The sequence below is a fragment of the Oryza glaberrima genome, chromosome 1, assembly GCF_000147395.1.
Source record: "Oryza glaberrima chromosome 1, OglaRS2, whole genome shotgun sequence".
Lineage (NCBI taxonomy): Eukaryota > Viridiplantae > Streptophyta > Magnoliopsida > Poales > Poaceae > Oryza > Oryza glaberrima.
Genome location: NC_068326.1, coordinates 32,876,076 through 32,939,535, shown reverse-complemented (window position 1 = coordinate 32,939,535; position 63,460 = coordinate 32,876,076). Strand labels below are relative to the sequence as shown.

Genomic DNA, 63,460 nt, shown 5'->3' with positions numbered 1-63,460 from the left:
ATCACTATGCCATGTTATACAACTGATCTTGTGCAAGCACTGGTCCTAGAGTATACTGATCACTGTTTGATGCAAATCAATCTCAATCAATTTGCCTAAGTGCTACCGATGGCACCTTTTCCTTGATGACAAAAATCAAGATTACAGATTCAATTTGCCCAATCTCACAATGCCAACAATAACAATTCACTTCCAATTAGGACTCTGCATCATCCCAGGAGGCAGGGCAGGACCAGGCTTCCCAGCGGCAGTCCTGACGGTTGCATTTCACAATAGAGAACCACACAGCCTCAGGGGCATTTCCACAAACACCTTGCGGGCACTGGAAAATTTGAAGCGTTCTCCACAAACAACACAGCCTCCTCCACGTGCCGTGCTCGGGCCTGCCTGCACCAGCGCGTCGTCAGGCCCGGCGGCCGGCCGCCTCCACGCGCCCTCGGTCGCGGCAGCAGGGCAGGGCGGCCTGGCGCCTCCCTTGCCGCGGCGGGACGACAGGTCCCCGGCCGGAAAGCTGGACGCGGGCGAGGCGAGTCGATCTTCGGTCACGGCGGCGGTGAGCCTCCCAGGTGGCTCGCGGCGACGGCCGGACGCGGGCGAGGCGAGCGTGGACGCCTCGCGCGGCGCTCATCCGGTCATCTCCCCACTCGCGGCGGTCTCCGGTCACGGCGGTGGCGGCGAGTCTCCCAGCTGGCTCGCGGCGACGGGAGGCGAACTGGCGAAGCACGCGCGCGTTGGATGGATCTGGGACGCCGTCACGCGCTGGAATGGATGGATTGGGTATTATTTTGCACCTGCAGGTGGACCTAGGCGGCATATCCGTTGGATTTGTTTCTGATGGTCCAGATTTACCCAATGTCACATTGTGACATAGCTAGGCAATGTCACCCAAGCCGAGTCCGTACTAATATATACTACTGCATGTGTTCTTTCAGCGAGGTAGGTTCTTTTTTCTCTTGTTGACCGATTTATTGACGTGACTCCCATTCTCCCACCAAACCCGAGACCCTCAATTTTTTGTTTCTTAAGTTCTTCAATTATTTGCTTGCCTCCGTGTCCCTGATGAGTCCCTTTCTCCCTGAGCTCCCCCGTCAATATGTGGAATATACTAAATCGTGATGAACGTTATTCGCCAGGTTCCTGCCTTTCCATTCGGAGGGTTCACGTCTCCCGCGACGAATGAGCCAGGATCATTACACCGGCAAACGTGCACATTCCGACGAAGAGACGTTTATCCATCGGTAGCAAGGCGCTGCTCCGGCTGCCTGGTTGCTGCTGCTTGTAGACCGTCGTGGGCCAAGCAGGGACAACGACTCCTCCTGTGGATTACAGGATTGTGGTAGCTCATGCACCCCGGTGGCGATAAGACCGTGCTCGCGCGGTGAAAAAAACGGCCTGATCGGCACGGCCAGGACGACTCCGGCTGCTCCCGCCCACTTATCCCAGCGGCGAGGCGAGGCAGCGTCATGCGATGATGCGATCTGCTTTCCCGTCCCAACCGTGTGGCTCTCTGTTGCATCATTCGCTCTGCCACTGCCTCCCCATGCGTACGTGGCTCTCTGGTGCCAGGTGCGTGCGTCGTTTGTGTGGAAGAAACACGAGGACGGTATGGTCCACTTCGCTTCCAGTTTCGACATCTTTTTGTTGGAAGTACACGCACCTAGCCGCTATCCCCGGGAGACGAAAGCTACGGCGATCTCGACGCGGGAGGTGACTCCGACCACACCGCGCGCTTGTTTCACGTTTGCAAGTGGGCGCACGCGCCGCCCCGATCAGTCATAACTAGCGACTCTCTTCTTGACCCCAAATGCACTTGAGCTCTATAGTTGTTTTTCTCGAAAGTTCATCTTAACCGAGTAATCATGTTCTCCTACATAGGCTCGCACCAGCCGTGTCATCAGCTATCAAGCCAGGAGCCCCGTCCACGTTTACAACTGTTCGTCGCTTCATCAGTGCAACTTGGCAAGACAGCAAAATCAGTGAGAGGGGTTGCTGTGACTGTGAGAGGGATTAAATGGATCTGGTAAAGGATGGCAAATAAGTAGTTAAAATCCCCCGCAATCAGCATCGGCCATTTTCCTGATGTGTGTACGGGGGACAGGGAGAGGCAATCAGGCGAATGCGTTTTTAAACCGGAGAAGGGGGCCACATTTCCTACTGCGCTGAACCGGATCCTCTCGGTATCACCTCGCGCCACGCAACCGCGGGGATCCGTATCCTCTCAAATTGTGCACCCTCCACCTGTCCGTCCTCCTCCGTAGGCCAAGTGCACCGCCGTCCTTGTCAAACCAAAGACCGCGGCGATCGACTATGTACGTGGAAAACAATTTTAATCACTTATATGTATATTGTATGTCATAAATAGTTATAAAAGAATTTATTTAAAAAATCAAAATAAATTGACATATAATATGTCACTCCACCGATATACAAGTTTAAACTCGACTCTTTAAGTTATGAAAGCATAAAAAATTAAGCTCTAATTAATTAATCTTTTGTAGAAGTTAAATTTTACAAGTTTAAACTCGACTCTATAAGTTATGTAAGCATAAAGAATTAAGCTCTAATTAATAAATTTTTATAGATGTTAAATTTAAACTCGTATGTATATCGAATGATATATTTCATATCAATTGATTTTTATTTTTTTAAATGTATATAATAATTTAATTGACATGTGTAATAAACGGGCTCGACAGCCACCGAGACATGGAGTGATTAGAATCAATCTCCCGCGGTGTATGGGCTCGGCGCACGCGGCCTAACCCTCCCCTTCCTTTCATTCCCTCCCCCCGCCGCCCTCTTGACCCTCCTCTTTAATCACGAGACCCGCACTCCTTTTTTGCGTCGCTCGAGCGCCCGCGTTCCCCGCTTCGCCGAAACTACCAACCGCCTCGCCGTTCTCCTCTCCCCGTGGCGCCGCCGCGCCGCACGGCGGGAGGGCAACTGACCGAGGGAGACTGCCCACCAGCGTGCCGCGTGCCGTCGCCTCCGGCTCCCTGGTTCGTGGAATAATGGCGGCGGCGGTCGCGGGCGGTGGGGAGGAGGGGGAGGAGCTGCTCCTGCTCTCCGCCGTCGAGGCCGGTTCCTTCGGCGGCGGTGGCGACGGTGGCGGCGCGGGCGCAGCGGCGGACAAGTCGTGGCGCCTCAACTTCGACGGCTTCCGACCGCCGGAGGTGCAGCAGGAGAGGCGGCCGCCCCGCGGGCTCCACCACCACTGCCTCGGCGTCCTATGTACGATCTCTCTCCAACTCGCCGTCGCGCGCTTGCTACCCTTGTACCGTGTGATGTTTATGGTCTTATGGATATATTGTTGTGTTCGTATGCTTGGTTGCTTGATCTAGGCTTTCATTTGTTTGCCTTTTCTCGTGTGTTGGCAACATGGTTCATTTGTTTTGGTACTTGCCTTTTGCAATAGATATCTACTAAAGTAACTTATTTTTATCTGCTTTCTATAAAAGCAGTTCCGTTTAGGCCTTTATAATATAAAAAGGCAGTAACTCCTTTTATTTTTCGTTTCAGCAACTAGCAAGAGCTCAGCTGTGCTAGTATAGATGGGGATTGGATTAGGATGTTGACGGTAGTGGTAGGCTAGATTCTTCGTGTGCAACCTTTGGCAGATAAGAATAGGAATGGGGAATGTTATATTGGTGGAATGAGGAATTTGTTGTTTCTAGCTTTCTGATATTGCCTAGTTGCCTATACTATCGTGCTCATCTGGGGCAGGGCAGGACGGTCCTCACGTGAGCTGCTCTGTTCTTGGAGTGCACGTGAACAGAGTTCTAAGAAAACTTTTTTTTTTATCAGCGGGGGTGGTTAGCACTGAGCCGAGTTGTAAAGACTGGGGCACTGGGTGTGGGTGACTGACAGCGTGGGAAGGGCACCAGGTGTCTTAGCGTTCATGTATTGTCACAATTATTTTACCCTTTTATGCAATTTTAGAGGTTTTGTTCTGGTTAACAAAGTTGCATTGGGCACAAAAAGTTGAATTAATAACCCAATCATGTCATTTGGCCGCACTCAACATTTGGGGTTTGGATATCTAGTAGTCGTTTCTCTCACGTATTGTCAATCACTGCTTTCCCAATGGCTATAGAAGTAGGGAGTCCTTGTGGGCTTAAAGTCGTGGTCTATTGGTGGTTGAATTCAAGGCCCCACAATCCTAGTACTAGTAGTACTATTTAAATCAGAATTGACATTTTTATCCTGTACATTTCAATAGCTGTAGCATTTTATTCAGTAGTTCTACATGTGATATAATCAATAGATGAAATATAATTAATTAGATATCAGAGTTATCAGGTTCACTGAGAAGTGGTATAATTCAGTAGAACATGTGAAGCAAACATGCCTGCTTGCTCCACTAATGTCACTATCTTTCTTCATGCTGGACATAATTTTCTGTGATTGATGTACGATTCTATCTTCAGCTCAAGGTCCTGAGGACGTAGTTGCTGAATACTACCAACAGCAAGTGGAAATGCTAGAGGGCTTTAATGAAATGGATACACTTACTGATCGTGGTTTTCTTCCAGGAATGTCCAAGGTATGTTTGATAAGCTTTTCTGTTGTAACAGTAGGGAAGACAAATTGTTTAACTACTGCATTGCAACACTGAACATCAATTTATTTGCCTGTAGGAAGAGCGTGAGAAGGTTGCTAGGAGTGAGACTTTAGCCATCCGGCTATCGAACATAGCAAACATGGTTCTTTTTGCTGCGAAAGTGTATGCTTCTGTGAGAAGTGGTTCACTTGCTATTATTGCTTCGACTTTGGATTCTCTTCTTGACTTGTTGTCAGGATTTATCTTGTGGTTTACTGCCTTCTCTATGCAAACACCAAATCCCTACAGATACCCTATTGGTAAAAAGCGTATGCAGCCACTGGTGAGTCCTATCACAAGATTACCTTCATGTTTGCCATGCTTATTCTTCTTACTGTAATTTATGCAATTGATTCCAAGGGATTCAACTCTCGGCTATTCATGATGCATAGCCAGTTACTCCCTGTGATGTTCTTTTTTCCACAAAATGAAAAGAAAAAGTGGAAATGCTCCAGGAATGAAAAGAAACTAAACTATTGCAAACATTCCTGGCAGATGGACCATAGTAACATGCGGAATTTTGTGTTTTGAGGATTTTCATAGTTACTAGAAATCATGTTCCCAATTTCCCTCAGATATCTCTTGCTCTTAGGTCAATGCTATTGTATCAATATCTTTGCTACTCCGGCAGCAGACAATTTATGCATGGAAATATTTATGATAAGTCCTTCAGTCTAATTTCACTAAATGATCGAGTTTATCGCTTCTCTTTTCACTTAGTATTATCAGTCATACACTTTTAAGTTCCAAATTTCAATATTTTGACTGTTCCATCACAATATCTTCTTCAGGGAATACTTGTCTTTGCCTCTGTTATGGCGACACTTGGCCTTCAGATCATCCTAGAATCAGTACGCTCGTTGTTGTCTGATGTAAGTCTGCTGATGTTTTGTTGGCCTTGAACTCCTACTCTCATTTTGCTTTTGACCAGAAACTTTGCCTGAGGATTTCTTTTCTAGAACGATAAGTGTCTTTGATGTTTGTTGGCTTTGAAATTCTGTTGTAGCTTGCCATATACCTTTCTGATTGCTGAACTTATTGTCTTGTTCTCCAGGGGGATGAGTTCAGCTTGACAAAAGAGCAAGAAAAGTGGGTTGTGGACATCATGCTTGCAGTGACATTAGTGAAACTTGCCCTTGTTTTATATTGCCGGACATTCACAAATGAAATAGTGAAGGCTTATGCACAGGATCATTTTTTTGATGTCATCACAAATATGATTGGTCTTGTTGCTGCACTACTAGCGACTTATATCGAAGGTTGGATCGACCCAGTTGGTGCAATCATCGTAAGTACCAAAAAGTTTTCTCCTGTTCCATTGCAGTAGTGTAAAACTAGAATTCAAGTAAATGCTATATTTGATCTAATCGTTAATTTGGAGCTAGGCACATCATCCTGATTGGGAATTGACTGGGAAAAGTAACTAGTTTCTGCCAATTTTCCATGTATCATGATATATTCTTTCAAAAAAGGAAAACATACCATGATGAAAAGATCAGCTATGACTTTATTGTAACCAGAGATGCAAATCCTGGCAGTACCAGTTACTGCCATTTATCCACGAGCTGGTTTGTTCGTACTGGCCAGAACAACTTAAATTTTAATTTGGAATACACATTTTCTACAACACCATGCATAGTCATATTCATATGTTTTATGAACAATTACACATTAGCTATATCAAAAGTTTGAATCCAAAGTTTTGAACTAAAAAACCGGCTCGATTTGTTATGGATGTTACAGGTTTTTGAATTAGTGTTTGATTTTGCTCTTTTGTCCGGTAAAAACCAGTAACTGGCAGTTACCGGTTTCTTAGAGGGACCAATATTTTTTTTTCCTTCAAAACTGGTGTCCATAACCTTGACAGTGACTTGGTTTAAAAGAGAGAATATTTCTAGTCTGCCTGACTAAATTCCTCTACTGAAAGTCTGATGAAATAGCTTCCAGTGGTTTCCATCGTCCTGGGTGTGTAGTCCTTTGCAACGTCCAAACGTTTCAAACATGAGAATTACTCAAGAATCTTGTATCCCAAACGTTTCCTTAGGTTTTCGTTAAGAAAAACACGCTGTATTTCAGAGACTACTTTCTGTTTTCTCGTTTGCAGCTAGCAATCTATACGATCAGAACATGGTCGATGACGGTGCTCGAGAACGTCCACTCCCTGGTCGGGCAGTCAGCCTCGCCGGAATACCTTCAGAAGCTGACCTACCTATGCTGGAACCACCACAAGGCCGTGAGGCACATAGACACGGTGCGGGCGTACACGTTTGGCTCCCATTACTTCGTCGAGGTGGACATCGTGCTGCCGTCAAGCATGCCGCTGCAAGAGGCGCACGACATCGGCGAGGCCCTGCAGGAGAAACTGGAACGCCTGCCTGAGATCGAGCGAGCGTTCGTGCACCTCGACTACGAGTTCACCCATCGGCCCGAGCACGCTCTGTCCCATGAAAAATAGCCAGGCGCAGGTTGCAAGTTCGCAACCACTGGTATTAAGTTTAGCAGCAGCAATTAGTTTCAGAATTTCTGGTGCTCGTCAGGAAACCTGCGGGTGTATGAGATTTTAATTCTGTATACTGGATTGGCGGGTGTGACAGTGCCAAAGCCGTAGATTGTGATTTGTAACTACTTGTAGTAGACTATAGGATTCTTGACTGTTAAATCCGTCATCTCGATCATCTCGTGTAGTACAATTTATACTCAAAGTCTAGAGAGACATATGCCTGGTAATTACAGGCTCACAGCCACTTTACATTAATATACGGTCTTCTGCTCCTTCGGCTACGAATCATGAGATCTGTTTACTCGGTCTATATATATGCTACTCTACTGTAGAATCCATTAATCTGCACGCATGTGTGCTTGTGCGAGTGTGGTGTTTGTTTGTTTGTTTGTTCTACTGCTTAGCAATCGGTTGATTATTTCAGTTTCCATGCATGGATGCAAGTTAGGCGGGAGTAACATGCATATGCATAAATACATTTATCACACGTATCATACTTGCTAGTACTCTAGAAGAATGAGCAGTTCATTACTCCACTCCCGAACTATGCAAGCAGATCATAACACCAGCATTAATGATGCTACTCTGTCCTGCTTATAAATGGAACGAGTGGGGAATTACTTGATCTCGTATTGTTGATTTTGTTGGATTCGATCGAGATGGCAGGGTGCCGTGGCCACGGATTCGGACGAGGCCTTGCAGTGGCCGTGGCGGCAACAGTGCTGCTGCTGCTGCCGCTGCCAAGCATCTCCTCCCTGCAGCTGCAGGCCGTAGCTTCGTCTTCTGCTGCTCCGGCAACGACGGCCACGGCCACGGCGACGGACAAGAGTAAGCTGCCGTTCATGCCCGTCCCGACGGAACCATTCCCACCTTCGCCGCCTCACGGCCACCGCCTCCCGGTTGTGCCGCCGCCTAAGCCCAAGTCGGCGAACAGGGAGGCAGCAGCAGCAGCCGCCGCCTTGACATCTACTCCTTGATCTACTCCGATATCGCCCTTATATATGTTCATATATATCATCGATTGTCTCTTTCTCCTTGTACCAATAAATCAATAATATCGCGTTTACTGTAATAAATCTCTCTAATCCGTAGTGGACTTATTCTTGATCATTAACGCACTTATCTTGCAGCAAATATCGTTGAAGACACGCATTTCCGCAAGAACAGTAGGAAAAACGTAAGCACGTACGCTGGGCCGGAATGAATAGATGGCCAGTTTCTTACATCAGATGGCCTGGCCTTAGGCCCTTAGCCCAGTACTCCCACCTAAGTGTTGCATTAAAAAGCCTGTATAGTCCTACTACTTTTTTTAATTAAAAAGAGGGGAGGGGGGGGGGGGGGGGTAATCTATCATTAATCGGATTGTTCACTTTCAGGGTCGAATGCATCTGTGCATGGTTCCGCCACAGATCTTTAAACCGTGCATGGTTGAAGAGCGCCGTAAAGATAAACGGATTTGTTATAAAACTATCGCCAGAATTTTTTTTACAGAAACTTTCGGGGTGGGTCATCAGATGAGTGTTAAGATTTGTGCTAGGGCATGGATAAAAGAATTTCACACCACATGCGTGAAGTGGGAATAGACCTAGGGATCTCATGGAGATGGAAGCCTACTAGTCACCTATCTTTTCATGTTTGTTTCATGACGAGTTACATGTAAGTTACATTGCAGTTACACCTCCCTTCAACTGACGCATTATGTCAAGGGGAGGCATAGTCAAACCTGAGATAATACAGTGTGGTAAGAAATAATAACGGTGTGATAAATGGCATGAGTGCATGACAATAGCTACAGAGCATACGATGATGCATGTCTAGGCAATAGCCCCAAAACGGTTAATTATGCTTTTTTTTTAGGACACGGTTAATTATGCTTGGGCGGTATATAAGTTGCCTATGGCACACTGGGCAAAAGGTTGATCACGATTGCTATACACAAGAACACATAGAAGCTTAAGTAGCTCCAGAGTCCAGACTTATTTGCACAAGCACTTGACCACTTGTAAACTATGATATGGATTGGAATCCTAACAACCAGGTTAAAACACTCACATCATTAGTCCGTACGCTGATGGGCTGATAGATCAGTCCTAGTGGAAATAAGGTCTATTTGGAAGCCTAACATTATGACAGGAAGCAGCTGATGAGAATTTTGAAAAGCTATGATTTCCGATTTGTATTTGGGTTCACTTCCATGATTCTACAACTACAAATTTTCAGAATCTAGATTAAAATCTGGATATTTTTTCTTGGAGAGCTGTAGATTTGAGGAGAAACCTGCTAAGCTCCCAAACAGGGTCTTAATCAAGCAGAAAATGTTGCAAATGTACGGAGTACTCCTACCTTAGGTCCTTTTTAGTACTACATCGATCCATCTCAAAATATAGCTATTTCCAGCATAATATCTTGTCCCAAAATAAAGCTATTTTTTCATCTACCTCCTCCTCTCAACCAATCACAATCATTATCTTTCATTTACTTTATTTCTCCAACCATACCCATCCACTTTCTTTATACTCGTGTCAAACTAAAAAATACTTACTCCCTTCGTCCCCTAATATAAGGGATTTTGATATTTTACTTACACTGTTTGACCATTCGTCTTATTTAAAAAATTTTGGAATTATTTTTTTTTGGCTTACTTTATTATCCAATGTACTTTAAGCATAACTTTTCGTTTTCTATATTTGTACAGCATAACTTTTCGTTTTCTATATCTGTACAATTTTTTTAATAAAACGAGTGGTCAAATAGTACAAACAAAATATCAAAATCTCTTATATTATGAGACAGAGGGAGGGAGTACATTTTAAAACAGAGGAAATACGTATAAGCATGTGAAGCACGCACGTCAAAACGTCGCGCGCGGCCGACAGATCGACCAATCGACCTACCTACCTACCGATACGCGGTAGGGCCTGACAAAACAAACACCACAGCGCGTACGTACGCATACGCGTACGTGTGGTGCGCCGCAGCCGACGGCACTAGCACGCAACAGTACGTACGTAGACTTGCACGTCTACACCAAACCGGCGGCCACCAATCGATCACCGCGCGCGCGCACGTACGTCCACACGCGCGCTATACACGACCTAGCTACTGCTAGCTTGCGCTGCTTCGCCACTCTCTCGACGCACGTGTGTCCTCGACCCCATGGCGACTCCAGGCGCGGTCCAGTAGCTATAGTAGTACTACTAGCTACTCCTTCTCTCCCCTAAAATAAAAATTTTAATATTTTATTTGTACTGTTTTATCATTCATCTTATTTTAAAATTTTTAAAATTATTATTTATTTTATTTGTGACTTACTTTATTATCCAAAGTACTTTAAGACGAGTGATCAAACAGTGCTATCAAAATGCCAAAATCTCTTATATTATGAGACGGAGGGAGTAGTATTAAGAGCAAATTTAATAGTATACCCATCTACTGACTGTAAATCATCTATAGTCAATTCATACAATAGTTACTTATAAAAATATGCTACACAATTAATACATGATCCTACCTGTCATACACACATATATTTTGAAGTCCGTACTATAGCTGGCTACAAATTCTATAGCCCGCTGCTCTTCTCTCTACTATCTTATCTTTGTCGAAATATGTTTATAGTTGTTTTATAGTCTGCTACTAATGTACCTGCGTATACCTGTGTTGTGTGGCCAACGCGGCACGCGTCTCGCTCTCGCTCTCGCTCCCCCTCGGTACAACTCCCAAGTGGCTGACGACGATCGCTCGCCCGTGCGTGTCGCGCTCGCGGTCGATCGAGTACGTACGCCAATAATAATGCGCGCGGTGTGTACGATCCGGAGGAGAGAAAAAAAACCCAGCCAGATCGCCTGTACTCTGACGACGCGCACAATTTCACCTTACGTTTGCATCAAGGCCTTTGGGAGAAGCACAACTCCTCGTCCAGAAAATTATACATACATGGACTGCATCTTTTACCTACAATATATATAAACCATGCCAAAAATTATTATAAAAATATATTTAATTATTAATTTAATAAAACTAATTTGGTATTATATTTGTCTATAAACTTAATCAAACTTGAAGCAGTTTGACTTTAACCAAAATCAAAAACATCTTATAACCTTGAACGGAGGGAGTAGTACCAAATTGATCTTTGTGTACCTTGATAACTCCCTTAATTTTTGAACACACGTTTAACTATTCCTTTTGTTTAGAAAATTTTGATAATTATTACTTACTTTATTGTAATTTATTTTATCATTTAAAAATACTTAAGCATGATATATCCTACGTATATGTATAAATATTTTGAATACGATGAATGTGAAATAAATAACGGCGTCATTTACTTAAAAAAATCGACCGAGAGAGATCCATCGATCTTTTTACTGACAGCAACAAGGTAGCTAGGCACTCGAATGTGAATATATGTGTACACACGTACGTCATCTTCCGGATGCATGCAACACCACCGGCTGAACTAGACGATGGCTAGCTGCGAATCCGAATCTTAATTATTTTCGGGGCAAAACGTACATAATAACGGCTACATTACTACTATACGCTATGTACTATGAACAGCTAGATGTAAGACAGTACGAGGTACTACGACTTGATGGATATCCTACTGTACAAGTAGCCCCCTCTCTCGTGGGTGCCATGCATGCACATGAGTAGCAACGACGAATCAACACTGCTCCTAGTCGTCGTCTCCGCCTGATCTCTTGGAACCAGCAGCTTCCTGTGAAGAACTACTGCTCTTGCTCTCCGCTGGTTCCTCTCCTTGGCCCTTCTTGTACGTGGCGAAGAACTCGCTGTTCTCCTTCTCAAGCTCCTTCCACACTGCTCACAGACAGCATAATCAAGAAAAAATATTGAAAAATTCTCGACGAATGAGCAGATATCGTCATATAGAATACGGAGTATTCATCTTATATTCGTATTTCAAGGGGAAAAAAAGAGACATGGGAGTTTTTCTCCGATGGCCAAACAAATTAACTAAACGCATGCAGCGTGCACAATGTAATGCATTAATTGATGAAAGCCACAGCTTCTGCATGTGCATATGCACCGCACAGTTGCAATGCAAGTAATAAACTCCTAGGTAAATAGTACTTAAAAAGAAAGGTACTAAACATGTTTAGCCATTTATGCAAATGTGGCGTGAAGCTATAAATAGCGAATTACCGGTGGAGGTGATGACGGGCTTGATGTTGGCGTGCTTCTCCAGCGTCTCCATGCATTCCTCCTTGTTCATGTTGTAGCAGATGCACTTCTCGATCAGATGCTGCACCTGCGTGCAAATTAATCAGCATACATCTATACATTCATCAGAATGAGGCATACATGCATCTCGCAGGCCACAATCCAGATCAAGCTAGCAGACCACGTACGCCGTACTAATAGAGACGCCACAATAGACGTACCAATCTGATGTACGAAGCCGGCGACGAGTCGCCGCCGCCGCCGCCGCCGCCGTCGTCCATGGCCGCACACCACGCACCACTCACCGGTCGATCGATCAGCTCGATCAACGACCAAACTCTCGGATCGATTGAGGCTTGCCTACTCGGAAGATATATAAGCGAGAGAGCCTTGCAGCTCGCTAATGGCGGATCGACCGGTCGACGACGGCGAGTAGCTAGCGATCGATCGATGGATCGATGGAGTGATCGACCAACGAGAGCGTGACAAGCAGCGGGGTGGAGGAGGTAGAAATAGGGGGGGATCGACGATCGAGTGGGGACATGTCAGCATGTGGGGCTTGCTCACGTGGGTGCCGCCTCCCCATTCGCGGAGAGGCGGTGGCGGGGGATTTTGCCGGGCCCACCCGCCGCACTCACCTTACCCAGTCCCCTGCTTTTCTATGTGGCCTGATTTTGATCTCGCTCCCTGACGGTCAGTTCGCGAGGTAATTAATTATGCATGCTCGTTAATTTCAGGCCGTCCGATGCATGTGGATGGTGACTTGCTAGCCAGAAGTACATCGGAATTGGAATTCACCGTGATCAATAGGCATACGTACATAGACATGCATGACTATCACCGATGTATCTTCCGGTTCAAACAGTGGATGTAGCTAACGTGTACACTGCAGGATGAGATAGTACCAAAATAGTAGTGACCTAGGAGCATCAAATTAACAAGCTGCATATACTAATAATCAGGAAGCGACTCCGGTTCGGACGCCCGATGGGACTGGGAAAGGGTTAAAATTGGGCCCTGACGTCAACATCACGCATGCGTACAAAACTATTTTAAATTTATTTTTCTCTTAAATTATTTATCTAAATCATGACCCGATTGCACTATTAAATTTATTGCAATTAAATCTTCAAAACAAGACCATGTGTATTCCGATAAAAAAAATTAGCTTATTATTGAATTATTTTTAAATGTTGCACGATGTTCCACCAGGTATATCGGAATTGTTTCACTAAGTATATCGAAAATGTTTCACTCGTTTAAATCGGATGTTGTTTCACCTTATATAAAAACAATATTTCAGCAAATAGCAAAAGTATGTCTCAGTTCACTGCAACATTAGATCTATACATAGTGAAACATTGTGAGTGCACTAGGTGAAACATTTTTTGTGGAACAAATTATAAAACGAATTCTAATAGAGGGTTCCCAAAATATGTGGGTGATTTGTTGCAATGGAGTATTTTAGTTCACTGCAACATTAGATTTATACATAGTGAAACATTGTGAGTGCACTGTATGAAACATTTTTGGTGGAACAAAAAATAAACCAAATTCTCTTAATAGAGGGTTTCCAAAATATGTGGATGATTTGTTGCAATGGAGTATATGTTGGAGATACATGGTGGGGGCAGGAGGAGACATTGCGCGTGAGGAGGAGGGAGCGCCCGATTCGGCTCCCCCCGCGCCGGTCGCCCGGCGTTGAACATTTACGCAATAACCATATAATATCTCTGTTTTTAATATATGATACCGTGACTTTTTTGACAAACGTTTGACCATTTGTCTTATTCAAACTTTTTGTGCAAATATAAAATAATTTAAGTTAGACTTTAGAATATTTGACAATAAATCAAATCATAAAAAATAAATAATAATTATATATTTTTTTAATAAAATAAATGGTCAAACGTATCTTAAAAAGTTAACGACATCATGTATTAAAAAATTGAGGAAACATATAGCTTCTTCACTGCTACTAATCCGTACGTGACCAAGCCCGGTACAACTCCTGCTGATAGTCTCCATTTCAAGAGAGAAAACGTAGATGAACAGCTTTGGAGACAGCTATGTCGTACCAACTTATAGGTAGGAGTATACTGTCTACGTACTAAAATTCTTCATCGTTTACCCACTAAAGAGGAATAGAATAAGCACAATTTGGTTGCGCTTCGCTGAATTTCCTAACAAAACCGGAATTACGGTAAGTATTGCAATCATTCACCTGTCGAAGATGGCAATACCGTAACATTCAGTAAATCTATATAAAAATCACAAATACTCATCACATCATACACTGTACTACTGTAGCGTATGCCACTATGCATCGATATCTATAATAGTAATATGTAGTATATATGAGGTGCAAATCGAGCACACACATATAAACACTGTAGCACGCACTGTTGATAATTAATTGTCCACGATTTGATTATACAACTCTCCGGAAAATTTGGGCCAAATGTGGCCGAGATTTAAGGTTAAGCTGCTCCCGGAATATGGGAGTGCGCCAGGTCAGCCGTGCGTGCTAGTCTTCATCTAGCTTGTCAGTGAGATCGTGAGCCACGTGTCCTCCATCCATTGGCTGCCCAAATTGCATCGTAGTACGAATTGATCGGCCGGCCATCCGGCGGCCCACGCCCATACCGATACAGTGTACCGGCACGGTGCGATCAAATTGGTACCCGTTTTGTCTGTCTTGATTCCTTTCACACTGCTATAGCTACTACAGCCATGATTTTTCGAGCCCAACTTTAATCGTCCGTCTTATTCGAAATTTTTTTTAAAAAAATTAAAAATATAAGTCACGAGCAAAGTACTATTTATATTTTATCATCTCATAATAATAAAAATATTAATTATAAAAAATTAAATAAAATAAACAATAAAAGTTGGGCGCAAAAACTCATGGTTGCACTTAAAATGGGACGGAGGGAGTATCAAACGGACCAATAGCGAAATATTTCCTCTGTTCCGTAGTAAAATTAACTCCTTTCGTTTATTTCAAAATAAATTTATTTTTAAAGTAATCATTGCATCGGAGTTTGTGAAAGTAGAAAATAATTGTATTGTGAATAAATAAAGTGAAGAATAATTGTACTGAGATTTGATAAAGTAGAGGTATTGTAATATTTTGGTTTTATATGGTTATATGAAACAGGTAAAAAATGAATTTGGATAGTACCTCTCTCTTCGATTCCCCATCGATCAGAAAAACTAAAGACAAAAGAGACCAACCTCCCTAGCTTCCTCGATCACCGGGCGCAGATGCCATAATCATCGAATCCGTGACACGAAAAGCTACAAATGGCCAAATCATGCAAAGCATGGCCCATCTACTATGCTCGACGGAACGCCACATAAAATGTGTCGCCGCGGCGAGAAAAATATATATCGACGGCGACTAAAGAGCAAAGAGGACTTGTCACCTACTGTGTGAGATATTTCGAGCTCCCCCTATCCACAACGGAAGATGGCGAGCATCACAGCTCGCAAAAACCGATCAAATGTGGATCACAGGTTCTCGATGGATTCACCAGCTAAGACGCGCGCCTCGCGGTCTCGAGTGCAATGCTGCGACTGCCAGCGAGGTGCAGTGCACCTGGAACGTCGCAGGTACGTTTCTGCCGGAATTTTGGCGTTGATGAGCAACCACTTGACCTGATGACCACAAAAGTTAATTTTGGCAGGGCCGTGCGCGAGCAACAAGGCGTACGTGTGCAGCCTGTGTGATGCCGATCGGGCAGGGTGTCGCGTTGCAGGGTGAATTGGTGTCATGGCGTGCGTCATTTCCCTCTTGGGGCTTCGACGACGTTGTTTTCGCCGTGATCTGACTGAACCACGGCAATACGTGAGGCTAAGCCTCCAGTAGCCGAGTGCTGCCTAGTAATCTCTAGCGGTATAGTGATGGTCAGAAATTAGCAAAATATATCTATATCGTCTATTGACAAATTTCAGGGCATTTCGCTCTACGATTCAATGAATGTAGGAATGATCAAGAATCGACATGGAACTGTCATTATTATACGGAAGAAAAAGCAGGGGCCAGCAAACAGCGACGCTGGAACGGACGCACCGATGTGCCCCTCTGCATAAAACACGTCCTCAAAACCTCAACGCAGATGAGGCGCAAAGATGCCTTCGCATCGCCGCGGAAAAATTTTGGATAAACCCATTCAAATAGGGAGTATAATACCAACCACATTTCAAAGAATAAGATGATAAGCAGCTGGTTAATGAAAAAAATCGACAGATGACAAACGGAATCTGGAACTAATTAGCATGGGAAACCAAAATACACGATAATTCATATGCAATCTACTCAGCAAGGAGTAATGTGAACAAGCAATATGCCGAAATCAAGTTTTCCTCTAGAGGTTGGCGGGAGCACAGAGTTCGGATTCTACATTTCCGCATAAATCAATCCAGTGCCCTAAAGAAGTCTTCGCACTTTAGTACCAAGTTATCAGAGATCCAGCGGAATGACTAAGGACAAATACATCGTCGTACAGCAAGAGATCTTAGGTGATGTATCTTTCCTGCTGCTCCTGAAGGAGACGCGCCGACGATTTAGCATCCAAGTACAGACCACTGACTTCCTCAAGATCGGCCTGGTAAAGGTCATGAGTTCACCGTGTGTAAGATAGTAAGAATAATATCACAATATAAGTGCAGGTAGCAGCTCTAGGAGCGAAGAGGCAAAGAGGATGTTACAATATATCCTGATGAAATGTCAATACATACCTTGCTGATCTTTTCTCTCCCATTAGCCTTTGCAACTACGCTGGCAGGTGATAGCAGCTGAATAGCATGCCTACAAGAGATTCAAGATATACAGTCGTTCATCAGTAGCAATCTCAATTAAAAATGCTTATAGTAGAACACTGAAACTGGAAGGTAAGACCGGTCCACTCAACATATTCCCTTTACTCAACGTTTCAGCTTAACTATCTTTTGCAAATTTGTGGGCATAGCCAGGAGGAACAATAACAACCGAAAAGCAGCAGTGTGGTGAGCACAAAGCGACCTATTCTTTTACCTTTTACAATAACAACTAAGGGTGTGTTCGGGAGTGAGGGGTGGGAACCCTCACCCCCTAGCACCCAAAACGAAGCAGCGTTTGGTGCATGATCAATTAAGTTTTAGCTAAAACAAATTTGAAAAATGGATTAACATGATTTTTTTAAAGTAACTTTCACATAGAAAATTTTTGCAAAAGACGTACCGTTTAGCAATTTGAAAAGCGTGCGCGTGGAAAACGAGGGAAGTGAGTTGGGAAAGTGGAGATAATAACTCAGCCTAAGAATCATACCTCAAAGATGTCTGTTGTCCGATCTCTCCTAAAAATGCAAGACTTTCTTCATCGATCTCAATCTCTTCTACCTGTGCTCTAATAGCAAGAATCTGCAAACGGCGATGAGCAAGAATCACACACATTTCTAGACAGAAAAAGCCTAACTGATATAAGACCCAAAATCAAACCTGGATCATCTCAGTGGGACCGTATGTTTCTGTTCGAATAATCACCAATCGATCTAGAAGATCAACTGGTATACCATGCGGACTTGTCATATCAGTTCCTCTGGACACATTCACACAAGTATATAAAAGACTTGTTAACTTTAAGGAGCATAGTAATAGACAAACTGATAGACGCAGTATTACTCTGGTACTGCAATGTGACAGAGTGCTTCAAGCGGTAAATCAAACCGTTTACCTTACATTACATATTCCTCTATTTGTCGCAAGTATCACAATTGGTGATAATGGGCTCTCCAGAGCACGATTAAGATAAGAGAAGCATTCAATATCTAGCATGTGGACCTGCAATTAAAGTTCCTAACAATAATAAGTAATTAAATCAAACAACATTAAGACATATTTCTACCATGTAGTAGAACAATAGTAATAAATAAGTTATACAGCATGGCACTGCTTCACAAGGACAAGACACTGTATGCTTCACAACATATAAACACACCATCATTCATATTTGTACTTTCTGACTCCAAAATTAGCCCACTGAGAGCAGTAAACTTTCAATCATACGGATAAAATAAGAAGATACCTCATCAATGAACAGAACACCAGGTACAAGCTCTGCAATTCCTTCATCAATATATCTGTTGACCACCTACTAAAATGCAATATAAAGATTAAAGATCATACATCAATCCTGGAATGTTCATTAAATTTAATCCAGTTTCAAAGAATGGGTGCCGCTCAATCAGAAACTGAAAAACCTTATTGATTTCTTGCCGAAGCTTGTCAGTGATTTCAGTCTTTCGTGGCTTCATCATTTGCCCCATAAGGGACAAAATATCTTGGCCTCCTTGTGGTTGAGCATTTGCAGCGTCAAGGTCATGAAGCGTAACATCCTGTACATAAATGACAGGAGAAGTTTTCCTATATTCATTAACTTCCATATAACTTAAGAGCCATAAGCAGAAAGATTGAATGCACTAACACTGCATATGAGAACAAATTTTCTTATACAGCAGTAAAAGAATATAATGTTTGAGAGATAATAGATAAAAAGGCAAATCATACAGCTTGACCTTTGTCAGATGTAACAATAATTAATCAAACCTAATGACTCCAAGGATTATAATACGTCTTAGTAAGACATCAAGTCATGGATTTGATAAAATCTTAGTGTTTGTTTGTTAACCTAATGACTCCAAGGATTATAATACGTCTTAGTAAGACATCAAGTCATGGATTTGATAAAATCTTAGTGTTTGTTTGTTAACCTTATGAAATTATTTACCAATGGAGGTACAATTACAAATGTAGACAGTTAGGTGAATAAGACAAAATCTTATTTATTTTTGTTTAGCAGGGATGTAAGTTCAATTCTCCATAAAGGTGTCAGACTTGGTCGTAATCCCCTCTATTCAGACAAGGTGTGATGGCCACAAAATGCACCATAGCTCTACTTTCAATCTTCTAAACGTCGACATTTGACACTGTACTTCAAATTTATTAAACATGAATACACGATACATTTATTTCTTCGATTATCAACAACATTAATTAATGGATAGCACAATGCAAAGAAGAGTTGACTGTGCAAAATGTATGGGCAAAAATCCTTAAGACAAAGATTCATCAAATTACCTGCACTATTTCCTTTTTCTTATGGACCTCTCCTTTGGGAATCGGAACATACTCCTCAGCTTCAAGATCGTATTCTGTAGCAAAAGAATCACATCTACCAACTCTTTTCACTGCACCACTATTAGCTTCAATGTATATAACATCACCCACTGCCACCTGCATCCCACAGATAGCTGATGATAAATATGAAACATCTTGTGCAGAAAATGGAAGTAACAGAAATGAATCTCAGTACCGAGGGATCTAATCAGCTCCAGTCCAAAGTGATAAGTTATGAGTTCTTACACAGTAGAGTATCTGAAGTCAATCATGCAAATTTCTACAAGTAACATTCTCCAAAGTTTGTACGATATATTAAATATTCAACAGAAGGCATTCTTTTGAATAAGAAACAAACAAACTCAAATTTCAAAACATGAAAGAAATGTATTTTTAAAGTCTAGCACACGACATAAGGATGAGGATCAGGAAGTAAACCTTTTCCTTTATTAAAGCATCGTAAATTGTAGGATCTAACTTCAGCTGCTTAGTCCCTTTTACAGTCTTCAGACCTATGATTACATGGCTAATGCTTTTTCCATATCCACTTGTTGTACTCTCAGCTTCTTCTGGCGAAAGTTCAGTAACCTAAAAGGCAATGAAGCACAGTTTTATATTATTTTAGAAACAGACAATGGGAATACCGTATCAGTTATGAATGAGTTTGAAAACGTAATTCAAGAACACTATCCTTGCACAAACTTAAAAAACTAGCTAAAACTATGTGCTTACCTCTCCTTCATAAACCTCTTTATTTTCTTTTATACGCAAGCCTATAGCTCGACGGAAATTTTCCATCAGCACCTCAGTTTTCTTGACCTCTGAGGAATACACTTCTGATCCCACCATAGGACAGAAGGGGACCTGTGATATGAAATAACAAGACAACATATCAACCATTAGATACATTGGAACTTTTACCAAAACTGAAGTAGATGTAGGGCATCAAACAAAAAACTCATAACTATTACAGACAAAATTTATCATATAGTTCTTAGGAATAAAACAAACAAAATGTACAGGTATCCAATAAGTTGACATCTTATGCCAGTGATCCACAATAATTTAGCCTCAGAAATCTTAGCACAAATATTTTCAAGGAATAAGGAACTTTTCACCAACAGGCGAAAAGGCACTATAACATATTGAACCAGCTAGCAACAAACATCCAAATCTCAAAAAATGCTGAAAGGCAAAAACATAGACCATAACACAAGTTTAATTAGGTGAATCTAAAATCTAATTGAATCATCCTATCAAAGTTCAATTTAGAAAATGACAAGGCATGGATCTCAAATACCTGAAGCTCAATATAAACACCTTTGTGGAGCTAGATGAGCCCTTGTGAATGCAGAATTACTTATTTACACTAGCTAATTGAAGAATGAAAAAAATCAAACATTTCAAGAAGGCTTATTATCAAGTGTCCACCAGTAATCCTCATTGAACTTGATAAATGGGATTCATCTGAGCAGCTAGATGATTTAACTCATTCTTCAGTGAAGAGAACTAGGAAACTGAATAAGACCTCTTAAACTAAGCATGTCGTATCAGAGGTAGGAAATTTATCCCCCGTCACACATCATAATTGTAAGTGAAATTCGGACCCAGTTTGGTAGGTTTGCAACCTTTCGAACCTACCATTTTACCCCAGGAGGATCCTCAATCTCTTCACTAGCAGACAAGCGAAATTGCAAACTTCTGCCTTGGAATAAGCTTGCAGTAAGCATCCGTTGTAAATAACAGTGTGTGTTCACTATGGAGCCTAAATCTAACATCCTAGTTTGTAGCGTCGAGTACAAATCTAGCGCAGTCCTCAACGGTACGAAATACAGCGGAGAAAGTGTAGCATTGTGCATTTCAGAAGCAAACATTTATCTCCATCAATCCAAATACCCCAACAAGTTTGTCCGAGGAGAATAAGTTGAAGCACCAACCTTACTACCTAGCTCCTGGGAGATGCCGAGAGCGAGGGCCGTCTTGCCGGTGGCGGGCGGGCCGGCGAGGAGCAGCGCGCGGCCGGCCATCTTCTTCTGGCGGATCATGTCGACCACCAGGCCGGCCGCCTCCCGCGCCGCCGCCTGCCCCACGAACCCCGAAGCCAGCCCTATCGCCGCCCCATTGGCCTGCTCGATGAAACCAAACCAACAAGCCAAACCGTCAGAAAAAAGAACAAAAAAAACACGGAGATCTACGCGAATCACCCCGAGGCTAAAACCCTAGGAGAAACCCCCCCCCCCCCCCCCCCCCGCGTTGCACGGAGAAGCGCGGAAGATGAGCACGCACGTCGAGGCCGAGGCCCTTGATGTGGGTGTGGGTGGCGATGCGCTGCTTCTTCGCCGCCGACTGCACCTCCTCGATCCTCATCGCCGCCGCCGAGCACGCGCCGCCGCCGCCGCCGCCGCTGCTTGTCTCTCCGACCCTCTCCCGCCGCAACAAATTTGGGAACGGCGGGGAGCGCTGCGGGGCAGAGCGCAGCTGAAGAGGTTTTATCCCGATTTTTTTATTTGTGATAATTAGTTATGCCTAAATTAAATATTTAGTAATTATGGGATGGGATTTACTATATAGGAAGGACGCTCTTGACTCTAGCGTCCAGGATTGGACGCTGTAGCTATGTGCGTCCAGGTCGGGACGTTGCTTGTAACAACGTCCATAACCTAGTTCGCACGCGTCATGTGTCCAACCAGAATGGATCGTGCATTTGGGGTCTCTGGTGCCAAAGTCTACGCTGTTGGCTACTAGAAGTCAGTGAGTTTCCTCTCCATTCACCTATCACTGAAAAAAAGATCGGCGATTGACGTTTTGCGTCCTTAATTATTTTCTGCGCCCCTGTATTTAGCTATTAGCTATTGAAGTGCAAATAGCTTTACCTTCATCCCTTTCTCTAACAGACTGTATACGTTATCAATTTTGTCAATGTGATGCAATCATTTGCTCTAGCTTGTTACTCCTATTAGCGTCTAGAAGGCTGCACAGAAGAATACATATATGCTACGGGTTCAGCAATTGTGTTGGCTCAGACGATTCAAAAAAATATTCAAATGATACCACCACATATCATAGTACAATAAGTTCTGACCACATAAAAAATGAAGCGATATCCTTTCAATCCAATCAAATGTTGCAGCAGTATTTTTTAGCAGATTGTGACAATTAACTAGGCAGTGGTATGAATGGAATTCACTGATATTTGAAAGTAGAGCACTGTAAGTACAGACCTTGAGCACACAAATAATTTTACAAAATAAATAGCAATGTCTAGTTTTCGGATAGTTTTGATATATTGAATAGCCAAGGCATCCATAACACATCATTAGCGGCCGGTTTTTCCAACCTGCAAACAAATTTATCAAGATCGATCACCAATCCAAACATTGGGCCCGAGGAGAGGGAAGCCGGTGATGGCGTTTCTTCGCGTGCCGTGGCAAATGGTTGTGGAGAGCACCGAAGAGCATCCGAACCGAGCAGGATGAGGTGCACCAGGTTGGACGCCGCCCAGAACAGCGTCCACCTTTGGACACTCTTCAAAAGTGTGTCCAAGTCTGGACGCTATTGGGAACCGCGTCCATCCTATTTTCACAAATTTAATATGAGATTTACTATTTATTTAATTTAAGGATCATTAATTACTATGAATAAAAAATTCGGGGTTTTATCACTAGTCGCTGCACAGTGCGGCCAGAATAAAATTTAGTCTGAATTGTACGCAAACCATCACTGAATGCGTATTATTTAGTTTACGTAAATTGTCTACAGAAGCGGAGATTATGTGATAAAGAACTAATGATCGACATTGTCCCGGACAGGAGAGCAAACACCCGCACGCTTTTGCACAGCAGATCATTTCATGCTTCTACTACGTGCTACTACTACAGGCTGGTCGTGTTATTGTGTTGACTGTTGAGTGGGAGTCGTTGAGATCCAAAGTGGAGCAGTTTAGCATAAGACCAACTCCATGTCGCCTCTTGATTACCTAAACCTTAATTTTGACAGCTTAAACAAGCACACCTCACAAAAAAAACACACCTCCAAACTCCAAAGCCTCGTCTACGAGTCAAAACTGCGCGCCGAGATGCAGGCACAAACTCGTCGTCGCATCCTCGCCCAATCCTGCGTTGCACTCGCGCTCCTGCTGACCACGGTACACACGGCAGCCGGCCGCCGGCCGGCGAGCCACAAACCCACGCTCCCCTCCCATGGCTCCGACCAGACCATGACGCTCTACACCACCGTAGCCACGCCGGCAGAAGCTGCCGGCGTTCCTTCGTCGCAACACCCCGTCTTCGCCGGCCACGGCCCAATCGGCCACCACTCCGGCGGCTGGCTGCGCGTCTTGACGCGGCCGGGAGCGCTCCAGCCCGGCGCGGCGGCCGTCGTCGACGAGAGGTTCCACGGCAAGAAAGAGTTCGGGATGCCACTGGCTGGGAAGCTTCAGGGAGTTCTCGTCACCGGCCTGGAGGATGACGACGATAGCCGTATTGTGGCAGTGACGGCCTTGTTTTCCGGCGACGGCGAGGAGGATAGCATCAGGTTCTTCGGGGTCCATCGCGACGACCAGGAAGAGTCTCACATCGCGGTGGTCGGAGGGACAGGACGGTACGACGGCGCCACCGGTTTCGCCGTTGTCAGAGCAGCTGACGCACATAAAGCTGGCAGAAATGTCAGCTCGAACTCAGTTCTTAGTTTCAGAGTGCATTTGAAGTAGAGTAGAAGAGGAGAGCTTGCAGAGATGCATACCATATGATGTAAATTAAGATGAGAATGCTCACAAGTGTCAAGACTAAAGTACTGTACTATGTTAAGCTTGCTGTACTACAATAGATTGGCAGTTGAACATTAGTGAACTAAGGAACATGATTGAACTGAAGAGCAAAAAAGCGAACTCGTCTGAATATATTTCACTTGAATCAAATATTCGTATTACAATTAGGAGCTAGATGAAAATTTGAAACCAATAACAGCTCCTGATATACAAACCTATACTTCTCACAAGACTTACTAAGATTCACAATGTGGACAAATAATTAACTAATTCTGTTCTGTCTCACCAAGACACAAAAAAATCAAGTAATTCTACAACATTTATCGTGTATGCAGTAAATAACGTTGTACTGCGTGATCCAGCAGGTGAAGTGCTACTGACTATATTTGCAGCATCATATAGAATCCAGATGAGTAAACACACTGTTTTGATTACTCATCCAAAATTCTTTGACGGAAGTCCTTCACCATTAAGGGAAGACCTTCCCTGAGAGAGACCTTTGGCTCCCAACGTAGCAGGTGCTTGGCCTTGGTAATATCTGGCTTTCTCATGTGAGGATCATCAGCTGTGTTGGGTTTGAATTCAATTGTTGCCATTGGGTCAATTGTTTCCTTCACAACCTGGAGAAGGCAAAATGTTTGTTTATGCACCAATTCAAGAAAAAAAATCTGTAAAACAAATTGTGTACAAACCTGTGCAAGTTCCAACATGGTGAATTCTCCTGGGTTTCCCAGGTTGAAAGGGCCAATGTGATCACCCTCCATCAGAGCCATCAGTCCAGCAACCTAAAAAATACCACAAAAGATTTTGGAACTTTAAGACTTTGCAATAGGAACATAATATCCTGCAGTCATCGTTCACCATTTATCTGCTGGAGATAGGAGGAGCTGAACATATGATTGAAAGCACAACAGAATCGTCGCACAGAGGGAAAAAGAGTGCAAATACTATAAGCTGGTGATTTCCTGAGGCTCAAGATTATGTCCTAATTTTTCAAGTTTTTCCAATGAAGTCCGGACTGAATGCCTTTTGGTTAAAATAAGCTATAACAGAATTCTGTGCATAAAACACTTCATTTCATTTAGGATCACAGTATGCAAGTAATCTGCAAAAGAGTGCTGCCTGGAGAACATACTTGAAAAGAGTGGACAACATCTGTAACTAATGAGTAAACACACACACAGAAAGCACAATAAGAATACTGTTTATTGCTTACCAGATCAGAAACATACTGAAAACTTCTAGTTTGTTTTCCATCACCATAAACTGTCATAGGCTGTCTACGCAATGCCTACAATGATAATCATGTATAAACTCAGAATTTCATATTGACAGCGCAAATGTGTAACCAAAAGTTAATAAAATAGCGGTACGTGTTAAACGAACCTGGGCAACAAAATTGCTAACCACACGGCCATCATCTAGACACATTCGAGGGCCATATGTATTGAAAATGCGAGCAATGCGCACCTGCATAATAAGTCAGTTAGCAAAAGATCGTAGAATAGCTATAGTTACTAAGATGTTGAAGTCACATAATGCTACAATACGAACTACAGTATTGCAGCAATTCTACTCTATTTCATCCTAAGAGTTAGTGAACAAGATTATATGTTGGACACGTTAATGTAATTGTTACTTTAACCATTTTTTCAGTTTCATGAATAATATAGACTGAATAAAAAGTAATGAACTAACTAAAAAATGACAACTAATAAAGATCATCATCGCCCCCTCCCCCCCAACACACACACCCACCCTGCAATAGACTGTCCAAAACAAAAGAAAAAAAATATCTTTCAGGACTAAATGGTAAAATGAAACAGATCTGTCATAATACCTAAATCCATGTAAATGAAAATATTAGAACCCCAAAAGTCCGCATACAATCGTCATCTCAATATGTTATAAACCCAGCATGGAATATAAGTGGGACGTATTTAGATTATTACCTCAACACCACCACCTCTGTGATAGTCCATGGTTAAAGTCTCTGCTGTTCTTTTCCCCTCGTCATAACAGCTCCTAACACCTGAACAAGGGAGAGAAGTCAGGGCTTAGTTAATTGGAGGTCCAAATGCAAAGGACTGACCGGAACCAAAAGATTATATAATGTGGTACCAATAGGATTAACATGCCCCCAGTAAGTCTCCTTCTGTGGATGTTCAAGTGGATCTCCATAAACTTCACTTGTGCTAGTTAGCAAGAACCTTGCACCAATTCGCTTTGCCAGACCCAACATATTCAAGGTTCCCATGACATTGGTCTTGTAATAATTGTTAAGAAACCCAGATTTGATAATATACAGATGCAACACATGATTATATTGTAAATAGTGAAAATAACATAATAAGTTGCAAAAAAGCATGATTGGTCAAATATCCAGGTAAAAGACATAACGGTTTTATATTTAACTATAAAACTTCAACTATATATTGAGTTACGATAGAGCACATAAAAAGCCTTTTTAAGAAAAAAAATAAATGTACCTTATAAAAATTCAGGTGATCTCTTTTCCTAATTCTCGTACAACAGAAGCTGGTTTGTGCTATATCTATATGGCATTTCAATGAACAAACTAATCGAATCCTGCCAAGGATTGTTCATGGAAGTATGTTTAGAAAATGGGTTAGAACCCGGCCTCTACATCCAAAACGGATGTACACAGCCATTGTTCATGGACGTATGGAACAACAACTACTACTCTCTGTTAAAATCCTGTAGATAAATGGCACTACAGTAGAACCGGCTACCGCACATTTACCACCTGTGCATCACAACTAACAAATCTATCGCGTCTTCCTAAGATCTCAACAGAACAACCACTTGATATTGAAAAAAGGAGGCAAATTTAGGATTCAGGGTTCACTTGAATCCAAACACAACCACCAAAAGTTTCAGCATACGAGCTTGATCTGGACCACTTATGTGCTAGTTTGCTTCAAGCATATCTCCCACCCACCAACCCAATAAAAAAAATAAAGGAGAAGATCAAATCAAGTCGACATGAATGTAAGCAAATCAAAGGTATGTGCAGATCCGGGACGAGAAGGATATGATCGTCTTGATGGGGTTGTACTTGTAGTGCACAGGGGACGCGGGGCACGCGAGGTGATAGATCCGGTCCACCTCGAGCAGGATGGGCTCGACGACATCGTGGCGGAGCAGCTCGAACCTGGGGTTCCGGAGGTGGTGCGCGACGTTGTCCTTCCTCCCGGTGAAGAAGTTGTCCACCACGATCACGCTGTCCCCTTGCTCCAGCAGCCTGTCGACGAGGTGGCTGCCGACGAACCCGGCCCCTCCGGTGACGACGACGCGGCGCGGCGGCGGGCGGAACCCGGGGGGCACGCCCGACGCCGACGAGGTGTGCGAGGCGAAGGAGAAGAGCGGGCGGCGGTCGGGGACGTGGGAGGACGGGGAGAGGGAGAAGAGGTAGGGGCGGAGGAGGAAGAAGGAGGAGGCGATCAGGGCGCCGAGGAGGACGAAGAGGAGGCGCTGCTCGCGGAGGAGGTAGCCGACCCAGGATCGGGGCCCGGGGCGGGACGCCTTAGACGCCTTGGACGCCGGGGCGTGCGCCGCCGCCGGCGCGTGGGTGGGGGACGACTTGTGGAGCTGCTTCATGGCGGGAGAGCGGCGCGGCGGAGGAGGTTGGTGGTGGTGGCGTGGGTTGGGGGAAGGGGGGGTGGGGGGTTGGAGAAGAAACAAGCCGAGGTGTGCGAGGGTAATTTGGGGTTTTCGTTTTGCTCCGCGATTGTTGCGAATTGACCCTCCAACAGTTCGCCCTTTGTTAGAAAAGCACCGCATTTCATGCAGGAAGTGAGGAAGAAGACCCTCTTGTTTGATGGTTTTCATCCCCCCCCCCCCCCCCTTTTACCGGTTATATTGTCAAATAATACTCTCTTGACTATGTTCGTCAGGGTGAGATTGAGTGAGAAAACGCATCGTTTTCCGCGCGCACATTTTCTAAACTATTAAACGGTATGTTTTTTTAAAAATTTTTCTATGTGAAAGTTGCTTAAAAAAATCATATTAATCTATTTTTGAAATTTAAAATTGTTAATACTTAATTAATCATGCGCTAATAACTCACCTCGTTTTACGTATCTTCCCTATCTTCTCAATCCCTTTCTCCTTAAACTCGTCGCTTGTTCTCGATGCAATTGGCTGCTTAACCAACCATATCCTTAGTACATTGGTGATGAGGCATCGTGTCAAAAAATCCAACGGCAAAAGCGATATAGCTTCAACAGAGTTGTGGTTGTAGCAGCTTAGTTATCTGCAAATGAGAGAAAGATCTGAACTTTCAACCAATACCGTTGAAGCTGGATATAGCTACCAAAGATGATAGCAAAAGAGGATGCGCCCTAGTGGCTTGCTGGCGTTGTACTTTGGTAAATTTCAGATCGTAGAAGTAGCTCCATAGGCTGTATACATGTTACAAGAGATAACCCGTTTAAAACTGTCTTTTCTTTTTGTTACGTGTAAACTACCTCTTAAAAGCTTAATGCGATGATATACTTCGTGTTTATTATCGAAAAAGGGATTGTGATTGGCTGCAAATATCTAAACTTGCTTTTTTTTTGTCAATTAACCGTGTGTATTAATATTTTTTTTATGGTCACCTTGACTCAAACCCTGTTGGATGGATCGCCACATCGCTAATGCTTTCAGACAAGAATTTTTATATAAACCATGTTTGACCCAATATAAATAGTTGTATCATATATATAGTAGTACTGCATATAACGAACTCTTCTCCATATAACTAAGTACTATTTTATCGTCATGTTATAATCAAAGAGGGCAATAACCATATTCGTGCATTAATGTTGCTATATTATTGTGCTCACCCAAATAGCCATGCTTCCATGAACATTGATGACGAGTGTTACGTGCGTTGATCATGTTTTTGCTTTTTCTTTTAAAAAAGTGCACGCTGCTTTCGAAATAACCTCTCTGAAAGATAATACAGTACAGGGTGCCAAACGCAAATAGACCCGCGCAACATGGAGGATTCGTTGGACGCTTGACTTGGAAGGGTTCAGAATCTCTCTCCCCATCCAGATCTGGCCCACGGACGGCCCGGGCAGTAGGTGCACTGTTAGATTCGTGCTTGCGTGCCTTTGAGATTCGGATCCGCGAGTCTGTTAAACCGAGGCTGTCGCGCGTCATCGAACGACGACGATCTGTTCTGAATTTCTGATCGGAGACGGCGCGTCCCTCTCCCTCGTGGCCGCCTCGTCTTTTCGTCAAATCGAAGCAATCACGCAAACTGCCGCTCCTTTTCCTGTCTCCTTTTCAAGACAAACAACAACCCTTTGGTGGTTAGCAAATGCACGTCAAACCTTCGGTTTAATTTAGCGACACCAACTCCAATCTACCAATCATCATCCAGTCTAAAGTTTAACCGATTACCAGTACAAAAATCTTCTGTCAGCAATGTGATCTGTTCCAAGCTCTCTGCATTCTGCATTTCTCTAGTGCGCAATTCCTGATCGGAACGAGTTATTTATTCAGAACAAGTTTCAGTATATCGTTTTCGGTAGGACAAATTTACAGCGGACAAGCACAGGGAAACTGCAATGGCACATGATTGACATCTCTCAGAAAGTTTCAGGAACACTGCCTGCACAATCCGACCTTTCGTCCAGCCAGGAGATGATGTCAGAATAGACACGCTCGACATCGTCAGGAAGCTCAGCCGTCAGAGCATGCCACATCCCAGGGTAAAGCTTGAAAGTTTTGTCCCTGCCTGATGCTTCTTCGAACAGCAGCTTGCTCACCGAAGGATCGGTCACGATGTCGTCTCCGCCGTGTAGGACCAAGAACGGCAGTGTCACCTGCCAACTGAAAATGTTAAGCAGAATAGCAGTGTCCAGGGAGTTACTGCACATTTGCATCAGTTGCATGTCGTGTGCAGCTCGAATCGAGAAAATAAACATGGCATATATTGAAATACGCTGTTCTAATGATGATACATGCTTTTTTTGCTTCCAATTAGGAATAGAGAGAAAATAAAACCATTTTCACCTCATGCAGGTTCTTCTCAATGTCTAGGCTGACCATCAGGAGTTCATGACAGGTCTTCAGTGGGAGCTTTCCCCTGTATATGTACGGATTTGAGCGAACCTAAACGCAGTTACCAACAAAGACAAGTTCAGTAAACTCTGCCTTTTTCTTCCGGCCATGCAACTAACACATGTTAGCTATACCTGCTTTCTCATCTCTGGATCTTTACAAACTTTGTCAATTATGTCCGGTGTGGGTATGATTCTCCAACTAGGAGCCACAGCGCACACCATTTTCAGAGCGCTGACCGCGATCGGGTGAGGCCGCATGTCATCAGAAATCTGACATCATAAGGTAGCAAACAATCATACGAAAATCGTTTAGAAAAAGGGAAATTTAGGAAGAAAATCATGAGGTGGTATAAGTAAAAATAAAGAACTCTACAGGTTTCAGAGGAAAGAGAGCTCGTTGTCGAGCCATTTCGCCATGAACGGACCTTGCACATAGGAGCAAGCAAGACGGCGCCATCCCAGTAGGTTGGCTCCTTCCTGTGGAGGAGAAGCGCCACGCCTCCACCCATGGAGATGCCGTACAGGAACCTCTTCTTCTCCCTGTTCTCCGGCTTCTCTGAAACCAGCAACCATAATTTCAGAGTTTTGCCATCCCCAAACTGCGTGTTCGATGCGTTTGATTTATACCGCAAATACTCGTGAAAAAGTTCGCGCAGTCTGAGACGATGTCACCGAAGTTTGGTATGTAGCATCTCTGACCAGATGATCTACCGTGGCCTTCATGATCAATCCCGTAAACGGCATATCCGGCTCGCACCAATCGAGCGGCGGTGCCTGAATATTTGTGCAGCTGTCAGTATTTCAGTCAGGCAAGAATAAATGAATAATCGAAGGATGGTGTTGATACCTCTCATCGATACGCTGCACTCTGCTGCGATTCCTGGAGAAGAATAATCAAGGTGAAAATGATCAGTTTGTCTAATCGCTTCTTTGAATCGATTTAACACAAAAGGGAAATCTTGTTAGTAGCAGTACCATGACAGATAAAGATCAGAGCTTTTGGTTCTTGTTTATGCGGTGTCCATCTGCAGGTGAACAGCTTGTTGTCACGGGAGTTCACAAAAAACTCCTGTGAAAATCGAGTTAGAAAAAGGGCTGGCAATCAGAAACTATGAAGGCTACCACGGTGGGATCGCTTATCAGGATTAACTAACCTCGTCATACTTGATATTCTCACTGTACTGATCCTGCCAAGAGAAAAAAAAAACAGGTTGAGGAACTCAGCCTGAATCATGATCCGTGATACGCAAATGAATATCTGAACTGGTGTAGGGTGTTACTGAACGTACCATGGCCATATGCGTCTATGTCTTCAGATGCTTTCGGAACTAGCAAACTTAACACGATTGGTGCCTACATCGACTATGCATATGTATATATACTGCTTCCCAAAAAAAAAAAAAAAAAAAAAAAAAACGAGCACCGCAAAATAGTGAGACCTGGGAAGTTACAACCAAGCAACCATGGGAAATCTCTGCATTTTTCTTTCCTTAACATAGCCAATGACACGCAACAGTTTTATACATCTGTGTGTAAAAGAGTGGATTCCTTAACATCAGAAGATTAAAAATGCAACTCGTCTAAATGGAACTCCAGAGACCATAAAAACAACGCGCATGCAGATGAATGTCTGCGGACGCAGGTCAGAATCATGTGGCATAATCAGTTGATTCCTCATGTTGATCTTATACTACTAGTACAGTATATTCCATCTGGATTGCAGGACAGTGGCATCGGATCCACAAGTTTGATGAATATAATATACGGTAGCTTCAGAATTGAGAGTTTCAGACATCTGAAGTCCCATTTCGCAATATCCATCGTACTTTGAGAGTTTTTACAGTCCTTGAAGAAAGGAGGTACCAAATCCAAGTCGTCCATTACGCACCATCCAACGGTTGCAAAGGCTTGATACCTCGCGGTACCGCGTCTCTAGGAAAGCAAGTACCGAGTAATTTTCAACGGTGGAAGGGCAGAGTAGTACTTTCGCATATGAATTGGAGGGGAACATCGCACTGCTTGCTATTGTCGCCACAAATCGAGCAACCCGATGTGGCAGTCGGCCTCCCGGCGGCGGTGACCACGGGGGAGGTGGTCCTATATGGGGATGCGGGCAGAGTACTACCCTATCTCCTCCCTCGTCCTCAGCGCTAGTACAGCGGAGGCGGCGGCCATGGGAGTGGACGACGGTGGTGGAGACCTCTCGGATGGTGGCCGTTGTTCCTCATTGTGCTAAGAGGCCGATGCAGACCGAGGCACCGAGCTGAGCTTCACCGCCGCAGCAACTGTTGCAGTTGTGCATGGAAGAGGAGGTGGACGCTGCCCCTGCATCATGGTATGAAGCCAAGGCCACCAGCAGACAGCAGCTACGCGTCCAGGGCAAGACGATGGAGCCATAGTTTTTTTTTTAAGACTGGTGATGGAGCCATGGGTGAAAACAACGTTCTGAATAATTGAAATTTCTAGTTGATAGATAAATTGGCTTATTGAACAGGAAACATGCATACATACTATTACATACTATATCTATATCAATATCAAGAACTTCAGATGTTGGGTTTCTCTCATCCAGATTTTTCAACAAGGATGAACACTTAGGCAGATTTGCCTAGGTTAAATTCATTGGTGAAGTTATTGTGGAAACATAACATCACGGAGCTGCAAAGAAGGAGCTCCAAGCACCAGCCAGCTCGAGTGCACCGAAGGACAGAGGTTGAAGAATCGGAGTGAGCTCGACGGGCCGGCGGACAAGCTTGATGATTTAGAGCGATCTCGAGGGCGGTGAATTGGAACGAAAACAGAGCGGGCGAGAGCTGGCGGCGAGGGCACAGGCATGAAGGTCACGAACCCTGCGGACATTCCCGGGGGTGGCCTCGATGCGACGGCGGCGGCGCGGCAGCCTAGATGTGCGACGGCGGCGCGGCGCAAATGGCCAGCACAAACGACGTGATGCGGCAGATGGAAGAGGGGAGAAGAGGGCGGCTCAGAGGATGTCGCTATTTTGTTAGCCCAATCATACCCCTGCTAAACCAACGGTTAGATTAGATTGGTACCTCATGATAACTCGTACCTCATAGTATCTCGTGGTACCTCTTCAAGGATGGGAAATATGCTCTCGTACTTATCAGAACATACTGTTATCGTAATTACTATAGTAATAAATTAGTAATTGACTAATTGTGGATACTTTATTTGATTTATTTACTTCAAGTGGACTGTGTGGTATTTTTACTACTATTTTCATTACAGTTGTTCATGTGTCAAGCAGTAGTGTCAGCAGGAGCAGAATCAGTTTCCTCTTCGAGGCAAGTGTCTTCCGGCAGCGGAACTGGCTGCCAGCCGGTGAAGCACTCCAGTAGCTCCTTGAGCGCCATTGACGCCGGCTGAACGGAACAAGACTGGTAGAAATCCAATTCCTGAATCTTGAAGTCCCACAGCTCATCTGCCGCAGCTTCTGAATCCTGAGCAGTGCACTCTGCACCGTTCAGGAACAGGTCGCCTTCAGACCGGATGAACCCAGTTGAACTCTGGTCTCTGTCTGCCGCCTGTTGCAATCACCATTTCACCAATGCAAAGCATTTTTAGAAGTATCTAAGTTAAAACGTTTTATCCACCATTACGTGGCGTAACATAATTTAGGATAAGATACTGAACTAGTACTGGGTTCTGAAACGAGGAAAATGACCTGTTCTATCATGTACTTGAAGACTTTCTTCTTCTCCCCTGCCTCGTAAATGTTGCACTGGGATACAATCTGCAGCAGTAATCAACTTCAGGTTAAATTCGTACAATTCCCCGCAAAAAAAAAAAAAATCTCGTACAATGAAGTTCCAGCTCGATCTGATTTTTTTTCAGGTGTGCTCTCTCCGGCAAAAAAACTAATCTAGTATTAGATGTGATATTTTCTAAAACAATAAATCAGAAATACTTATGTATAAAAAACGTCCTATTTAATACTATGTTGGGATTTTGGGGATGGAGGGAGTAGTTACCTGTGACTCGACACTGGCGCAGACAGCGTAAATGCCCCAGCCCCTGGTGTAGTTGTTGTAGAGGTGCACCCTGCCGAAGCGGACGCGCGGGTGCCTCTGCCGCGTGCCGTCGAAGAGGCAGTGGTGGATGGTCACCCGGATGGCACGGTCCTCGACGTGGCCGGCGCTGCCGCCGATCAGCACGGCCTTGTCGTGCGCCGAGAAGCGGCACCTGGACACGGTCACGTCCGTGCTGCCCCGGGTGACGTCGAGGAGGCCGTCGCCGCAGCCGCGGAGGCCGCACCGGTCGATCCACACGTGCTGCGACCCGGGCTTCACCGCCACGGCGTCGGCGTCGTGGCCGCGGCACCCTTCCACCTCCAGGTTGCAGACGATCACGTGCTCGCACTCCCGCAGCTGGAGCCCCTTGCCGGACAGTGTCACACGCTGCCCGCGGCCGTCGATGGTCTTGTACGACGACACGCGCAGTCCCGTCGAGAGGTGGATGGTGCCCGACACGTCGAAGACGATCCATAGCGGCTCGCGCCTCCGGCAACCCTCCCGGAGCGACCCGTCCCCGTCGTCTGGAGATCGAGACCCATTTGCTACGTTGTTAGATGCAGGGAGATGGAATATGCATAGGCTTGTGTGTGTTAGTGTACGTGCCCTCGAGGGTCGTGACGTGGTAGACGTCGCCGTGGAGGCCGCCGATGGCGTGGCGGCCGAAGCCCTCGGCCTGACCGGCCATGACGCGCAGCGAGGAGTCCGCGGTGGCGTACGGCATGAACACGACTCCCTCCACGGATGCCGGTGGCTCGCCCCCGCACTGGCCGTCGAGTTGAGGAGGCTCCATGGCTACCGACTACGAGGAGGTTTTCGCGTCGCTATTTGTTGAGTCGCGCGCGGGGAAACGCCTGCTGTAGTGCTGTTTACTGCTGGAATTTGTTGCGACCGGGCCGTTTGGCCCGTTTCCGCTTGTGCAGCGGCGCGCGCGTTTCGGGCCGGCCCAGACAAGCCTCCAACCGGAAGTCCGGAAGGGATTAACACAGGTCAAACAGAGCGTTTTAGGAGTTTGCAGGGTCGTTGCATTGCATCCAGCACGAGCTCGTTACTATCTGCATGACGTTACGAGCATTCGATTTCAAACTATCATTCAATCTCGATCGTGATGTTTTTACCTCCCATTGCCCGGAAACGTCAGTGCATTTAAGCTTGTCCCTAACATAAGTTTTCGCTGTTAGATCGTTTAATGTTCATAACATCACATGAGACTAATCTTGAATGAAAAATCAGTTGGGAAACTCTCCCCCTTTGATCAATCTTAGCTAAAAACATCACATGGGAATATCCTCTTTGCCTGAAAACCCTCTCTAATCTTCTAGGCCAAAAAGGCAAAAAAGCGGTCATGGCCCTTCCCATTTTTGTACTGTCTGATGAAAGTTTTAAGTAATATCATCGTGCGAGACATCCGACAGTGCGAAGTTTGGTGTGTCGTTGTCACGTAACCTTCCCTCGTTTCCTCATATTCCTACCGCCGGTTGCGGGTCGTCTTTTTCTCGCCCGTTTCATGGGCTCCCTTTCATGTCAGCATCGGATTGCGTCCGAACAAAGTCCACTCAAACTCTCAAAGGAAGATCCTGAATGGTCTCCGATCGAAGCTGTATTGGCTATCTGCGAAGTGTCATTGCCGGCTCAGTGGATACACACACAGGACACGAATGTACAATCACTAACCACGCAGCAGGTACGCAATAACCAGCGTTAGTTTAAGCAAAAAAAGGGTCGTCGATTACGTATAATTTCCGCTCGATAGAGCCAAAACCGAACGTGCCCATAATCCCCCCGTGCGTGGATTTACGTGACGCGCGACAGCGCAATTCTCTCCCACTTCCGATCTCTTCTTCCGCTTGGACTCATCGCCGTGACGTCGACGTTCCACGAGGAAAAGGACGGCGTCGAAGCCACCGGGCAACTTCTCACTCCCCGCTCGCGTCTCTGACAAATGGGCCCCACGCCTCGCTTTCTTCCCCCCACCTCCCGCCCGGCTGATGGCCCAAACCCCAACAAAACCTCCTCCGCGAAAGCTACAATCCAAAGGGAGTCGTTACCGTCTCGCCATTGTCCTCCTCCTCCTCCTCCGCCCCCACCTCTCTTTCCTCGTGCCTTCCTCTTTCGCCGCCGGCCGTGCGCCTCTTAAAGCCGCTCCCCGCCCGAAACCCTACTTCGGGAACCCTACCGCGCGGCTTTGACCCAGGGATAATCCCACTACTGGCTACTGCATTCGCTTATCTCGCTCGCGATGTCGCTCGAAATCCATGAAGGTGAGTGATGGGAATGTTTGGATAGGTTTGGTGTAGTGTGCGTGCTCGAGGCGCTGATTTGGTTTGTTTTTGGTTGTTTGGGCGCAGAGGAGGGAGGAGGTACGGCGGCGGCGGCGGCGGTGAAGGTGATGACGGTGTCGGGGAGCGGGAAGCGGGGGCGGTACGTGCGGCAGGTGACGGGGCGGCACAACGACACCGACCTGCACGTGGCGGCCCGCGGAGGGGACGCCGGGGCGCTGCGCCGCGCGCTGGACGAGGCGGCGGCGGCCGTGGCCACCGGGGAGGGGAGGGAGGCGCTGGAGGAGGTGCGGCGGGCCGTGGCGGCGGAGCCCAACGAGGCCGGGGAGACGCCGCTCGTCGCCGCGGCGGAGAGGGGGCACCTGGAGGTGGTAAGGGAGCTGCTCAGGCACCTCGACGCCGAGGGGGTCGCCGCGAAGAACAGGTCGGGGTACGACGCGCTGCACGTCGCGGCGAGAGAAGGCCGTCATGGTGAGATGACACATTTAGAGCAACTGTTGCCATATGTTTATCTGCTGGGCAAGATTTTGAGCATTGACGTATGCACGGAACTGGGACTCGATGCAAAAGTCTGATTGATCTGTAAATTCCAGAACTTCGAGATTTCTTATGATAAAAATTTATGGTATAACTTCCACTGCAATTAGCAAGTCCATAGAGAGAGGGAGGGATAAATTCAATTAAAAACAGAAACAGTGTGTGTTTCGTAACACTAATTATTGCTAGGACCTGAGTTTGCTAGATACAATATTGTTTCTATAATCTTTAGACACAAACTCATGTCTAACTGACTACCACATATTAATCGGTGCTTCTTCTTGCTGATTTTCCCCCCATCTGTCCATGAATATTAGTTGTTCACTTTCCTCTGAGGTCAGTGTACTTATGTAAATTGTCGTGATTCAAAAAATATGTTAGCCTGTTATTTCATTGTTAGCATGGCAACTTGTAACCTTGAATTTCTGGATATTGGGTTTGTAGCAGAAAACTGTGCATAATTCCATAATCAAATTAAAAGTTTTGGTCTTTTATGTGTTCTACACATTCTGAATTTTGAACAAACCTATCACTTTCTCATTTATACATGTTAACAGCGAAGCCAATATATGCAGTCGTTCATTTTCTCTTCATACATAGGAACAACTAGGATAATGTAACTAATGTCTTTCTCCAGTTCAGTGTATCTTGATGTTATCCCTTATGTATATAGTATGCAAACCTCTGAGCAAACATTTTTTTCTTGCAGCTGTTGTGCAGGAAATGTTACTTCACAATAGGTTGCTTGCCAAGACCTTTGGGCCTGCGAATACTAGTCCACTTATTTCAGCAGCTACGAGGGGTCACACCGAAGTTGTCAAATTGTTACTAGAACTAGATGATTTTGGATTGGTGGAAATGGCTAAAGATAATGGGAAAAATTCCTTGCATTTTGCTGCTCGACAAGGGCACGTTGAAATTGTTAAAGCATTACTCGAGAAAGATCCTCAGCTAGCAAGAAGAAATGACAAGAAAGGTCAAACAGCCTTGCATATGGCTGTAAAAGGAACAAACTGTGATGTGCTTAGAGCACTTGTCGACGCTGATCCAGCAATTGTAATGCTGCCAGACAAAAATGGAAACACCGCCTTGCATGTAGCAACAAGGAAAAAGCGAGCAGAGGTAATTAATCATATTTCTCAATGTTTTCATTTTGAATAATTTTATGTCTTCCCTTGTGCACTGGCATTCTTTTTCAGTTCTGAAGGAACATCGTACAGAAAATAATTACTAACACTATGGAATGTTTATCTTTCATATGATTACTTCATATCTAGAAAACTACAATGTAAAAAGAACCTGGAACTCTACCTGATGGTTATATCTTGTTAATTGAATGATCAAATATCCATTAAGATTTACTCTTCTTCTGGAAACATTAATGTACAGTTTAAATGAAATCAAATAGGTGATGCCATGTGTTTTCACCTTCTAAGAAATACCTTGATTAGCTATGTTGTTACCCCTTTTAGTATGGGCATCATCCAATCAAATTTATTAAAACCAAGTTATTCTCCTAGCTAATCAAATTATCTTGTATGAACAAATGCTTTCTTAGGATGCACTAAGTGATATTTGTGCATTTTTTGGTTCACCAGAATAGATAGTCATTAGTTCCTTTTGTATTAATAAATATAATCTAAAATAATCAAATAAGTCATTAATTTCTTTTTTCTTATCTTCTACAGATAGTTGCTGTTCTCTTGCGATTACCAGATACCCATGTCAATGCACTAACCAGAGACCACAAGACTGCGTATGATATAGCTGAAGCCTTGCCACTCTGTGAGGAGTCTTCTGAAATAAAGGATATTTTATCTCAGCATGGCGCACTCAGATCTAGGGAGCTGAATCAGCCTCGAGATGAGCTCCGAAAAACAGTGACAGAGATCAAGAAAGATGTCCACACACAGCTGGAACAGACAAGAAAAACGAACAAAAATGTGCATGGGATTGCTAAGGAACTCAGAAAGTTGCACAGAGAAGGCATCAATAATGCAACGAACTCTGTAACTGTTGTTGCAGTACTTTTTGCCACGGTAGCCTTTGCAGCCATATTCACTGTGCCTGGTGGAAATGCCAACAATGGAGTTGCGGTTGTTGTTCAGGCAGCCTCCTTTAGAATTTTCTTCATCTTCAATGCTATAGCTCTGTTTACATCATTGGCGGTGGTCGTAGTTCAGATAACGGTTGTCAGGGGAGAAACTAAGTCTGAGAGGAAGGTTGTTGAGGTGATCAACAAGCTTATGTGGCTGGCATCAGTTTGCACTACCATTTCTTTCATTGCCTCTTGCTATATTGTGCTAGGCCGCCATTTCCAATGGGCAGCACTACTAGTTAGTTTGATAGGTGGCATCACAATGGCTGGCGTTCTGGGTACAATGACATACTATGTGGTGAAATCAAAGCGCATGAGGAAGATAAGAAAAAAAGAGAAGATGTCAAGAAGAAGTGGATCTAGCTCCTGGTATGATAATACTGAGCTCTCAGAGACTGAGCTTAACCAAGTGTATGCCTTGTAAGAGAAAAGGTCTCCTAGATTCAGTCTCTGTCTCTGGGATTGATATGTACATGAAAATTCCAGATATACACATTAACAGATAACATAGCTCACAGTATTTCTTGATTTTTACAATTCCTTCCTGTATCAACCAAACCACTCAGAACTAAATGGAATACCAATTGTCCAATTGTGCAAGGCTCCTTCAGCTGCAGAATTTTATGGCACCAAACGAGCTCAACCTATTGTACAGTGAGTTGCATGTTTTTTTGTTTTTGATTTTCATTCTATTGCCAACTTTCATGAGAAAGGATTTTTTTTTTCTTATTCTTTCTGTGCCTACTTATAGTTTGTGATGCGCTCTTCAGTTTTCATAATGTAACAACAGAACCTGACACGTTTTAGTTCCCTTTATGCTATTGGTCATCTTATTCTTACAATGTTGCCCTTTGATGTAATTTTTACAATACTGATTTTATGTTGTTTCATAAATAAAATTTTACTGTGGATCTAAATTATGTGGCTGTAAGTCTGTAACTTTGCCTTTCTATTTTCCCGGACCTTTTCAATCTTCTATTGAATCTATAACGTTTCTAGCAAAACTAGTAAGGTATTCCTGGATCTTATCAGTAGGTTTCTAGCAAAATTACCTAGTGTAATGAATGAAGCAATACTCACCTCGCTACATCGTATATTTACTTGTGGCAATGATTCTTCTGTACTTGGGAGGGGGGGGGGGGGGCTTTTTTTTTTTTTTTTTTTTTTGGAAAAAATGACCCAGATACATAAGCCTAAAGGTATGATTGGTGCAGAGCAGAAATGGTCTCTGATATGCCTGTGCCCTGGTTACACTCCATTACAGGTGTCACTCACTGGGGAAAAGACTGATTTGGTTCACCACTCACCAGAATAACTTACGATTGTTTTGCTCACTAATTAGGAAATGGACAGTACAAGTCAGGGAAGCAATCCTAGAAAACTTTAAATTCATGAAAAGCACAATTGTGCAGCTTATGTCATGCAAACTACACAGACCAATGTGCTCATAAACAATGGAAAACATTTGGCTAACTATGGGTTAGGGTTATATAGAAGCAGGGAGGCATAAAGTAGGCCCTGTTACATGCGTACTATCCTAACACAGCCCAACATCATCAATGTGGTCGGTAACTCTGCTTAACTTTGGCTTCAATGCTGCCCTGCCTTTTATCGACACACACTTTTAGTTTAAGGCTTATTTGTCTTCATTTGGTCATTTATTTACCAGATGTTCTGTTTTGAAGCCAAGAAACACAATATTCCCTTGAGTGGATTTTTTTTCTTTCAATTTATGATAGACTTTAGTAAGGAGTGTTATATATTATTACCCAACCTTCTGTATTTCTTAAAAAAGGAAAGATGATCTTCTGTAGTTTCATCACTTTATGCTTAAATGAAGAAACCAACCAGTTGGAAATTTAGTACTTCGGAAATGAAGCTGATCTTTTCCGTCATGCTGCAGCTCTCCTGATGCCAAATGGGAATGGCCAAATTGGACGATTGCCTTTGTTTTGTGCTTTAATTGGTGGCGTGGTATATTGGTATATGTCCTTGGCATGCTTTGTTGATTGAACCTCCTGTTCTTATTGCAATTGCTTGGTCAATGACATCTCTTGAAAACTTTTTTGAGCACTAAAGATGATGCTAATAACATCAATGGAACTATAGCACAATCAATCCCTGATATTTATTATGCAAATTCTGAGAAATTTTGTCACATCCAATGGCCTATATCTTAATCTGTCTTCGAATACAGATCAGGATACCCAGGCAGTCATCAAGTGCGAACATAAAGCTCTTGCCTCCATTGTTTTCACATTTTCCCTTCTTTTTCATTTAATTTTGTTGCCTTATCATATTCTTCCTTCCCTTATGATTCACAGCTTTAGAGTTGGGCATTATGTGACTATAAGCAGATGTTTCTAATAAGCACTACAATGGATTTTTTTTATGTATATACAACTAGAAAGGGATTTTGTCCTTTTGGATTTCATGTTTTAAGTGTGTCGGCCACCAGTGCTGTGTATTTCCCAATCAAGGTACTTGCCATAGTACAGGTGTGTTCCTTGGTTAACTTAGAGCCATGATAGTTGCATTCAGAACCCCTGAAATAATAAATATTATAATACAGAAGTGCAAAGCTCAAGATGCAGACTAAATTATTAATACCAAGGTGCCAGAAAAGCTTGTTGTGCATAAGCTGGACTCCCTTGAGTTAATGTAGTGGCGCACTTTGCCCATTGTTACATACATAAGTAAGGCCCCTCCGCCCATGCCGATTGTTAATATTCAAGCTGCACAATAAGAACTTCATTGTCTTGCTTTATCTGGGCATGCATTTGAAAAAACAGCCTTCTGAGAGTAAATATGTGTCTTGTATAGTGAATATGAAAGGGCATGTAGCCTAGTGGTTATAGTGACCTGAGTAGTACCCCAAGGTCCTGAGTTCAAATCTCCTATGGAGCGAATTTCAGATTGGGTTGTTTGCGGGGCTAAGTTTCCTATTTCAATGGCCGTATATATCCGGTTGGATGTAGAGGCCGGGTAAAAAATACCCTTCTCTAAAAAAAAAAATGTGTCTTGTATTGTGTTTAAGAAACAAGCAACTAAGATCTAATCAGGAATTGGTTGCATGTGGAGACAGTTACACACACAGAAACAGAATAAAGCGACAGGTCCGCCCAAAAAGTAATTGGCCCTCTTTGGTTAATTATGCTCCATTTTCTCTTAATTGTGATGTTTGTTTATATTACTTCTTTTTTTTTCTTAGTAGCCTACTGCACATGCACCTGCAATAGGGATGGTTATGAGAGAAACTTTTACTTCAGTTTAGTTTGTTGATGGGAAATCTGCACTCTGGTATTAGACAGTCATTCCAAGTGCTTACACTATTTGGTGTTAAAGATTAGAATTAGAAATTTGAAACTATTTGTTCTTACACAAATTACACAAGCTACTTGAATTTTTCTGAAGGACATTATAAGATCATGTCTGCAGGTATCTGAAGATCAAAAGTGTACAGAATTAGCAAAAGTGTTTAAATTTGTACATAAACACTTCATCGTCCGCAAATCTCAATTATATCATCTGGATCTTCAGACTCTGCAGCTATCCTTGACGCTGATGATGACATGAAACGGAAACCTGCATCGCTTGCACTCTTTCTCACCGAGGCCAGTTGCTGTGACCTTTTGCAGTATGCTATTGCTCCCTGGATTGGATTGTCCATCTCTGAGCTTGCACTGCTGCTCCTCCTGAGCACTGGCCCCACACCAGAGTCAGTGGAGCTTAGTATGGAGGAGGATGAATTTGATGAAGAGCATGACGATGATGACGCTGAGGATGTCTTGTTTGATGATGAGTATCGAATAATGACGCTGGAGAAGGACCTCCTGTGGCCGCACTCATCTTCTTTAAGCCTCCCTCCAAGTGTGACACTGTTGCTGATAGGTGAGGCTATGTACCTGTTGCTTCTGATCTGGCCAAATGGGTTCTTCCTCCAAGACTTGAACTGCGCATTGGAGAGCTCATTTGCACTAGGTGTACCAGTCTTGCCATCTGGATTGCCTGCTTTAGTGGCAAATATTGTCTTGATATAAGCTTTTGATGCCTTGAGCTTGAGGCCAAGGTTGAGATGCCTGATGAACTTGAGCTTCTTGGACCATGGCTTCTTTTCGCAGGCGGCGGCCTCCTCAGCAGCACCAATACCAGCTGATGTGCACTCGTGGAAGTAATGCTCAGCATTGAGCTCTCCACTGACATAACATGAATTTGCCGGTGATGCATTGCACGACTGGTATGGCGTTGTTGGGGCAGTGCTCGCGGAGAGGAGGCCCTTCTCAGCTGCACTCTCGAGGAGCTTCTCGACCATCTGGATGCGTGGTGGAAGGTGGAGCGGCAGTAGCTTGCCCTTGTAGAAGAGCTCATCGGCTGGTGATGCCGCGGGCTCCCACTTGTCAACCGGAGCCGACATGTGGAACTCGAACTCCCTTGAGTTTTGTGGGGAGGCCGCCATGGCTGTGCTGTAGCAGAGCAAGCTTGCTCTGGCACTGGCAGTCACCGCCTCTGCCGCTGCAGGTGAGCTCAGGTCCATGTCTATGTAGTCCTCTTCTTGGAGTGGTTGGTCATGGCTTTGAGGGCCATGTCTCGCCATTGTTGTTGCTACCTTGCCTTGTGTGTTTGGTGTGTGTTTCTGGTTTGGTTTTGGCAGAGATAGTGGTTGTGTTTTAGGAAGGAAGTGGAAGGAGTTTCGGCGTGCTTTAAAGCAGGATGCCTGTAGCTAAAGAGTCTTATTAATTGGCTTATACTAGTACTACTTATGAGGGACCTACCGTTAAACCCTATGATCTGCCTTTTGTTTGCATCCTAATCCTCTTTCTGTCACGGCAATATGCAATGCAGTACTACTATGGTACTAGTATGGTGCATATTTACTGTCGTGCTCTATTATTGCCCTATTTTTTGGCTGCAGTGCATTTGGTGATTAGGCTATTTTAGTTGTTTCGTCCTTCGCATGCTTCTCTTCTCATGACTTAAGCTATATGTTTGTTTAAACGTGTAGGTTTACAAGGTATCCATTAAGAGCTAGGCCAACGAGGTGCGCACTTTAACCAAAGATTTACAAACTGCTTGGTACCTTCTGATAATGTATGGTTGCAATGGGAAGCCTCATTTTCCTTCAAGCAAGATAGTGTAGACAGAAGTTTTGTGATGGTTGGATCGCTTGATGGTAGCCCTGAATTATTTGTTTGTGGAGGAGTGGAAGGTGCAGGATGGTTAAATCATCCCGGCAAAAACTACCTGACCTGGGAAGACCTTTGAACAATTGGAAGGTTTTTCTGGAGTGAACTTGCTTCCAAGGTAAACATCTTATTAGCTCTTGCTTGACCTTTCCTGTTCAAGTCTATCATTGTAAATTTTAAAGGACGAGCGCATGCCCTCAAAACATGGATCAACATGCTATTTGTTTATTTCATCTTCATGTCAACCTGAGGAAGTGTGAGAGTGACATCAGTGGAAGAGCTCAGGCCCCTTGTTTAAGTTCCCTGTCCAAACTGGGCGTGCGCAGCTAGACGTTGTTTCTTGGCATTTTCTCTCCCTAATCTTCTTATCTAGCAACCACTGTCCCTTCCTGGGCTGGCATCCAATGTCAACTTTGTCTCTTTGCTGTAATTATTGATCACTGGGCGTGCATTAGCTCTCATCGAGTCCTTTGTGCATGGTTAAGAGCTACTCCCGGCATTACAAGGCACTTTGGATTTATTCTAAGTCAGATATCTTTGACTAAATCTATAAAAGAATATTAATATCTACAATAAAATTAGTTTCATTGAATACATTTTGCTTGTATTTTTATTGGGTTAGAAACATTACTATATTTTTCTATAAACTTGATTAAACTTAAAGGAGGTTTAACTTAGGACACGTACAAAGTGACTTATAATATAGGAAAAAGTCCAAATAACCCCCTAAACTTTGGGTGGAAGTCTATCTAGCACCCTGAACTTTGAAACCGGACATTCAACCCCTCTAAACTTTATCATACCGTTTATATAACCCCCTAAGTTAGTTTTGCATAGTGGTTTTTATCTAATTTGTATATAAGTTGAATGAGTTTGATCACATGTCATACACTTTGGACATATATATTAAAGTTTTGATTTAAATATTTCATTTTGCTCCTTATTAGCTCTCACTCATAAACAAGTCCCAACCTAATAATAGGATGGTCTCACTCACAAACAAATATATTATATTAATTATTCAAGCTTATTCGTTTAAGCTTCCAAAATATGCAAAACCATAATCTAAAACCATCTTAGGAGATAACATGGATGGTATGGTGTTTAGGGGGTTGGATGTCCGATTTTTAAAACTCAAGGTGCTAGACAAAGTTCCATGTAAAGTTTAGGGAGGTATTTGTACTTTTTCCTATAATATAAATTGGAGGGAGTAGTAGATTTTTCCATACAATTCTGTGCGGTGATTTTAATAGTACAATTAGGTTTGGTATATGACCGTTCCTTTATTTTTTATAAATTCAATTGTATTTTGCATACAACTTTATCGACCAACTTAGCACCATTATAATTTAGACTCACTGATGAAACAGTGCGTTTCTTTTTTTCTTTTTTTTTTCTCCTCCACGTGATAATTTATGGGCCGTTTTGAACACGATGGATTTTTTTTACCCTATCTTAATAAGCACTTATCCTAAGGTGGACATGGTTTAAGTTCATGTTATCTCGTTCTGATCTGAGCTGATATTTCTCTTTTGTTTGTAGAAGTTATTCACCCCCTTTTCTAATATACATATCTTTCTTGATTCTTGGAACATAAGGGTTAATTGCCCCTGAAGAAGTTCTGAGGTAAAAGAACCTTGGCAGCTCGTGGATTTCGGCAGAGGTATTTGTTCCCTATACATATCTATATACAAATTCGTTAGGTTGTCATTTGCTATCCGTTAAATTAAAGCCCTTGACTTTATGATATTCTTCTGAACCCTTCTTTATATCTGCTAGTACCCCAAGCACCAGCTTGAGCACTAAGCAACGTTCCACAAATGGCTTAAAGATCTAATTATAATAACACCAGGTCCCCAGCCCTAATCCATGACATAATTATATCTAAACTAACACCCATTGACAAACTGCAGGCCAGGCCTGCACCTTTTGCAGGTGATAGTGCTGATTAGAAAGTGGTCTCAATTAGGTTAGGTGTTGATCGAGTGCCTAACACCCTACTAAATTCCACATATTGGTTTATATCAAAATATCGCCGTAGAAAAGTCTGCAACTCTGAACAGTTAATCCCCTGAATTGCAGGTCTAAAGGTGAATGTTTTGCAGGCACTGTTACTTGGTTAGTGTTGGTTGGAACTTGAAAAAGATTCAAGTTTGCCCCCCTACAGATTCATAGGCACTCGGAAATATTATTGAAACGGTGAACAACCCATGCAAAACTTCATAACCACCTTTCTTACGGACATGGTGACATGATTGTACCTGAAAATGCATGGCGCCTGAGGTGACAGTATAAACCCTAAACGATTAAATTATGGTAGAGTTAGTTTTTTTTTCCTGTACAGTAATCTAACACGCTGCATAGTGTTTTAACTGTATGTCTGTTTTTTTAAACCCATGCGAGGGCAGCGAGGCCAGAGCTGCCGGACATTTCTTGGTGGGAGTCCAATATTTTTTGCCCTGTAAGAAGAGAGGAGGGCCCTCTGAAAGTTCTCAAAGCTCGAGGTGTTCTTTGCCGCTTCTCCAAACTTGGAACCAAGCAAAAGCTTCTGATCTTGCAGCAATTCTGGGGTATCTGATCATCTAAAGGCAGAAAGTTCATGAAGAATTTTGACTGCTTAAATCTCCAGGTACCGATCCTAATGATTACTCCGTATTACATATGGCACTAAGCAGTCATCTTCTCTGCTTTAATCTGCATAACTAGATTCGCACTGCCAAAAATGTTTGAAAAGAATCCCAGCCAATGAACAGTGATACTCGCAAGAAACACCAGGTTCCTTTCAACTGTACACATTTGCTGTGATGTGACTGAACTAGTTGTTTGGAAGATAACCTATTTTAGACGAATGGAACAAACATCCTTTATCAAGGAAAATTGCTTATCTTATGGAAAAGTTGCAGTTGTGACGACTTCTTTATCGGAATTTATGCTGTGTGTGTTGTACATGCACCTACAACCTGTTTCGCACTGAAGGCGCTAGTCCTGTTTCTGCAAATGCATTGCATGTAGTACAATAATACATACAGATGTTTCAGCTTATGCTATTTATTACTAGCTCCGTCTCAATATATAGCAATTTAAATGAGATCAGATTCATCTTAAAACTACGAACCCTAGTGGCGGATCCACCGTGGGGTCTCTACCCCACTACCCGTATTGTAACCATGAGACTCCATAAAGACCCCACTAAAATTTTTTGTCATACATTTATTAGAAGAGGGGGCTATAATTTTATATAGTTTGTTCAGACCCTCCTGTTAATCTTTGTTGGATCCGCCCCTGACGAACCCTATATCCAGATTGGTAGTTTAGATTCAACCTAGATTACTACATTTTAGGATACATTTTAGGATGGAGAGTATTATTTTGCTCGTTTCTTTTGTAAAAGCCTAACACTGTTGTAGACGGGCTAGCTGTCAAGATGGGTGCAGGAGAATTTATACGTTGAACACTGACAAAAGCTCATGCAAATCCAAGAGGAAAGGCAACGTGGCTCAAGAAGGCCGAAATGGAAAAATGCGCTTGTAGATCACCCTCCGTGCAGAGTTCCAGGCCTTAAGCGCTTTAAGGCAAAGATAAGAACGATATGATTGCTCAAGAACAGCGTGATAGGGTTGTCCATGATATGATGGTCAGTAAACATAATACGTTAATCGAAAGACATCTTGAACCTTGGCTCCCTGCGCCAAGGAGCAGAAGAAGAAATACCATGGGCTGAATACCTCATCAAGCAGTTGACCTGTGTGTTTTTCTTTCTGACCTCGATTTCTCGTGACACTTTCTTCAGAACTGTAACCTGCAAGAATCGTGGCCTGTCAGCCTGAGAAGCGTTCGCTCTACCTGGCCAATTCCTATTTTCTGGAGGCCCAAACAAACTAAGGTCGCGACTTGCAAGTGCTATTGGCCCAGCCAGAAGTCCCTGTCTATCTTAACCGTAAGCCCAAACACATAATAGTTAATCTGCAGGCCCCGAGCCTCTCCAACCGGCCCACCGCACCGCTTTAGGTACCTCAAGACGGTATAATTGTTTATTTTTTAATTTTATTTATTACATTTTTAAAGTATTTTTTTCGTTTTAAAGTTTTACAAATCTACATCCTACTACCCTTTGAGAGGACGCTTTTCTTTCGAAGAGCCGTTTTTTATGACATAACACATGCCCGTTAGTGTGTAACGGTCATGCGGAGGGAGGATGGACAGGGGCTGCATGTAAAATGTGATCTATGATATTTTGCAAGCGGTCACCTTGTAGTCCTCTAGGACTAGGGTGGCAAGGGGGCTGTCTGTAAATGACTAGCTCAATTATTTTGCAGGTGCTCCTTGCAGCTTTCTGGGAGGGTGATAAGGAGGTTGCCTGAAAAATAGCCGATCGTGATTGTTAGCATACGTCAACCGATGTGTGCCACACCATAAAAACGCCCTTTGTAAGGGAATTTTTTTTAAGAAACACCCTTCCGCAGAAAATTAAGGGTGTAGATTTGTAAAACTCTGAAACCAAAAAATATTTGAGTAAATTTCATAAAACTACAGATACTTTGCATAATCTATCACAAAACTACGGATTTTAGAACTAGTTTCACAAAACTACAGATTTAATGTCTTTGTTTATCACAAAACTACAGGTACTTTGAATAATATATCACAAAACTACAGATTTAAGAACTTGTTTCACAAAACTACATGTTTAATATCTTCATTTATCACAAAACTACAAATCTAGGGTCCCCATTCTCACAAAACTACACGTTTTAGCATTGTTAAAACGTGTAGTTTTGTGAGAATGGGGACACTAAATCTGTAGTTTTGTGATAAATGAAGACACTAAATGTGTAGCACTGTGATAAACGAATACACCAAATCTATATTTGTGTGAAACAAGTTCTTAAATCTGTAGTTTTGTGATAGATTGTACAAAGTACCTGTAGTTTTGTGATAAACGAAGACACTAAATCTGTATATTTGTAAAACAAGCTCTTAAATCCGTAGTTTTGTGATAAATTGTGCAAAATACCTGTAGTTTTGTGAAGTTTACTCAAAATATTTTATTAAATATTTCAATAAATAAAACTCATGCATGAGGGAGGGAGAGGAAGCTAGAAAGATGGAGAGAGGGGAGGGAGGGGGGGGAGTTGTCCTATGACATACGGGATCCATGTGAGTCTCACTCGTTATATTAGCCAAAACCAATCATTGTATTACCGAGGGATTAAGGTTGACACTGCACTGTGAGTTGGGATATAAGTTAGGGTCAATGACATGTGGGTCAGGATGACATATCTCAAATTTTGCAAAATTATAATGGCATGGTTACAATTTTCCCTATAAGTTATATATATATATATATATATATATATATATATATATATGATATTTCAATTTAGAGGGGGGGGAGGGGGGGAGAAGAGTTAGCCTATAACATGCGGGATCCATATGAGTCTCACTCGTTACATCGTCCAAAACCAATCATTGTATTATCGAGGGATTAAAGTTGACACTCTACTGTGAGTTGGGATATAAGTTATATATATGATATTTTGATTTAGAAACGAATTTTATACTCGTTGGGAAATTATTACTCTACCGGTTAGTCACCCCGCCCACGGCGTTTCGGCGGTAGCAGCATCTCTCGCATTTCACGCCGCCCTGCCTTCTGCCTGGACGGCTGGACCGTCGGTTGCCGCAGCGGCCGCGGTGCACGGGCGGGCACCGACGCGACGCAGCCCCTTGTCGGTGGTGTGGTGCGCGGTGACACTGTACCTTCTCTCGCTCCCTCCACGTACGACAAAGGGGTCACGCTCCGCACCGGTTTTGCCGCCGGGCGCGTGGCTCACGCTTGGGATGTTTTTCTAGTAACTATCTCGGAGCTCCGGCCTTGTTAGCCAGCGCTGCGCGGCGCCGGCGACGCTCGCTAGCTACTACTCCTAACACGCGGCCGGCTGCCGATTCCTCCCGCCGCGACGCATGCCCTCACGTCAAACGCGTGATTAGTCCGGCCAAACCCACAAGAGAAAGGTGGTGTGCGTTCAAGTCTTCAAGGCATTGCACAAACCGGTGCAGCGGCAGGGGATAAAACACAGGCGTGTTTACCGCCTCAGCCTGTGCCTCTCCCAGACACACGGACACTTGTTTGCAAGGCTCACAAAACCAATGGAATTTCACGAAGATTGGTTGGCTCTCGTGAAACTATTAGGTTTTGGTTTGTGATAACTGATCGGTATAGTTGGTTTTTATGGTGTTGATCGAAAATCGTTGGTATTTTACTCGTTTTCGATTGGACTTGGGTAAACCGGTGAGGAATGGTTTACGTCGAAATTGAAAAGTTAAACCTGGCTTGTTAGGCTCTGGGTGTGTTCTAAAGTTAGTTCCCGGGAGTGAATTATTAGCTACACATATGATTAACCGTGAAAAACTTATTTTTTTAAAAAAACAACTCATCTATAAAAAGTTTTTACAGAAAACACTTTGTTTAATAGTTTAAAAACGTGCTAACGAAAATGGGGAAAATAGCCAAACTGAAAGTACTTTATGTCATATTGTCATGGGCTTACTAGTGCGTTACTACCAATTTTTCTAGACGTCAAAAACACCAGGGTGAAGGGTCTGTTCAGATTATAGGTAAAATAAACCTTATGAAATTTTAGCAATATCAAAATTTTGGTAAGTTGGTAATGTTACCAAATTTTTGGTATGATTTCTTATGTATTTACCAAAGTTTGACAACAAACTAAATGTAGATATTTTTTTATAATTTTGTTAAAAAATGGTATGGTTAAAAATAGCACCAATCCGAACAGACCGAAATGGTACGTGATTGTCAATAGGCGCTCTGCCTCCAGCAGTGCTTCACTGCTTCCTATCCTAAAACACAAACACCCTTTCGTTCCTGCGGGTCAATTTGAGGCGCATAATCTCACGGCCGCGGCTGTACGAAGCACGGCGACTTTAGCCTTCTCGAACACGTCGAAGGAGATGACCGTGCTTGACCCGGCATGCCGTCGCCCTCTTTTCCATCGATCCCTTATCCTGTTTAAACCTTCTAGAATCTAGAATTATCTTCGTCTTAAATTTCGCCGGAATTTTATTATTCTGCTAGGCCGAGCCCAGTGAAAGCACGAACATTTTGCTACTGCGTCCAAAACATGCCTAAACTAACGCGGAAAAAAAATGCCTAAACTGATCGAGCCGCGACTAATCAGATCCACCGTCCAATCACAATCCAACGATCCAACCGACGCGAAACCGACGCGTTGCTTCCCTGCTAAGAGTACCCTCGGTCAAAGTCACCCACCCACTTGGCACCAATCTCGATGCAAATCCAACGGACGTGAGATCCACGCCTACCTCCATAAGCCTCCAGGAAAGTCACCGCCTCCGACCCGTCTGGCGAAATTCGCGCACCTCCTCCACCTCCTCCCCCATCCCCCCCAGATCTCGCCGCGATGGCCACCGCCGCGGCCGCCGCGCGCGCCCTCCTCCTCCTCATCGCCGTCGCCGGAGCGCTCCTCCGTCCCGCGGCGGCGGAGATCAAGCAGGAGTCCTTCAAGGACGACTCCCGCGCGTCCATCCTCTTCGAGAAGTTCGGGTTCTCCCGCCGTGGGTTCGTGTCCATCGCCATCACCGGCGCGAGGACCTCCTCGAAGCTCGCCAAGGCGGAGCCGGATCAGTTCGGGTTCTTCCTCCTCTCCGACGAGGCGCTCTTCGAGGCCATCTACGAGCAGCCGCCGCCCACGGATCTGAACCCCAACCCCGAGCCCAACCCGGGATGCGTCCTCTCCAGCCCCTACGTCAAGCCGCTCTTCAGCTTCGCCGACCTCGACGGCAACGGCAACTACAAAAAGACCTTCCCGGTCACCCAACCCGACGAGTACAGCCTCTTCTTCGCCAACTGCGCGCCGGAGACGGCCGTCACCATGGAGGTCCGCACCGACATGTACAACACCAACCTGGATGGCTCCAAGGACTACCTCTCCGTCGGCCAGGCCCCCGTCCCGGCGATCTACGCCTTCTTCACGGTCTGCTACCTCGTGTTCTTGGCCGTCTGGCTCTACGTCACCCTCTACCGCAACCGCCTCTCGGCGCACCGCATCCACCACCTCATGTCCGGCCTGCTCGCGGCGCGCATGCTCTACTGTATCTCCGCGGCCGAGGACCAGCACTACATCCGCATCGCAGGGACACCACACGGGTGGGATGTGATGTTCTACCTGTTCCAGCTGGTGAAGGGTGTGATCTTGTTTGCTGTGATTGCTCTGATTGGGACCGGTTGGTCATTCCTGAAGCCCTTCCTTCAGGACAAGGAGAAGAAGGTCCTCATGGTTGTGATCCCATTGCAGGTTGCAGCTAACATTGCTGCAGCTGTGGTCGGTGAGACTGGTCCATTCTTGCAGGGATGGGTAACATGGAACCAGATCTTCTTGTTTGTTGATGTCGCCTGCTGCTGTGCTGTGCTCTTCCCGGTTGTGTGGTCGATGCGGTCGCTGCGGGAGTCATCCAAGACAGACGGCAAGGCGGCCCGAACCCTTGCCAAGCTCACCCTTTTCCGCCAGTTCTATGTTGTTGTGATTGGATACCTATACTTCACTAGGATCATTGTGTATGCTCTGAAGACAATCACCAACTACAAGTACAGATGGGTGAGTGTTGCCGCAGAGGAGGTGGCCACTGTGGCATTCTACCTGTTCATGTTCTACATGTTCAGGCCAGCAGAGAGGAACCAATATTTCGCTCTTGATGAGGATGAGGAGGAAGCTGCAGAGCTGGCACTCCGGGAGGAGGAGTTTGAGCTCTAGAGTGTTGTGATCCAGTGAGAGGATACATGATGGGAAATACAGCCTGACCTGTTCAATTTCTCCTCCATTGATGTCGGTCATACTATACAGATGCAGGATTTAGCCTATATTTATCTATGTGTTATGGATATATTCACTCTTTTCACTCCTTTCTTCTAGCATCAAATGTTGTTGAGAAGTCCAAAGATAATTGGGCTGCTTGTGTTGCAAATTAGGGGCATTTATTCAATGTTGCCATTTTGCCAATACTCAGGTTTGCTTCTTCGTACTTATCAGCTGTTCTTTATCATTTACGAGCTGTAGAATTTTGTTGCTATCAGGATAACATTGGTAGATATGACTTCATACCTAGGTTCATGATTTTATAGGTGGGTTATTAGGAATGAGTGACAGAACTATAGAAGGGGACACCAACTATGCAATATATGCTTATTGGTGTATCAACATCTGGTTGCTTAGGTTCTTTATGCATGACTGGCAGACTGGGTAGCAAATAAACATAGTAGGTGAATCACTTGTAAGGCCCAGAGTAGCATCTAGTCGACATGCTTCATTAATCTTGATGGCTTGATGCATGAATGTAATGCATCTTGAACCAGCGAAACAGCAGATCATATGGGCTATCGTGCTATTCTGTATTGCTATAAGCTCACAATTCATCTTGACTGTTGATATGCCAATGATATGATAATATCGTAGTCGTAGGATTGCCATCTTGTATCTGGTGAGCTATCTGAAATGAACTTCTGTATAAGACTAACATGGCCATAGAAACTACTCCCACTGCCCCTTAAACAATAAGTTCATTTTTAGCCTATCCTATTTGTCCCAAAATACGTTAATTTTTTTAATGAACCGGCACAAAACTATGCCAATCTCATTGAATAGAGTAGGAGAAAAAATGTACAGCGTATATGGAATATATATTTACAAAAAGGGGAAAACCGCAAACCCTAAGGGACTAGGTTTCGAAGGCCCTTTGCTCCTTTCAAGCTCCAAGTCTTTGCCTTCTATTTGATCTTGGCGACCAGGCTTGTTGCCGACAGCTCTTTATGTCTGAACACCTGCTGATTTCGTTCTTTCCATATTTCCTAATAAGTCAGGAGGATAAGGCTTCACAAGCAAATAAGTTCATTTTTGAGTAACCATTGCATCGGAGTTTGTTAAAGTAGGGTATAAATGTATTGGTAGTAGATAAAGAGGGGACTAATTGCATTGAGATTTGATAAAATGAGGGTATTATAGTTTTTTAGGTTTTGTATTAGGGTATGTGTGTAATATGTGAAAAATAAACTTATTTTGGGACGAATTGAGTACAAAGGATATGCCATTCTTAAAATGAGAACTGAAATGCACTTAGATATACAATACAACGAGGCAGGAGATTTTATTCAAGCAAGAAACTTAATTCTACACATCAGTTCCTGGAATGTAACTCGGTTATATTTTTGCATAAACTAATTGATCGAACGCCTTAACTGGAAATTCAGGAGCACATACATTTTGCTGCTAATAGTACAAAGAGATTTGGAACTCGTACAGGAGCCCGTCAAGACCTTCAGCTAAATCAGGTTGAAGTAGGAAATTGTCTCAGACTTTCTGAGAGTGCTCTGATGCTTTTGATACTTCAACCTGAAGTCCCAAGCTAATGGCTCTGCGTTGAGATGTTAAGCATTCAGACAAGGAGATGCTCTGTTCTTGATTCAGAGTGCAAGACAGCTGTGAGAAATCACGCCGGCAGTAGAAAAAACGCGCCAAAATACAATGCCTGCCTGTCTGCCTCGTCCAATCCAACAAAACCACCCGCCTTGTGCCTCCCGCCGGCCGGCCGTCGGGACTCGGGACGCATAAATCTGCTCCGTAAAACACCAGCATCGCCGAGAGTGAGCTTGACGTCTTACAGCCATTTTTCCTTTCTGCAACCCATGGCCGCCTCTACGGCGCATCTCCTTCCCCTCCTCATCGTTCCCCATCACCCGCGCCGGAGAGTACAGCCTCTACTTCGCCAACTGCGGGTCGGGGACGCGCGTCACCATGGACGTCCGTGTCGAGCTGTCCGACTCCAACCCGGACGGCGGCGAGGACCCCGTCGCGATGGTCTACTCCTTCGCCGTGTGCTACGGCGTGTTCCTGATCGCGTGGCTGCACCGCACGCTCGCCCGCGGCTGCTCCACGGCGCGCCCCGTGCACGACGTCATGTCCGGCCTCCTCGCCGCGCTCATGCTGCACTGCCTCACGGCGGCGGCCCACGACGGGCGATACACCAGCGTCGTCGCCGGGACGGCGCGCGGGTGGAAAGTGCCGTGCTTGGCGTTGCGTCTTGTCAAGAATGCCATGCTCTTCCCCGTGGTCGCGCTGATCGGCGCAGGGTGGTCGCTCCCGGAGCCGTTCGTGCTGGCCCGTGAGCTGAACGTGTTGACGGCGATGGTTCCGCTCCAGGTCTACATGGCGATCGCCACCACCTTGTCCGGCGACGGAGGCGTGGCCTGGACGTGGGGCCACGCCTTCGTCCTAGTCCAGCTCGCCTGCTGCGTCGCGGTGCTGATGCCGATGGGCAGGGCGATCCGGGCGCTACGGAAGGAGGCCGACACGGACGACAAGGCTCGGCAAGCTCGCGCTGTTCCGCCAGCTCTACCTCGCGGTGGCGGTGTACCTGTACCACACGTGGATGGCCGTGTTCATCCTGAAGTTGCTCGTGGGCGCAAGTTCCGGTTACCGTTGGGCGAGCGTGGCGGTGGATGAGGCGGCCGCCCTCGCATTCTACCTGTTCATGTTCTGCATGTTCAGTCCGGCCGAGGAGGATATTCAGCTTGAAGAGTATACTGAAGAATTGATCCAAGGAGGAGTTTGAGCACCGGGACTGGGTTAATTTCCTTCTTTTTTTTTTGAAGGATGTGCTCCATCCGGACCATATGAATACTAAGAGCAGGTACAATAGAAGGCTAAGCCAGCTATAAACATATTTTAAAGAGATAAAGGAAGAGAGAGAAGATCAGCGGGCTACATATCTATAGCCAGCTGTAGCACGGACTACAAGACACAATGTGTATATGACTGGTGATACCATGTATTAATAGTATAGTAATCAACTATTGTATGAATTGGCTATTCAATTAGCTATAGATGATTTGAAGCTAGTAGTTGGCTATACTATTAAACTTGCTCTAATAAGTACGTGTCAATGGGGAAATTCCGACTGGCAATTTCAAACCGGTTGTTTATAGACAACTAAAATTGTATTCACAATGAAACTTTGATCGGGGTGGACTTAAATTGGGCCTGAAATATGAAATATGAATGGAAAAAGTTCAAAATAACTCCCTTAATATAGGTTGAATTTGATCCGTATCCCTTGCTGTATAACTAGGTACAACGATTTCAGAACTATTAAAATGGGTGCAAAACAACTCTTACGATAGTATTTATGGTGGTTTTCGGTCATGCAGCTTCTATGTGACACGTTAACATGGTTTTCATTCCACGTGGTAGCTACATATCAAATCCCAAGCACCCAATCCCCCTCTCCATCGCCACGGTAGGCGCCACCCTGCCCACCACAGGCTAGCCACACGCTCAATCCTAAAACGACGGACGATGTGGCGTAGCGCTAGCGCATATATGAAGGAGCGAACAGAAGAGAGGAAAAAAGTAGGACACTAACTTGTGGGTCCCACGTGAATTAAATTGTACCTTTTGTGGGTTGCAGTGTCACGTAGAACGAAAACCAGATCAACGTGCTACGTAGACACCATGTCAACGAAAACCACCATTAATATTATCTTGGGAGTCATTATTTACTACTTTTAAGTTTTAATAATTGGAGTCGTTATACCAGGTTTTGTGATTGATTGATATAGAATAGATTCGACTTACCTATATTAAGGGAGTCAAATTGGACTTCTATAAATATGGCCAGACATTGGAGGAATAAGATCACTTTGACTCCCTTAACTAGTCACCGAATCTGATTCTTATCCATCAATCGCAATGCCAGATATCTCGACAGCTCAACTATTAAAACTAGTGCAATTTGACTCCCTCGGTGGTTTTGGAGGGCAGTTTCGCTGACGTGATGTCTAAGTGGCAGTGTTGACTTGGTCTGTGGCGTTGACGTGGCGCTTAGGTGGCATTAGAGTTAAAAACATAATGTGGGACCCATTTGTCATCCACACACACAAAAAATTGTTGGTCCACTGACATGTGGGACCCACATGTCATCCTCTCCTCACTCCTTCCTCCTCCTCGCTCTCTCCCTTCTCCCTGTCTCTTTTCTCCCCTTAGACCGCATCGCTGCCTGCCGCTGAGCGGCGCCGTGCTGCCGCCTGCCGATGCCCTCTCCTCCACCTCCTGCCGCATCGCCGCCTGCCACCGAGCGCCTCCCTACTGCCGCCCGCTAGAGAGGGGATGGATTGCGACGGCAAGTCACGGCTCGAGCTCGGCAATGGTAATCGCCAGAGACCGGATTTGGGGGTTTCGTATGTGAAGAGGGCACTAGCAGGCAACAAGCGGCGATCTTTGATCAAGACCAAAGGATGTTGGCTCCGTCGATGGCGCTGTATCCCGCGAGAGCAGCACAAGGAAGGATCCACTAGCAGTGGCGGCGGCGGCGATGGAGCGGCTGATGAGGACTCGGTGCAGCTGCACAAGCGATGGATACCCCTACCTGCTAACGCGCCGAGGGGGAAGCTACATGAGGTGGTGTTAGGGGAGGAGGAGGAGAGCTCCACTGCCTCCATCGAGTCCCGCTTTGTCCCATCGACGAAGCTGGGTCCGAGCCTCGGCGTGCTCATCGCCTCCTTGAGATTCTCCGTCAGCGTGGGCGGCGCCGACTCCGACAATGGCGAGAACAGGAGCAGCAACATCCAGCAGGTCCTTACCCTTCGCCGTGCGCTTGGTGGCAGGCGGCGATGCAGCGGGAGGTGAAGGAGAGGGCACCGGCGGGCGGCAGCACGGCGCAGTTCGGCGGCAGGTGGCGATGCAGTCTAAGGGGAGAGAAAGAGACAGAGAGAGAAGGGAGAGAGCGAGGAGGAAGGAGTGAGGAGAGGATGACATGTGGGTCCCATATGTCAGTGGGTCCATAATTTTTCTGTGTGTGGATGACAAATGGGTCCCATATTATGTTTTTAACTCTAATGCCACCTAAGCGCCACGTCAACACCACATACTAAGTCAACACTGCCATGTAGACGCCACGTCAGTGAAATCACCCTCCAAAAATACCGAGGGAGTCAAATTGCACTGGTTCTAATAGTTGAGGGGTCGAGATATTTGATATTGCGATTGAAGGACACAAATCAAATTCGGTCACTAGTTAAGGAAGTTAAAGTGATCTTATTCCGACATTGGAAGCTATCATTCTAAGCCCAATAAGGCCGAACCAGGCGCAACTACCCGATGGCGACACGACTACCCCTTAAATTGCGTCAGGAAAGTGAAAGCACAAGATGAAGAGCCGCCTATTATGGTATCATGACTATCGTCGTAGAATTGCTACCCTATAAAGTCCAAAACCCTCTCGACTCTTGCTGATTTCTACAAGCAACAGAGACAGTCTTATGGTATCTTGAAGTATCATCGTATAATTGCGAATTGAGATCGGGTGCACTTACACCTGTAACTGCAAGATAAAACTGCACACAATTTTAGCCATCCATTTTTACGATCAACGGTTCAGATCGAACGCTACAGTAGTAATGGCTACAGTATTTTGTGCTACAGTACTATGTACTATTCAGCATGCAATCTGGACCATCCAATGACATGCACTACTACTGCTTAAGTTGCAGACTTCAGCTGATCCAAATCCTATAATTGCTACCCTATAAAGTCCAAAACCCTCTCGACTCTTGGTGATTTCCACAAGCAAAAGAGACAGTTTTATGGTATCAAGAAGTATCATCGTATAATTGCTACCCTATAAAGTCCAAAACCCTCTCAACACTTGGCGATTTCCACAAGCAATAGAGTCTTATGATATCATGATGACTATCATCGTAGAATTGCTACCCTACATGGCCTTGGTTAGTTCCAAACTTTTTCTTCAAACTTTCAACTTTTCCATCACATTAAAACTTTTCTACACACATAAACTTCCAACTTTTCCGTCACATCGTTCCAATTTCAACCAAACTTTCAATTTTAATGTGAACTAAACACACCTAAAGTCCTAAACCTCTCGACTCTTGGTGATCTCCACAAGCAATAGACAGTCAGTGGCTCGAAACTAGTACTACTACTCAAGCTGAACCGATGAATATTCTGAGCACTTGATTCCTCCCCCCTTCCCCAACCCCAAGTCCCAAGCACCGTTGACTCACAATAAACGAGTTAACTATCATCATGCGGCAACCGTGCCGGCGCTGCTGACGCAGCCGTCACGCTGACAGGCGACGGTTTCCGGTGCTCGTTTGGCGAGCGATCGGCGACCTACAACGAGGACCCAGGCGCCCATCGTATGCACGAATACAATATAGTACAGCGTACCGCTGCATGCTGCGAACTCGGAGCATTTTCCAAACGCCAAGCCTGCGATTTTTCCAAAATACAGGTGTTGCCGTATCGGCATCTCTGTCTCTCTCCGAACACCGGGTTTGGTACGGTGCAGCTCATCATCATCTGACCTAAACGCCTCTCGGTTCAGATAGCCATCAGCTGCCAGTTGCAGCCTTGCAGGTGATGCCCGGAAATATGCTCTGGTGCTTGCTTAGCTTCCCTTGGAAATCCGCTTGCTTGCTTGCTTGCCCAACAACCGGCCCCCTCTCGCATATCGTGACGAGGATGATCCATTTTTTTCAACTCCATGGTCCAGGCTCCAGGGCCACTTTGCTGTTTTCTTCTGTCCTAACCTGGAAGAGAAGCAGCAAGTACATGGTGCTATTACCAGTTGGAGATGGTAAGTGATAACCACTAACCAGTAACTCAATTACGGAGAGGCTGGCTGCCATGAGGAGCAGGGTAGTTTTGGTTTGCAGACAACAAAGGCAGTGCAACAAGAACATACTAGTAATTTATACCCTGCATCAAATGTTTAAATTTGTATCCTAGAAAAACTTGTCAAGTTGAAAATTTCGTTAATGTTTGCTGTAATATATATGTCACCGTTAAGAACGGTGAAAAAGACCCAATGAAATGTATGGACATCAGTGCATCCATCATCTATGATAAATTCTCGAATATAATAGTGTCGTCAAACTCCTCTAGAACTAGCAAGTTGATTACTTTACACAAGCAAAGCAGTGATTTTTAAAGGAGTAATAGTCATAAGAAGCAAATCAGAGCACACACGTAAGCTAGTATAGTTTTTTTAACTCATCATGTAGTCATTTATTAAGACCCGCCAATACCGGTATGACCTCTTTGGCTCTGGATGTGATGTACCTAACCTAACCATAACCAACCCCTTCACTGTTCTTATCTAACTTTATCTATGTCAATGTACCATATGACAGTTGACAGAAACATAAATATCTAAACACTCAGAAGTTTGATATGTACTGGTACGACGTACTAGTTTTTTCATACTTTCACCGAGACAATGAAAGTTGCTTGGAAGTCATGAGCTAAATTAAGAAGATCAGATCACAAAGGAACAAATGTAACAAGCTCAAGAACAGCATATTTTACTCCTTTATTTTTGGTTGATAAAGTTTTGACGAGGAATTTCTGCTTTATTCGTTTCAACGTCAACAAAAAGGGGAAGTTTCTCCCTTTTGCACCAAGACACAAGGAACAATTAACACGTACAGAGCATTACGGATGATGTGCCATGGAAGTAGAACCAATCAACAAGACTATATATAAAGCAAGAAATCATCAAAACACTTCATCATTTCATATATAAGTCTTTAACACAGCGACTACAAAGAGAAAAAGAAGAAAAAAAAAGTGTAGTGGACTATAAGCCACTTATTTAGCTACAAATCACAGGAAACAAAAAGGGGTCCAAATTGAAATCACATCATATCCGCCTTAACAATTGCATAAATTAAACAGCTTCAAATTAACTAGGCCATCATTTTCTCTCTATTTCTCCCCAAGCGTTTAATGCCCCCGGACGTTCAAACGCGTGCGCAAATGTGCGCGCGCGCGTGCAACCTCGTCCGTACGGCTCGATCACCTCCTCTTGTTCTTGCTGCCGAGCACGAGGCTGAAGTAGAAGAGCAGCCGGAAGAAGAAGCCCCACGCCGCCGTGACGAGGAGGCACTCCCACTTGCCGAGCTGCGTCACCGCCGCCTCCCGGAGCACGTTGTGCCCGGTCATCACGCAGGTGTTGGGGCCGATCTTGACGCCGAGCGCCGTGCCGATGGACGCCAGCACCCTCGTCTTCACCGTGTCCGGCAGCACGGCCAGCGGCGAGTTGTCGAACATCTGCGTGCCACGGACGTAGCACTCGCCGCCGCGGCCGAACTCGTTCTGGAGCACGCCCTCGAACGGGTACTTGACGAGAGAGAGGTAGTGGAACCATATCCAGTAGTCCGGTATCCTGTCCCGGTTGATGAAGAAGCCGCTGAAGAGGAGGAAGTAGGCGAGGATGGCGACGACGACGGTGTAGCCGATCATGACATGCGGTATGACGCCGGAGAGGAACGTGACGAACCCGCTGCCGGCCCAGAAGGAGGCGAGGATGGCGAGGGTGTAGAAGGCGAACCCGGACACGCCGCCGGCGAGGCCGACGGCGAAGAATGTGGTGAAGGCGAAGGCGAGGGAGAGCACGACGAGCGGCGGGAAGGAGACGATGGCGTTGGAGAGCACGTAGGAGGTGCGGCGGTACGCGCCGTAGGCGGTCTCCCGGAGGAAGATGTAGCGCTCGTGCAGGAACACCGGGAGCGCGTCGGCGCAGGTGTAGAACATGGTGGACATGGCGAAGGCGAAGAAGCCGAGCCGCTCCTGCGCGCCCTTGGGCGACTGGTCGAGCTTGTAGAACACGGTGGCGAGGATCGCGCCGGTGATCACCACGGCGCCGAGCCTGATGAGGAACAGCTCCGGCATGCGCCGCGTGTTGATCGCCGACCGCTTCGTCAGCACCTTCATCTCCACCCAGAACGGGTTCGCGTAGGTGTGCATCGACGCCGCCTCGCCGGCCACATCCGAGCCGGACACCAGCTTCCCGCGCGAGATGCTCGCGCTGATGGCCTCCTTCAGCGACATGGTTGGCGCCCACGGATCATCGTTTGGGTTGTGCCTCGCTGCGTGCATGACCTGCCACGTCTTGTTGAAGCTGACGAGCTGTCCGGTTCCCGCCGGCAACGACTCGAACTCGCGGATCAGGTCGAGCGCGAACTCGGCGCGGTTCTCGTCGTCGGGCACCGGGTACCCGAACTCGGCGAAGTAGGCCGGGATGGCGGAGGGAGGTCCACTGAAGACGGTGCGTCCACCGGAGAGGAGGATGAGGCGGTCAAGAAGGCCGAGGATGCGCTGGCTCGGCTGGTGGATGGAAGTGATGACAATGCTGCCGCTCTCGGCGATGTTGCGGAGCACCTGCACGACCATGAACGCCGAGGTGGAGTCGAGCCCCGACGTGGGCTCGTCGAGGAACAGGAGGATGGGGTCATGGATGATGTCGGTGCCGATGGAGACCCTCCGGCGCTCGCCTCCCGAGACTCCACGGTGGCCCTCGTCGCCGATGATGGTGTCCGCCGCCGCGCGGAGGCCGAGCTGTTCTATGAGCTCCAGCACGCGCGTGCGCTTCTTGGCGGCGGGCAGCGCGCGCGGGAGGCGGAACTCGGCGGCGAAGGAGAGCGTCTCGGCGACGGTGAGCATGGGGAACAGCAGATCGTCCTGCATGACGTAGGCGGAGATGGACTTGATGACGTTGCCGGTGAGCGGCTCGCCGTTGAGCGTGACGGAGCCCTTGAGCGCGTCGCGGGAGATGCGGTTGGCGAGCGCGTCGATGAGCGTGGACTTGCCGGAGCCACTGGCCCCCATCACCGCCAGGATCTCGCCCTCCCTCGCCTCCCCGGTGATGCCGTCCAGCAGCACCCTCGCGCGGGACGAGTGCGCGTCGGGCGCCGCCGCGGTGACGCGGTCGCACCGGTTCTGCAGAGGCAGGCGAAACCCGCCGCCGCCATCGCCGCCGCCGGGCCTCGCCCGCCGCGCCGCGCGGACGCTGTAGGTGAGGCTGGTGAACGCCAGCCTGAACTGGATGGTCCGCCCGCCAGGCGGAGGAGGAGTAACACCACCGCGCGGCAGTGGCAACGACAGCGCGTTGGCCTCCTCATCCGCGGCGGCGGCGGCGGCGTCGGAGTCGACGG

At 45.1% G+C, this 63,460-nt stretch overlaps 11 protein-coding genes and 1 pseudogene across 12 annotated transcripts in view; 5 read left to right on the top strand and 7 right to left on the bottom strand.

Annotated features, from left to right (window-relative positions):
* The first annotated feature begins 2,794 nt into the window (after positions 1-2,794).
* On the top strand, positions 2,795-7,385 carry LOC127755865 (metal tolerance protein 5). The gene is made up of 6 exons (XM_052281487.1): positions 2,795-3,231; positions 4,428-4,543; positions 4,638-4,883; positions 5,392-5,472; positions 5,655-5,888; positions 6,705-7,385. The coding sequence occupies exons 1-6, from the start codon at positions 3,012-3,014 to the stop codon at positions 7,053-7,055; spliced, it is 1,248 nt and encodes a 415-aa protein (XP_052137447.1). The 5' UTR covers positions 2,795-3,011; the 3' UTR covers positions 7,056-7,385.
* A 4,142-nt stretch (positions 7,386-11,527) lies between these two features.
* Positions 11,528-12,779, bottom strand: LOC127766256 (uncharacterized). 2 transcript variants are annotated; one of them, XM_052291353.1, is made up of 3 exons: positions 12,509-12,779; positions 12,270-12,375; positions 11,528-11,924 (listed from the first exon to the last, which is right to left on the bottom strand). In XM_052291353.1, exons 1-3 carry the CDS (start codon positions 12,566-12,568, stop codon positions 11,782-11,784), a joined length of 309 nt encoding a protein of 102 aa, XP_052147313.1. In that variant the 5' UTR covers positions 12,569-12,779; the 3' UTR covers positions 11,528-11,781. The 2 variants fall into 2 exon arrangements, with proteins under 2 accessions (XP_052147313.1, XP_052147316.1); XM_052291356.1 differs by having other exon boundaries at positions 12,270-12,369.
* A 3,759-nt stretch (positions 12,780-16,538) lies between these two features.
* On the bottom strand, positions 16,539-21,919 carry LOC127771014 (ruvB-like protein 1). Its single transcript, XM_052296813.1, has 12 exons — positions 21,732-21,919; positions 21,383-21,571; positions 20,178-20,309; positions 19,884-20,033; positions 19,407-19,562; positions 18,530-18,664; positions 18,355-18,420; positions 18,004-18,110; positions 17,769-17,868; positions 17,599-17,690; positions 17,031-17,100; positions 16,539-16,897 (listed from the first exon to the last, which is right to left on the bottom strand). The coding sequence occupies exons 1-12, from the start codon at positions 21,810-21,812 to the stop codon at positions 16,808-16,810; spliced, it is 1,368 nt and encodes a 455-aa protein (XP_052152773.1). The 5' UTR covers positions 21,813-21,919; the 3' UTR covers positions 16,539-16,807.
* Positions 21,920-23,520: 1,601 nt separating this feature from the next.
* Positions 23,521-24,153, top strand: LOC127756706 (dirigent protein 25-like). The gene has a single exon (XM_052282112.1). It carries the CDS (start codon positions 23,521-23,523, stop codon positions 24,151-24,153), a length of 633 nt encoding a protein of 210 aa, XP_052138072.1.
* Positions 24,154-24,305: 152 nt separating this feature from the next.
* Positions 24,306-27,894, bottom strand: LOC127771030 (UDP-glucuronic acid decarboxylase 1-like). Its single transcript, XM_052296836.1, has 7 exons — positions 27,268-27,894; positions 26,332-26,479; positions 26,163-26,242; positions 25,597-25,680; positions 25,427-25,501; positions 24,903-24,995; positions 24,306-24,830 (listed from the first exon to the last, which is right to left on the bottom strand). The coding sequence occupies exons 1-7, from the start codon at positions 27,829-27,831 to the stop codon at positions 24,642-24,644; spliced, it is 1,233 nt and encodes a 410-aa protein (XP_052152796.1). The 5' UTR covers positions 27,832-27,894; the 3' UTR covers positions 24,306-24,641.
* A 1,740-nt stretch (positions 27,895-29,634) lies between these two features.
* LOC127771022 (caffeoylshikimate esterase-like) lies at positions 29,635-31,650 on the bottom strand. The gene is made up of 9 exons (XM_052296824.1): positions 31,580-31,650; positions 31,445-31,477; positions 31,266-31,359; positions 31,138-31,170; positions 30,918-31,064; positions 30,716-30,846; positions 30,423-30,560; positions 30,241-30,339; positions 29,635-30,050 (listed from the first exon to the last, which is right to left on the bottom strand). Exons 1-9 carry the CDS (start codon positions 31,586-31,588, stop codon positions 29,814-29,816), a joined length of 921 nt encoding a protein of 306 aa, XP_052152784.1. The 5' UTR covers positions 31,589-31,650; the 3' UTR covers positions 29,635-29,813.
* A 1,900-nt stretch (positions 31,651-33,550) lies between these two features.
* Positions 33,551-35,114, bottom strand: LOC127756620 (putative pectate lyase 21). Its single transcript, XM_052282002.1, has 4 exons — positions 34,928-35,114; positions 34,283-34,845; positions 33,976-34,044; positions 33,551-33,835 (listed from the first exon to the last, which is right to left on the bottom strand). Exons 1-4 carry the CDS (start codon positions 35,112-35,114, stop codon positions 33,551-33,553), a joined length of 1,104 nt encoding a protein of 367 aa, XP_052137962.1.
* Positions 35,115-36,350: 1,236 nt separating this feature from the next.
* On the top strand, positions 36,351-40,077 carry LOC127760693 (ankyrin repeat-containing protein NPR4). Its single transcript, XM_052284991.1, has 4 exons — positions 36,351-36,582; positions 36,670-37,071; positions 37,847-38,259; positions 38,826-40,077. The coding sequence occupies exons 1-4, from the start codon at positions 36,561-36,563 to the stop codon at positions 39,657-39,659; spliced, it is 1,671 nt and encodes a 556-aa protein (XP_052140951.1). The 5' UTR covers positions 36,351-36,560; the 3' UTR covers positions 39,660-40,077.
* A 2,447-nt stretch (positions 40,078-42,524) lies between these two features.
* On the bottom strand, positions 42,525-43,885 carry LOC127758710 (probable membrane-associated kinase regulator 4). Its single transcript, XM_052283933.1, has one exon. It carries the CDS (start codon positions 43,827-43,829, stop codon positions 42,735-42,737), a length of 1,095 nt encoding a protein of 364 aa, XP_052139893.1. The 5' UTR covers positions 43,830-43,885; the 3' UTR covers positions 42,525-42,734.
* Positions 43,886-51,789: 7,904 nt separating this feature from the next.
* On the top strand, positions 51,790-53,478 carry LOC127757124 (protein CANDIDATE G-PROTEIN COUPLED RECEPTOR 7-like). The gene has a single exon (XM_052282564.1). It carries the CDS (start codon positions 51,861-51,863, stop codon positions 53,208-53,210), a length of 1,350 nt encoding a protein of 449 aa, XP_052138524.1. The 5' UTR covers positions 51,790-51,860; the 3' UTR covers positions 53,211-53,478.
* Positions 53,479-55,244: 1,766 nt separating this feature from the next.
* LOC127757116 (protein CANDIDATE G-PROTEIN COUPLED RECEPTOR 7-like) lies at positions 55,245-56,225 on the top strand (annotated as a pseudogene).
* A 4,794-nt stretch (positions 56,226-61,019) lies between these two features.
* Positions 61,020-63,460, bottom strand: part of LOC127765289 (ABC transporter G family member 6-like) — a 2,745-nt gene continuing 304 nt past the window's right edge. Inside the window, exon 1 of the mRNA XM_052290157.1 lies at positions 61,020-63,460. This exon is cut by the window's right edge and continues 304 nt beyond it. Within this exon, the coding sequence (XP_052146117.1) occupies positions 61,323-63,460 (2,138 nt within the window). The 3' untranslated portion in view covers positions 61,020-61,322.

Bases quoted from the DNA above. Each gene is read 5' to 3' on its own strand.
- LOC127755865 (XM_052281487.1), top strand. From the start codon at position 3,012: ATGGCGGCGGCGGTCGCGGGCGGTGGGGAGGAGGGGGAGGAGCTGCTC. The intron at 3,232-4,427 runs GTACGATCTCTC...TTCTATCTTCAG, and splicing joins CCACTGCCTCGGCGTCCTAT to CTCAAGGTCCTGAGGACGTA. The intron at 5,473-5,654 runs GTAAGTCTGCTG...CTTGTTCTCCAG, and splicing joins TACGCTCGTTGTTGTCTGAT to GGGGATGAGTTCAGCTTGAC.
- LOC127766256 (XM_052291353.1), bottom strand. From the start codon at position 12,568: ATGGACGACGGCGGCGGCGGCGGCGGCGGCGACTCGTCGCCGGCTTCG. The intron at 12,376-12,508 runs GTACGTCTATTG...ATTTGCACGCAG, and splicing joins CGGCTTCGTACATCAGATTG to GTGCAGCATCTGATCGAGAA. The intron at 11,925-12,269 runs GTAATTCGCTAT...GTCTGTGAGCAG, and splicing joins GCCCGTCATCACCTCCACCG to TGTGGAAGGAGCTTGAGAAG.
- LOC127771014 (XM_052296813.1), bottom strand. From the start codon at position 21,812: ATGAGGATCGAGGAGGTGCAGTCGGCGGCGAAGAAGCAGCGCATCGCC. The intron at 21,572-21,731 runs GTGCGTGCTCAT...TTCATCGAGCAG, and splicing joins TCAAGGGCCTCGGCCTCGAC to GCCAATGGGGCGGCGATAGG. The intron at 18,665-19,406 runs GTAATTTGATGA...ATTTATGTACAG, and splicing joins AGAAAAAGGAAATAGTGCAG to GATGTTACGCTTCATGACCT.
- LOC127756706 (XM_052282112.1), top strand. From the start codon at position 23,521: ATGCAGGCACAAACTCGTCGTCGCATCCTCGCCCAATCCTGCGTTGCA.
- LOC127771030 (XM_052296836.1), bottom strand. From the start codon at position 27,831: ATGAAGCAGCTCCACAAGTCGTCCCCCACCCACGCGCCGGCGGCGGCG. The intron at 25,681-26,162 runs GTAATAATCTAA...CTTATTATGCAG, and splicing joins ACAGAGGTGGTGGTGTTGAG to GTGCGCATTGCTCGCATTTT. The intron at 24,996-25,426 runs GTAAGCAATAAA...GGTATTTTTTAG, and splicing joins TTCAGTATGTTTCTGATCTG to GTTGCTGGACTGATGGCTCT.
- LOC127771022 (XM_052296824.1), bottom strand. The intron at 30,561-30,715 runs GTCCGTTCATGG...TTATGATGTCAG, and splicing joins TGCTTGCTCCTATGTGCAAG to ATTTCTGATGACATGCGGCC. The intron at 30,051-30,240 runs GTGAAAATGGTT...TTCAGTTGGCAG, and splicing joins TTGAGAAGAACCTGCATGAG to GTGACACTGCCGTTCTTGGT.
- LOC127756620 (XM_052282002.1), bottom strand. From the start codon at position 35,114: ATGGAGCCTCCTCAACTCGACGGCCAGTGCGGGGGCGAGCCACCGGCA. The intron at 34,846-34,927 runs GCACGTACACTA...CTCGATCTCCAG, and splicing joins CCACGTCACGACCCTCGAGG to ACGACGGGGACGGGTCGCTC. The intron at 33,836-33,975 runs GTCATTTTCCTC...TGATTGCAACAG, and splicing joins TCAAGTACATGATAGAACAG to GCGGCAGACAGAGACCAGAG.
- LOC127760693 (XM_052284991.1), top strand. From the start codon at position 36,561: ATGTCGCTCGAAATCCATGAAG. The intron at 37,072-37,846 runs GTGAGATGACAC...TTTTTCTTGCAG, and splicing joins GGCGAGAGAAGGCCGTCATG to CTGTTGTGCAGGAAATGTTA. The intron at 38,260-38,825 runs GTAATTAATCAT...TATCTTCTACAG, and splicing joins CAAGGAAAAAGCGAGCAGAG to ATAGTTGCTGTTCTCTTGCG.
- LOC127758710 (XM_052283933.1), bottom strand. From the start codon at position 43,829: ATGGCGAGACATGGCCCTCAAAGCCATGACCAACCACTCCAAGAAGAG.
- LOC127757124 (XM_052282564.1), top strand. From the start codon at position 51,861: ATGGCCACCGCCGCGGCCGCCGCGCGCGCCCTCCTCCTCCTCATCGCC.